Source organism: Lactuca saligna, chromosome 9 (assembly GCF_052625555.1).
Source record: "Lactuca saligna cultivar CGN05327 chromosome 9, ASM5262555v1, whole genome shotgun sequence".
Taxonomy (NCBI): domain Eukaryota; kingdom Viridiplantae; phylum Streptophyta; class Magnoliopsida; order Asterales; family Asteraceae; genus Lactuca; species Lactuca saligna.
Genome location: NC_136425.1, coordinates 51770431 through 51842519, shown reverse-complemented (window position 1 = coordinate 51842519; position 72089 = coordinate 51770431). Strand labels below are relative to the sequence as shown.

At 37.8% G+C, this 72089-nt stretch overlaps 2 protein-coding genes across 2 annotated transcripts; both read right to left on the bottom strand.

Annotated features, from left to right (window-relative positions):
- Nucleotides 1-47992: 47992 nt before the first annotated feature.
- On the bottom strand, nt 47993-51337 carry LOC145018407 (Tetratricopeptide repeat (TPR)-like superfamily protein). Its single transcript, XM_078976296.1, has 9 exons — nt 51124-51337; nt 50458-50682; nt 50033-50273; nt 49802-49952; nt 49229-49451; nt 49048-49139; nt 48832-48967; nt 48432-48763; nt 47993-48349 (listed from the first exon to the last, which is right to left on the bottom strand). Exons 2-9 carry the CDS (start codon nt 50679-50681, stop codon nt 48099-48101), a joined length of 1650 nt encoding a protein of 549 aa, XP_078832422.1. The 5' UTR covers nt 50682; nt 51124-51337; the 3' UTR covers nt 47993-48098.
- Nucleotides 51338-58443: 7106 nt separating this feature from the next.
- On the bottom strand, nt 58444-61533 carry RCF3 (RNA-binding KH domain-containing protein). The gene is made up of 8 exons (XM_078973543.1): nt 60588-61533; nt 60022-60498; nt 59683-59931; nt 59350-59598; nt 59166-59245; nt 58976-59084; nt 58756-58882; nt 58444-58647 (listed from the first exon to the last, which is right to left on the bottom strand). The coding sequence occupies exons 1-8, from the start codon at nt 61311-61313 to the stop codon at nt 58631-58633; spliced, it is 2034 nt and encodes a 677-aa protein (XP_078829669.1). The 5' UTR covers nt 61314-61533; the 3' UTR covers nt 58444-58630.
- Between the last annotated feature and the right edge of the window lie 10556 nt (nt 61534-72089).

The following is a 72089-nucleotide window of genomic DNA, read 5'->3' as shown; positions in this document are numbered from 1 at the left end:
GGCGACCATGGATGATGTACCAGTAGTGAGAGAGTACCCGGAAGTATTCCCTGAGGATTTACCTAGGATACCTCTGGAGAGGCAGGTTGAGTTCCGGATTGACCTGGTCCCTGGTGCGGCTCCGATAGCCAAGGCACCATATCGTTTGGCTTCTCCCGAGATGCAGGAGTTGTCTACGCAGTTGAAAGTGAAGGGTTTTTTCGCATAACATAAATAGTTTTTCACAAAAACCCGCAACAGAAGCTTTAAATTTTTTCTTATAAATTTCAAGTCTAGCAACAAAACAAACCACTCAAGGATCCTTTTAAAGAGATTAGAATGATATTATAACAACCATAGGGTGTTTATAAAATATAACCTTTGTAGCCTTTGAACCCTCTTGGATTTGGGGTGTTGAAGTAGATGGCAAGAACAAGGAGCTTGACCTTCTCTACAAGTAATCCATCAACAAGAGTAAAGTACCAAAATTGCTAGATTTCTTCTTGTACAAATTTGTTCTTAAATCCTTAAGTGCTTAAACAATTAAGCACCAAAAGAAAGACACAAAGTAAACACCAAAAGCTTGCAATATCTTCAAAAGATGAAAGAGCTCCAAGCTCTTGAAGCTCACAATTTTAAGAGAGAAGAGGAAGAAGATTTTATAACCAAAAAACTTGTTTTTTCTCCATGTGAAGACCCTTCTATTTATAACCCATGTAAAGTAAGCCCTTTTGATTATAATATTCTAAAGTATTATAAAGTAACAAGAGACATAATTTAAGTATGGGAGACAATAATGTTGGAGGTTGACTTTCTTCAACCTCCTTGCCTTGATTTTCGGCCATGTCCTCTAAAGAGGACAAAAATTGTCTACTAGTCTTTTAACCATGGTAGAGTAAGCCTTTGATTTAATCATGGTTAGCCAAAGTGTTCAAAACTTTGTACATGACTTATTTTATGATACATTATCATATAAAGACTATTTTTTTTTTTCTTCTTGCAATATTGTTTTCATAGAACAATAATTTTTCTCTAACTAAATACAAGAGCTGAATTTATTTATTAATATCAAATATATATAATAAATATTCAATAAGAACCAACATGATTAAGGTGTGACTCTATAGGATCATATGTCATTAGCAATGTCACTCAATAATGATTCTTGGGCATATAGATCCAACAATCTCCCAATTGCACAAGATTCAATTAAAGACCGACATAGACAGTAGCTGACGTCTAGCAACGGTAACACACGAAGGGGTGCCATCAATCAACATCCAATTCCAGGAGCTCACTAGTTACAATGGAAGTATAAGGTAAGTGTATCAATATTCTCTTTCTTACAGACATCATGTTGGATATGAGACATAGAACGTGATAATTCTTATTTGACATCCAACTTTTAAGAAAGGCGCCTTAGATGTCTAACTCTCAAACACATAAGAGGAACAAATCCCATCTTAACTACATACATCCTCTCATATAGTTCATGTTGTACCCAACGAAGACTTTTATAACTGCATGGTTACGAACAACGTTTAACCATGTCAAAGTATAACAATCCCCATACTTGAGTTCTCCGATATGCATCTCAGGTCAAAAGACATAAAGATATTTACCTGTAATCAAGATTCACTTATGATATCGATCCATGAAGTGATTCTTGATGCGGGTCATATCCAATAGTCTTTCTCTAACAAGTACATATGAATTTGGATGCAACACTTTGCTATTTCACCTCTTGAAATCAACCAAGCCGATTCATATTAGTCTTAATTCACAGTTTCTCCCGCAACAGTGACTGACGATGAACAAATTTTGAATAATTACATTATTCAAGGATTGAATAACATGCTAATATAGAACACAATAATATTCAACACAAAAGTGATGTCTCATATTTAGAGGAGATTACATATTATTGATACATAGTTCTCAGAACTAGAATATCAAATTGATTTTGATTACTTGAAAAATATTGAATATTATATAAAGAATACAATAATAAGAAAAGAGCTTGGCATGATTTTTTTTTCATATTACTTAAGATTTATTCACTTAAGTATTTGGAAAGATAAGGTTTTATCAAATAAAATTCATTCTTTATTTTTTTCAACGGTTCAAATTAATTTATGCCCCTAAGCATTAAATAAATTATCCATTTAAAAATGATTTTATCACCCTTGTTTTAAAGAGAAAAAAAAAAATACAAAGATACTACTTCTAATAAAAAAAAATTATTGTTGATTTTCCACCAAAAACAGAAATTATTTCCGTTGTCGGCCATTTCAGCATATGACAAATAGTACTCAATTCAATAATCCTCAAAGAAGATCCAATCAACTTTTAGTTTCTAGTTTCAAGATTTCAAGACTCTAAAGACCTCAAGACTCCTATAAATAGATGTAATGTTTCTAGTTATAAGCATTGGCAAATATTCAATCTCTTAAATGTTTAGCCTATGTCTAGGAAAACCCCAAAAGTCTCTTGATTTACTAGTTGACATTCAAAGTCTCTAGATTTTCAAATAATCTTTTCTCCAGATGTATATACTGATTGTAAACAAATAAGGTACTATTTGAATATACTTTATTTCAAATTATTTTAACCATTAATTCTACAAGATATGAAATTTTTGTAAAAATAGTATTCGTTTTTAATAATGTAGCACCTGTTCCTGGTACGTACTCCTTGTAATTAACATTTTATTAATATGCATTTTGCCTTGGACTCGGCGAGTTGATGGACCAACTCACCGATTCAGAGCGGGATAAGATGCGGGGTCTGAACTTTGGACTCGGCGAGTAGACCCTGTTTGAGCAAAAACCCTAATCCGGGTGTTTGTACCCTATTTAAACGCTCTAGCTTGGCCTCCTTTGTCCCTAAAATTTCCAGAGAGCTGAAGAGCGAAACCTTAGCCCCATTTTGTTCTTGAGAGTGATTTTGGCTTTGTGGAGAAGGTTTGGAGCTTAGAAGAAGAAGAAAAAGGTTGTAGTGTGAAAAGAGGGGAGGTAGATTCGGAATCTACACTGCAAAATGCTTCCATTCAAGTAGAAAATCCCCTACCTTGATCACTAGTTCTTTAGATCCCTTTTTGTCCCTAAAATGGTGGTTTTCAAGCCCTAAAACACCATACTCCTTGTGTTTGTGCTTAATGATCCGAAAGGACTTCAGATCTAGACCTTATGGACGTATTAGAAGTATAAAGTCTCTATGGTTGGAGTTATTGAGGTCCCTATTGAGTGTATGACCTCTTAAAGAGCTTGGATTTGCCTTTTGAGCTTATAGGGCCATGCATGCACGTAAAGTTTGCAACTTTACGTGATAAGCATGCCCTGGGAACATAGATCTATGGTTTTGAATCGTTGCATGTCTCAGATTTGGTCTATATGGGAAATGGGTCAAGGGACTCGGCGAGTCCCAAAGTGGAACTCGGCGAGTTCTATGAAGATGGCCTTAGACTCGGCGAGTTGGATGAACAACTCGGCGAGTCCTATGAAGATTGCCTGGTACTCAACGAGTTGTTCTTCAAACTCGGCGAGTCAGATGAACTGTTACTGAGTAAGAGGGGTTTAAGTGTTGGAGGTCCAACCCTTTGTATCTGCATGCGGAATTAGCAATTTAGCGTGTAGCAATAGTCCCAGAAACCCAAATCCTCAAAAAGGATGCTCTGGTGAGGATTTGGAAGCGAGTAGGAGATCTGCTCGTGGGGACTCGGTGAGTCGTTCTCGGACTCGGCGAGTCGGTCCAATCATCCCAAGTAGTGAGTTAAGGGTGACTCAGTGAGTGGGAAGAGGGTCTTGACGAGCAGGAGCGGGTTAGTAGGATAGGGACTCGGCGAGTCTGTGCCATGAATCGGCGAGTCCAGTCAACTGGAAGTTGACTTTGACCAAGGAGTTGACCTTGGACCAGGGGTGAGTCAGTCATTTGACCCAAGGGTATTTATGAGTGTCTAATCTATGTTTATGATTTATAGCTGACGGATTACCGATTCAGCAGTCAAGGGCTTAGCAAACAGACTTTCAGCAGCTACTTTCGAGGTGAGTTACCTTCCAGTAGCAGTGGGTCTACGGCCACAATGTCGGCCCACCAGTAGGAGTTGTGTGATTAGATGATTGTCTCTGTGATATTCATCTAAGGTTGATACTACTTGTGTTATGTTTATGTGCTAGTATGATATGATGCTATGTGCTAGTGACAGTAGGGGAGATAGTCCCCAGATTACCGGTCGATAGGACCGAAGGGGCAGTCATGCCCAACCATGCTAAATAGATTATGCGATATGAGCTATGTGGTAGTAGTAGGGGTGAAATAGTCCCCAACATCCGGTCGAGAGGACCGAAGGGGAGACCAGCACCCAGATATGCTAATCAGTATCCGGTCGAGAGGACTGAAGGGGAGGCCAACACCCAGATATGCTAGTCAGTATCCGGTCGAGAGGACCGAAGGGGTAGGTCGGGCACCCAGATATGCCTGACAATATATGTATGTTATGTGATTATATGGTATGCAGTACAGTGGGGGAACTCACTAAGCTTCATGCTTATGGTTTTCAGTTGTTGTTTCAGGTACCTCTTCAGTCAAGGGGAAAGAGCTGGCGCGGTAGTGGCTTAACACACACACGCTCTTTGTTTTCCGCATTATGAGATATTCTGGGATTTGTACTCTGACATTATTATGTTTTACGTTTTGGATTACAGTTACGAGACATGTTTTTATTAAATGATATGATCGTATGATACTTCGTTACAAACGTTTTGCAAATCACGTAATTAAAATGAAATTTTTAGCCCGTATTTTTGGGATGTTACAAGATGGTATCAGAGCCCTGGTTTGAGGGATTCGGACACACCTTCGGGGGTGTCTGGACTCAAATCAAGGGACTGAAGGATTTCAAAAAGGAAAAAGTTTTCTAAAAGGTTAAGTAAAGAGTTTTAAGAAAGAACGAAGTGTGTGATGTGCGCGACCAGCCACGCTCAAGTAAGTATTCCACAAAGTACCCATACAAGTTTATGTTATGTTTAACGGTTTTAGTAGAACAGTATGCTAGAATAGGACTAAGGATCTAGGAGTGATGCCTTATGTGTCTGCTTTATGTGCTTCAGCTTATGAGTATTGCATGCTAGTACTGAGTAGACAGCAGTAGGATAGCATGTTTAGGTTATGCCTGACAATATAAGTTTAGCACTGTATGCTAGTTCAGTTTCTCTCAATGAGAAAGGATTTGCTTGAGATTGTTCCTTTTTGTTTGAATGCTGCTTGCTTTGTGCTTTGTGGGACTCTGAGTGATGGGAGTTAACCATTAGGTGAATACGTCACGTCACATGTGATCAGGGTTGAATAATCTTAGAGTGCTGGATTTGGTCCTATTGCGCAACTATTGTTTGAGTCTAACCGTTTTAGGGACGAATATGTTACTCGAAGGATTATCTGAGCCTCATCATATGTGATGGTATTCAGGTAATGGCTAATTGGCATTACAAGGAAGCCTTCAACAGTTGAGGACTGTTTGGATGGAGTCAGAGATTTTCCCTAGGGCAAGCCTAGAATGGGAATAGCAGTGATTAGTAGTAGTGAAAGGGATCTGGTGGAGTTGAGGCAGTCCTTAAAGAAGGTACAGATAGATGTGGAAGGTAGTATGGGCCCGAACTACTGAAAGTAGAGTATCCGTACCTGAAATAAGGAAGGCCGAGACAAGACCGCGGAACTTGAATCAGATGTGATCCCTTTAGAGGTATCAGTATCACTAATGGTTGCCTGTATGTATTGCAGAATGGTGGTGCTACGTCAGAGGCCAGCGGGTGGTAGTTCTGGAGAGGGATCGAGTTCGGGATCAAGGTCCAAGCCAGTAGATGAGAGGCTACGCGAGTTCATCGCATCAGATATCACCAGGGGCATCCTTGAGTCGGCTCCCATCATTTTCGGGTCGATCAAGGAAGGGATAGTCGAGCTGATGGAGGACCGCCTCAGGGCATTCAGGAGTGAGATGACATCTTGCCAGTCAGGATCTCACACACTGTCCTTTAAGGACTTCAGGGGCAGTGGTACGCCGACTTTCCACAAGGCAAAGGACCCCATAGCTGCCAGGCGATGGATTGCAGACATTGAGTCTGCACAGTTGACTAGCTTCTACCCCGAGGGGTCGAATGTGAGATTTGCAGCAGGATGTTTAAGAGACCGAGCTAGTCATTGGTGGGAGTCCGTTGATGACTCGTTGGGAGCCTCGGCTAGGACCTGGTCGGACTTTGTGACCAGGTTCATGGCAGAGTTTGCGTCGACTGTCGATCTTCAGCAGCTGGCCAGGGAGTTTTTAGATATGAGGCAGACGACAGAGACTATGGCAGAGATCACCGCCAAGTTCCGGGAGAGGGCGTTGTTGGTGCCCCAGTACGCGGGTTATGAGGATATGAGGAGGACCCACTATCGTGACATGCTACAAGCTGATATTCGGGAGCATGTCAGTTTTTCAGCTTGCCCTACCCTGGACTCTATTATTGTCAGGGCAAGGGAGAGGGAGATAGATCTGGAGCACATCCGGAAGAGGAAGGCGGAAGAGGGGCATGTTATGGGGCTTCGGGGAAGAAGCCCAAGGGACCAGATGCGGGGCCGAAAGGATAACAGGGGCGAGGCCACTGTAGGAAATGTGGCAAGACGCACGAGGGAGCGTGCAAGTTGGGATCGTCAGGCTACTATAAGTGCGGCAATTCAGGGCACTTCAGCAGGGATTGTACCGCCCCTGCACCTATGATACAAATGTCTGAGTTGCTATGTTTCCATTGCAACCAGAGGGGCCACAAGAAGGCCAGTTGCCCCCAGCTGACAGCAGCATCGGCGCCAGTGAAGGCGCCAGCTCCAGCGACCCTTCGGATCACTGATGGCCGGCAAGGCAAGGCAGAGGCTCCAGTGGTGAGGAGTCGGGCGTTTCAGCTGATTACCGAGGAGGCACACGCCGCACCTGATGTGGTGACGGGTATGATTCTTTTCCTCTATTTTATTTATATGATGTTATGATATTGATATGTGCTCTGTGTTTATGCATTAGGATCGTTCCATGTGAACAATATCCCAGTTCAGGTGTTGTTTGACTCGGGTGCCACCCGATTGTTTGTTTCTCTTTCACTTAGCAAGAAGTTTACTGAGTCTTCGAGCATGTTGGATTGCCCTTTAGAGGTAGAGATTGTCGATGATCGATCGGTGCGAGCATCAACAGTGTTCAGGGATTGTGTTCTAAGGTTGTTTGAGGAGTGCTATTTGGTGGATTTGGTTCCTATTCCGTTGCGTGGGAACAAGGTGATCATAGGTGTGGATTGGTTGAGCCCTAATGGGGCGGTGATAGATTGTGCACAACAGCTGGTGCGGATTAGGACCCCAAGTAGGGGAGAGTTGGTGATCCACGACGAGAGGCCACAGCGTGGACCCACAGTATGTTCAGCACCAAGAGCTAGGCGCTACCTTTAGCAGGGTTGCGCGGGATATGTCGCGTATGTTATGGATACCCGGGAGGCGGGTAAGGCGACGGTGAGCAAGGTTCCAGTGGTGCGAGACTATGCTAATGTGTTCCCGGAGGAGCTTCTCGGAATACCTACGAAACGACAGGTAGAGTTCAGGAGCGACCTAGTCCCTGGTGTGGCTCCGATAGCCAAGGCACCGTACCGGTTGGCTCCTCCCGAGATGTAGGAGTTGTCTACGCAGCTGCAGGAGCTGTTAGACAAGGGATTCATTAGACCAAGCAGTTCACCCTGGGGAGCCCCGATTGTGTTTGTAAAGAAGAAGGACGGGTCGCATCAGATGTGTATAGATTATCGGGAGCTGAACAAGGTGACGGTGAAGAACCGTTACCCACTCCCGAGGATTGATGACCTCTTTGACTAGTTACAAGGAGCATCTTGGTTCTCCAAGATCGATTTGCGTTCTGGTTACCACCAGATGAGGGTCAGAGAGGAGGATGTGCAGAAGACCGCGTTTCGGACGCGTTATGGCCATTATGAGTTTGTGGTGATGCCATTTGGGCTCACCAATGCTCATGCCACATTCATGGACCTCATGAAACCGCGTGTGCAGACCGATGCTGGATCGTTCTGTGATAGTTTTCATTGATGACATCTTGGTTTATTCCAAGACACAGGAGGAGCACGAGGAGCATCTGAGAGACGTTTTGGAGACCCTAAGGAGGGAGAGCTTGTATGCCAAGTTCTCCAAGTGCGAGTTTTGGTTGCGCGAGGTGCAATTCCTTGGGCACCTTGTCAACCAGAATGGTATACTGGTTGACCCGGCCAAGATAGAGGTTGTGATGAGATGGGAGGTTCCAAAGTCTCCATCTGAGATTCGGAGTTTCCTAGGTTTAGCGGGCTACTATCGTAGATTCATTCATGACTTCTCCAAGATAGCCGTACCCCTGACACGGTTGACTAAGAAAGTCGTGGTATTTCGATGGGGGCCTGAGCAGCAGGCAGCGTTTGAGGTTCTGAGAAAGAGATTGTGCGAGGAGCCAATCTTATCCCTGCCAGAAGGCGTAGAGGATTTTGTGGTATATTGTGACGCATCCATTTCGGGGTTGGGCGAGGTACTGATGCAGAGAGGGCACGCCATTGCCTACGCTTCGAGGCAGCTGAAGCCACACGAGGCGAACTACCCGACGCATGATTTAGAGTTGGGGGCGGTGGTCTTCGCTCTCAAGATTTGGCAACATTACCTGTAACACCCCAAAGTTTGGAAAGCCAAGAAAAGAAAGAAAACCTCAAGTTTAGGGGAGACTCGGCGAGTCCGAGCGGGATCCGGGTTGTGGTGAAAGCGACCGACTCGGCGAGTCGGCCAGGGAGACTCGGCGAGTTGGGTCTGAACGGGGAAAACCCTAAACCCGGGAACTTGGAGCCTATTTAAGTGTCTCATTCTCCTTCCTAGGGTTCATTTATTGCCTCTCTACCCCAGAACATCAAACCCTAGCCGCCATTTCCGTTTTTGGAGCTAGATCTTGCCTTGTAGAATGCATTACGCTTGGAGGAGGAAGAAAGACCTTGGAGGTGCAAGAAGAGATTGTAGATCTGGATTGTGGAGTCATTTCAGACCAAGTGGCGGTAATAAGTTGTTGCTTGGACTCTCTTTTTCATCTAGATCTACTCTTATGTGTGGGTTTTGGCCATTGTTGGTATGATATGTAACCAATTCGAGTTGGAGGTTCAGACCCGAGGTTGCTACCTCAGATCCATGTTGGTTTTGGTCTAGAATCCCCTAAAGTATCAGCCTTTGATATGTTGAAGAAGCATGTTTGCCATAAACCCAAATTTAGTGTGTTTTGAGCTTAGATCTCTCAATCTACACGTAAAGTTTGCCACTTTACGTGGGGAATAGGCCCTAGAAGTATGGATCTAGGAGTTGGAAGTTCAGTTTGGCTCGAAAAGCCACTGCATGGATTGAGGAATGGATAGACTCGGCGAGTCCTTCGAGTGGACTCGGCGAGTAGCTTGAAGGTGAGGAGGAACTCGACGAGTAGGATGAACAACTCGTCGAGTCGGATGAAGATAGGCATGGCCTCGGCGAGTTGGATGAACAACTCGACGAGTTGGTTGAAGATTGTCTAGGACTCGGCGAGTCAGATCGCGAAACCCTAAACCCTTCGAGTCGAGACCCGAATCAGTGAGTCGGGTGGTGACTCAGCGAGTTGGACAAGACAGGACTTGGACCTAGTTGGACTCGGCGAGTCATGGACTGACTCGGCGAGTCGGGTCGCGAATAAGAAAGACCCTGAGCTTATGAACTCGGCGAGTCTTTAGGAAGACTCGTCGAGTAAGGTTGACCTAGAAGGTTGACTTTGACCAGAGTTGACTTAGTTGACTATCAGACTAAGTGTTATATGTATATTGATAGCTCGGAGAGCTGGAGGAGCAGCGGATCAGGGGATTGTCGAGTAGCAGCCAGAGGTTTATTATTAGGGCTCAGCAGTTCAGGTGAGTTTCCTTCCAGTAGGGACGGGTCTAAGGCCACAATGCCAGCCCGTTTAGTTAGCAGTAGTTTCCAGACTTTGGTCTGATGCAGTAGCTAGTATGTTTGATGCCTTCGTGGCTCAGATAGGATTTGTATGCTATGTTTTATGTGTTAAGTGTTATGTGTTCCGGGCTACGGCCCGATGTAGTATGCAGTATATGTGTTCATGCTAGATGATGTGTTATGCTATGCCATGTTCAGTCAGTCAGTTCCGGACTTCGGTCCGATGCAGGGGACAAGGTCCCAGTCGGTTCCGGACTTCGGTCCGATGCAGATAGTTCCGGACTTCGGTCCGATGCAGTTAGTTCCGGACTTTGGTCTGATGCAGTTAGTTCCGGACTTCGGTCCGATGCAGGGGACAAGGTCCCAGTCAGTTCCGGACTTCGGTCCGATGCAGTTTCCGGGTTTCGGCCCGATGCAGTGGGCCAGGCCCAATATGTGTTTATATGATACTGTATGGTATGTGGTAGTTTGGGGGAGCTCACTAAGCTTCGTGCTTACAGTTTCAGTTTTGGTTTCAGGTACTTCCGCAAGCAAAGGGAAGAGCTCGGGGTGATAGCATCGCACACACCACAGCATAGCTTTTATCCTGGGGATGGTTTTAGTTGTCTTGATTTGATATAGTATGATACAGTTTTTCCGCACAGTATTTTATTATGATTTGGGATACATCGCGTATGTTTTTATGTTATGATACTCAGATTATGGTTTTGATTACATTGAAAAACAAAATTTTTGGGTCGTATTTTTGGGTCGTTTCATCGTGATTTTTGGGTCGTTTCAAGTTGGTATCAGAGCCTTGGTTTGAGGGATTCGGGCGCACTCCCGAGTGTGTCTGAACTCAAATTAAGGAAGTGGTATATAGTTTTCAAAAGAAAAATCGTAGTTACAAAAGAATTTTGAGAAGAAAAAACAATTTTTAGAAAAAGCAAAAAGAGTTTTGAAAAGAGAAAAGGGTGTGGTGCATGCAATCAGCCGAGCTCAAGTAAGTACTCCCAATTTACCCATACAAGTTATGTTATTATTTTCAATATCAGTTTCAGTATCAGTTTCAGTTCAGTTTCAGTTCCAGCTTCAGTAGAACAACATGCTAGAATAGGACTAAGGATCTAGGATGATGCCTTATGTGCCTGCTTTATGTGTTCCAGCTTGATGAGAATTGCATGCTAGTAATGAGTAGACAGTAGTAGGATAGCCTGTGTAGGTTATGCCTGAAAGTATGAGCTTAGCATTATATGCTAGTGCAGTTTCTTGTTATGAGAATTGTTTTGCCCGAGTATGTTTCCCTTATCCGAATGCTGCTTGCTTTGTGCTTTATGGGACTCTGAGTGATGAGAGTTAGCCATTAGGTGAATACGTTTCATCACATGTGATCAGGGTTGAATAATCTCAGAGTGCTGGATTTGGCCCTACTGCGCAGCTCTCGTTTGAGTCCAACCGTTGTAAGGACGAGTCTTTTACTTGAAGGATTATCTGAGCCTCATCACATGTGATGGTATTCAGGTGGTGACTAATTGGCATTACTAGGAGGCCTTCAGCAGCTGAGGACTGTGTGGGTAGAGTCAGAGGTTCCTTAGGGCAAGCCTAGGATGAGAGTAGCAGAGATCAGTAGAAGAGTAAAAGGGACTGGGTGGAGTTGAGGTAACTCTCGAGGAAAGTATGGATAGATGTGGAAGGTAGTAGGGGCCCATACTACTGAAAGCAGAGGATCCGTACTCGATTCAAGAGGGGCCAAGACGAAACCAGGAATGGTGTAGTGAGTGAGAAATCCCTCAGCAATAGTGTGTTAATTGATCAGGATTTTGTTATGTTTTCAGCATGGTGACATTGCGCGAGCTACCAGTTAGCAATTCAGGCGTCGAGGAGGGATCTAGCTCGGGTTTTGGAGCCGGGTAGCTTGATGATCAGATGAGGGATTTCATTTCCGCAGAGATTATGCGCAACATCATCGATCAGACTCTAGTGATTTCCGGTTCAGTTAGAGAGGCTATTGTGGAGTTTATGGACAGTCATCTTGAGGCCTGTAGGGGCCGGGTTAGTTTCAGGATAGACTGGGGCTCATCTAGGCCCCGAGTCTTATGGAGTTCTGGGATCCATCAGGGAGGGAGATCCCAATGCTAGTTCTGCTATTAGGAGGCAGGGGTGAGTGGGGCATTCTATCTCCAAGAGAAACCATTGTAGGATTGGATAGTTGAGGAAGTTTCGCGAGCCATTCGCAAGGGTCTGCCAGTCATGGTCGTGAGGATCACTGATAGATTGATAGCGAGGCTTCAGGATTAGACATCTGTTGTTCAGACCGCAGACATTGCCGTTGGGGTAACGCAGGAGCGAGAGTCGGGCAAGGAGTCGGAAGGAAAGAGGAAAATGGATGAGACACAGGTTGCCACAGGTTCGAGTAAGAGGCCAAGAGTTCAGATTTGAGGACGAGGAACTATCAGAGCCGCAGTCGATGCGGGAAGTGCGGAAGGACGCACATGGGTGCGTGTAGGCGTAGAAGTGGTGGCGATGTTGGGTGTTTCAAGCGCGGCCAGATTGGTCATTTTAGCAGAGACTGTGTTGTTACCATCGCCCAGAGACTTGATCTGTTGTGTTTCCATTGTAGTCAAAGGGGCCACAAGAAGGTCCACTGTCCGAGTTGTATTCAGCAGGGCGGGGGCCAGCTCCTGCCCTTGGAACTTCGAGTACTGTCAGTGGTTGTCAAGGCCAGGCAAGGGTGCCTACGGCTTGGAGCCGAGTTTCTCCGGTAGATTTCGGCAGGGATTCAAGCAGCACTGAGTAATGGAGGTATGAAACTTTGTTTTGTCAGCTTACGTTATGATATATTGCTATGGTTTCTGCATCAATCGTGGTACAAGTGTTGTGTTATGGAGTGGCTTGCCTGTGCTTATGTCATATGCCATTTGCATACCTCGGATGATTGGTTGGTAGTTAGGGGAGTACGGTAACTGTAGCATGGTAGGGAGAGATCTGGTTCGTTTCGCTAGCGGATAGTGGTTTGGATGGAATGGTCAAGTTCCTACCTGGCGGGCTTGGGCTCCCCAGTAGAAATTTTGGGATGGTAGTAAAGGTCGGGGTCTCTGTTGTATATGAAGCAGCAAGGGGTAAGCAGGATTGAAGTGGGGGAGGACCCTCCGGGTATACATGGATAAGAGTCACTCAGAATGATTGCGCGGCCTCTGAGAAGAAGTGGTAGTAGCACAGTGATGGATGGATTGAGAAGTTCAGAATTGGGAGTTCGAGAACTTTTCCCAGCAGTGGGTTCATGTAATGGAGATGGTTAGAAACTGGTTAGGAATCCAGGATTTGAGGACCACCTGTAAAGACTCAAGTGAGTGGAATGAGGAACCCGAGAGTGGGCAACAAGAGATGTTTTGTATTAGTAGCCAGTGTATGAGGCAGCATGCAGGTTGCGTAGATTCAGGAGTTGGGAGGTTGGAAACTTCCCAACAATAGCTTCTTGTATCCGGATTAGTAGACAGTTGGGTTGGGAACCAAGCCGGAGAATTCCTTGACGAAGCACTAAGTATATCAAGGATATAAGATGTCGAGGATGATGCAGAATTCAAAGACTGAGGGCTGGTTTGAGAAATCGGGATGAGGAATCACTAGCGGGACTAGGGATAGTCAGGATGTCCTCGGGATAGTAGTAGTGTTGTAAGCCTGCGGGGGTAGCCGTAGCATTCACTAGCAGTCAGATAGTAGTAGTAGTGTTGTAAGCCTGCGGGGGTAGCCGTAGCATTCACTAGCAGTCAGATAGTAGTAGTAGTGTTGTAAGCCTGCGGGGGTAGCTGTAGCATTCACTAGCAGTCAGATAGTAGTAGAGTGTTGTAAGCCTGCAGGGGTAGCCGTAGCGTTCATTAGCAGCCAGATAGTATTTGAGACTTGTGAATCCGAGGGTGTAGCTGTGGCTTTTATCAGATTGGTAGCAGCATGAGCGCGTGGTTGAACGCGAGAATGTAGTAATTCCCACCCGTTCGGGTGCAGCGGTGGGAATATGGGAATCCACGGATTAGATTCGGATTTCCCAAATGGTTCAGTTATGGCTAAGTCAGCGAATCCTGGCTATAGATCGTCACATCAGTTATGAGATCAGAGTAGCAGTGGACCGTTGAGGTTCGGGTATGTTAAGGGCTACCGTCAGTCTGTCATAGAATGGATGATGTCAGGATGTGATGTAAAGACCCGATCGGTTGGATCGGAAGGTTGTTAGAGCCACAGTGACAGGATAACTAATGGAAACTAGTCCTTGAGGAAGATTTCATTCAGAAGTCGTGGAAGCGACTAAGTGAGGAGTCCCTTGACTCCACAGTTGGATTTGAGTTTAGTGTTTCAGGCAGCTCAGTGATTCAGCCCGATCAGCGTTTCAGGCAGTTTAGTGTTTTAGGCAGGTTCAGTATTGTAGACAATTCAGTGTTTGAAAGGTTTCAGAGTTTTGGGTCAGTATTGTATTTGAGTTGGAATACAAGTGTTGACGGTATAGTTGGTTGATTTGGAAATGACAAGTCTCTCTCAGCAGGATCAGTTGAGCCTTCGGCCGAGTATAAGTGACATGTAAAGATAGCTAGGCAGGTAGCTTTTCTTCGGGATGAAAGACTCGAGTTAGTGGGAGTTGAGTAATCAGATGGGATGTAAGCAAGCTGATTCATTATGGATGACAGAATAGATGGGACAGTTATGGACAGTCGGGGTATCTTACGGAGTCGCTAGGAGCGGCTAGCAGATTGCGATGGAGTGTAGTGACCGGTGGGAGATGGTAACTCAGATATTGGCAGAATAGTTGAGCAAGGGTAGTCTCAGTGCATCCAGTAGGCAGTTGAGAGGCAACAGGATTGTCAGTCGGAGGAAGTATCGTTGAGGAAATTATGGAAAGGAGAAAGATTCAGTATGTACCAACAGTAGTGATCAACATGGTGAGTGGCTGGAGTGATGGGCATAAGGGTGTTAGATTTTCCAGACCGGGAGTTGGAGGCAGCTCAAAGGCAGTTGATCGTAGCAAACTTCGAGGATGAAGTTTAGTTTAAGTGGGGGAGAGTTGTAACACCCCAAAGTTTGGAAAGCCAAGAAAAGAAAGAAAACCTCAAGTTTAGGGGAGACTCGGCGAGTCCATGGAGGGACTCGGCGAGTCCGAGCGGGATCCGGGTTGTGGTGAAAGCGACCGACTCGGCGAGTCGGCCAGGGAGACTCGGCGAGTTGGGTCTGAACGGGGAAAACCCTAAACCCGGGAACTTGGAGCCTATTTAAGTGTCTCATTCTCCTTCCTAGGGTTCATTTATTGCCTCTCTACCCCAGAACATCAAACCCTAGCCGCCATTTCCGTTTTTGGAGCTAGATCTTGCCTTGTAGAATGCATTACGCTTGGAGGAGGAAGAAAGACCTTGGAGGTGCAAGAAGGGATTCTAGATCTGGATTGTGGAGTCATTTCAGACCAAGTGGCGGTAATAAGTTGTTGCTTGGACTCTCTTTTTCATCTAGATCTACTCTTATGTGTGGGTTTTGGCCATTGTTGGTATGATATGTAACCAATTCGAGTTGGAGGTTCAGAACTGAGGTTGCTACCTCAGATCCATGTTGGTTTTGGTCTAGAATCCCCTAAAGTATCAGCCTTTGATATGTTGAAGAAGCATGTTTGCCATAAACCCGAATTTAGTGTGTTTTGAGCTTAGATCTCTCAATCTACACGTAAAGTTTGCCACTTTACGTGGGGAATAGGCCCTAGAAGTATGGATCTAGGAGTTGGAAGTTCAGTTTGGCTCGAAAAGCCACTGCATGGATTGAGGAATGGATAGACTCAGCGAGTCCTTCGAGTGGACTCGGCGAGTAGCTTGAAGGTGAGGAGGAACTCGACGAGTAGGATGAACAACTCGTCGAGTCGGATGAAGATAGGCATGGCCTCGGCGAGTTGGATGAACAACTCGACGAGTTGGTTGAAGATTGTCTAGGACTCGGCGAGTCTGTTCTTGGACTCGGCGAGTCAGATCGCGAAACCCTAAACCCTTCGAGTCGAGACCCGAATCAGTGAGTCGGGTGGTGACTCAGCGAGTTGGACAGGACAGGACTTGGACCTAGTTGGACTCGGCGAGTCATGGACTGACTCGGCGAGTCTTTAGGAAGACTCGGCGAGTAGGGTTGACCTGGAAGGTTGACTTTGACCAGAGTTGACTTAGTTGACTGTCAGACTAAGTGTTATATGTATATTGATAGCTCGGAGAGCTGGAGGAGCAGCGGATCAGGGGATTGTCGAGTAGCAGCCAGAGGTTTATCAGTAGGGCTCAGCAGTTCAGGTGAGTTTCCTTCCAGTAGGGACGGGTCTAAGTCCACAATGCCGGCCCGTTCAGTTAGCAGTAGTTTCCGGACTTTGGTCCGATGCAGTAGCTAGTATGTTTGATGCCTTCGTGGCTCAGACAGGATTTGTATGCTATGTTTTATGTGTTAAGTGTTATGTGTTCCGGGCTACGGACCGATGTAGTATGCAGTATATGTGTTCATGCTAGATGATGTGTTATGCTATGCCATGTTCAGTCAGTCAGTTCCGGACTTCGGTCCGATGCAGGGGACAAGGTCCCAGTCGGTTCCGGACTTCGGTCCGATGCAGATAGTTCCGGACTTCGGTCCGATGCAGTTAGTTCCGGACTTTGGTCCGATGCAGTTAGTTCCGGACTTCGGTCCGATGCAGGGGACAACGTCCCAGTCAGTTCCGGACTTCGGTCCGATGCAGTTTTCGGGTTTCGGCCCGATGCAGTGGGCCAGGCCCAATATGTGTTTATATGATACTGTATGGTATGTGGTAGTTTGGGGGAGCTCACTAAGCTTCGTGCTTACAGTTTCAGTTTTGGTTTCAGGTACTTCCGCAAGCAAATGGAAGAGCTCGGGGTGATAGCATCGCACACACCACAGCTTAGCTTTTATCCTGGGGATGGTTTTAGTTGTCTTGATTTGATATAGTATGATACAGTTTTTCCGCACAGTATTTTATTATGATTTGGGATACATCGCGTATGTTTTTATGTTATGATACTCAGATTATGGTTTTGATTACATTGAAAAACAAAATTTTTGGGTCGTATTTTTGGGTCGTTTCATCGTGATTTTTGGGTCGTTTCATTACCTCTACGAGGTTCGGTGTACCATTTACACGGACCACAATAGTTTGAGGTACCTCATGGATCAACCGAATTTGAACATGAGGCAGCGTCGGTGGCTTGATGTGGTGAAGGATTATGATTGTGAGATCCTTTACCACCTGGGGAAGGCCAATGTGGTGGCCGATGCGCTTAGCCGCAAGGCGACGCCGATCAGGGATATTTGCTTGCGGATGACAGTGGTGACTCCTCTTTTGGAGTGGATTCGGGAGGCCCAGTAGGAGTCCCTGAAGGAGGAACATCGAAAGAGTGAGCGCATAGTGGGTCAGGTTTCCTCCTTCGACTATGAAAGCAGGGGATTATTGACATTACACCGCAGGGTGTGGGTGCCATACCTCGAAGGCATGTGCCAGATCTTGATGGAGGAGGCGCACAAATCCCGATTCTCCATTCTTCCCGGGGCAACGAAGATGTATAGGGATCTTCGTCTGGACTATTGGTGGCCCTGCATGAAGCGGGATGTGGCTTGGTACGTCGAGCGGTGCTTGACCGGCAGGAAGGTCAAGGCCGAGCATCAGAGACCGCACGGCAAGATGCAGCCGTTGGATATCCCGTTATGGAAATGGGAAGATATTACAATGGATTTTTTCACGAAGCTTCCCAGGACCGCGCGAGGAGTGGATTCTATATGAGTCATCGTGGATCGATTGACCAAGAGCGCCCATTTTATCCCGATTCAGGAGAGCTTCTCGGCCGAGATGTTGGCCGACATCTATATCAGGGAGATAGTGGCGCGACATGGGGTGCCAGTATCAGTGATTTCGGATAGAGATGTGCGTTTTACTTCCAGGTTTTGGAAGAAGTTTCATGATGAGTTGGGCACTCGTCTGCATTTTAGCACCGCCTTCCACCCGCAGACGGATGGTCAGAGCGAGCGGACCATCCAGACTCTTGGGGATATGTTGCGGGTATGCGTGCTAGATTTCGGTGGTAGTTGGGATACCTATCTACCTCTAGCTGAGTTCTCGTACAACAACAACCACCACTCAAGTATTGACCGTCCTCCCTTCGAGATATTGTACGGGCGGAGGTGTAGGACCCCGATATGTTGGGGTGAAGTTGGCCAGAGGGTCATGGGGAGCACCGAAGTGGTGCTCAAAACTACCAAGATGATTCACCAGGTTCGGAGCAGGCTTCAGACTGCACAGAGTCGGCAAAAAAGTAATGCTGACAAGCGCCGTTCAGACTTGGAATTCCAAGTCGGGGATATGGTTCTTTTGAAGGTGTCGCCATGGAAAGGCATCATCCGATTCAGAAAGTGAGGCAAGTTGGGCCCAAGGTACATCGGGCCATTCAGGGTTGTAGCCCGGGTGTGCAAGGTGGCGTATAGGTTGGACCTGCCAGCCGAACTCAGCCAGATACACAACACTTTCCACATCTCTCAGTTGCGGAAGTGTTTGGTGGACGACTCGGCAGTGGTACCTTTGGAGGATATTCAGGTTGATGACAGCCTGAATTACATCGAGCGGCCTATGGCAATCCTCGACAGGAAGTCGAAGGATCTAAGGAACAAAAGGGTGGAACTCGTGAAGGTGCAATGGCAACACCGGAAGGGATCAGAGTGGACTTGGGAGCCGGTGGAAGACATGATGGAGCACTACCCCGAGCTGTTTCAGGATCGAGCAGCGGAATTTGAGGACGAAGTCTAAGATAAGTGGGGGAAATTTGTAGCACCTGGTTCCTGGTACGTACTCCTTGTAATTAAAATTTTATTATAATGCATTTTTCCTTGGACTCGGCGAGTTGATGGACCAACTCACCGAGTAGGAGCGGGATAAGACGCAGGGACTGGACTTTGGACTCGGCGAGTAGACCCTGTTTGACCAAAACCCTAATCCGGGTGTTTTCACCCTATTTAAACGCTCTGGCTTGGCCTCCTTTGTCCCTAACATTTCCAGAGAGCTGAAGAGCGAAACCCTAGCCCCCATTTTGTTCTTCAGAGTGATTTTGGCTTTGTGGAGAAGGTTTGGAGCTTAGAAGAAGAAGAAAGAGGTTGTAGTGTGCAAAGAGGGGAGGTAGATCCGGAATCTACACTGCAAAAGGCTTACATTCAGGTAGAAAAGCCCCTAACTTGATCACTAGTTCTTTACATCCCTTTGTCCCTAAAATGGTGGTTTTCAAGCCCTAAAACACCATACTCCTTATGTTTATGCTTAATGATCCGAAAGGACTTCAGATCAAGACCTTATGGATGTATTAGAAGTATAAAGTCTCTGTGGTTGGAGTTATTGAGGTCCCTATTGAGTGTATGACCTCTTAAAGAGCTTGGATTTGCCTTTTCAGATTATAGGGCCATGCATGCACGTAAAGTTTGCAACTTTATTTGATAAGCATGCCCTAGGAACATAGATCTATGGTTTTGAAGCGTTGCTGAAAGACCCCAACTTTCGTATTTATGAAAGACCCAAACTTTCATACTATTTCAAAAGATTTCTTAAGTTACTTCCTCAAAACATGCTACATGCATATTTATAAAACAATATTTTATATTGATAAAGTGATTACAAAGGATTGGATACAAACCGACTAAGTTTTTATTACATTTCATGTCTACCCAGGAATCTACTATTCATATACATACATGAACATTAAAAATACAGAGAAATACTATTAACTATTCTAAATCTTTCAGTAGTATAAAGCTATATTGGAATACTCATCACCTGCAATTGTTAAATATTGGGAGGAATAAGCGATAACGCTTAGTGAATTCAATAGATAGATACAATATAATCTTATGCCTTGCATATACCAATATGACAAAAGCAGAAGGGAACAAGAAGACATATATGAAATCATGTGACAAGCATTCATATCAATCAAATACTTTATTCAAAGATATATTTTTCAATAAGACATAACGATTTTAATATTTGATATGCATCAATAAAGTTTTGGCCCAATTGGCACAGAAGACTTACAATTTCTGATTAACATTTAGGTAGATTTCAGGCTTATAGCCCTATCTAACCATTTGCCAATGCCATAGAATAGAAGTCATTCTCTTACGGAGACATGCTGTACATGGCCAGAGGCTACGTACCAGTACCAATGTGAATCTAAGTCCTTTAACTGATCACATGGTCAAAGGTATTACAATTGCTATAAACATAGCGAATAACACGAGAAAATAACTCAGAATGATAATACTGAAAAGCACATAGCACATATAACACATAACATACAGTTGTTCCTATATATTGAACTCGCCTTAAGTTAACCGAGGGTTAAAATAGTAATTTGGACAGCATTTCGGCTTTAAATATGACTTTCTATGTTGAAAACCGAGAGCTTAATTGAAAACCGGGCTCTGCGAAGGTAGGGCTTCAAAACCGAAAAAATAAAGTTTTCGGGCTTCTCGGGGGTCTCGGGACGTGTTTCGGGTGCTAAAATTGATACCGGGGCTTCGGGAAAAGTCAAAATAGTGAAAATATGGAAAAAGGGGCCAAAAATGGCAATTTCTCAAAATTACCCGAGAAGGCTCGCAGGCCTCTTATTTATAGGCGAGAGGCTCGGATCTGGAGCAAATCAAAAGCACGCACGTGGCTCGCATGCGAGCCTCCAGGTGGCTCGCTTCGCAGGTTGACACAGGAGGGGCAGGTGGCGGACTCGGATTGGGCCAGCGCTTCGGTCCACTCGGAAGGCGACAGGAGTGCGATGCGCGTCAGAAGCTCAGATGGGACACAATTCGGTGATGCAGCAGCTTTATGCGAAGGACTTGGCCGAATCCGGACCTCTCATGCGAGATTTCTCAGATTTTGAGCCCCGAACTTCTAAAATCCATAACTTTCGCATACAAGCTCCGTTTTTGACGTTCTTTATATGCACGCGTAGCTTAATTATGCTCTACAACTTTCGTTTAGACTTCGTCGGCTAATTTTGACTTTAATTTTAATATTATTATTTTTAACAGTCCAGGACAGGAAAATCCGTTAAAAATTCATAACTTCTTCATCCGGCATCCGTTTTCGTCAGACTTTTTACTGTTGTACTACATATGATGAGACATTCGATTCTCGTTTAGAATGTATCGGTAAAATATCGCTCGATCTAAAATTCGAGTTTTTAGCTGTCTACTACTAAGTTAAAACTTCGAAAAATCATAACTTCCTCATACGAAGTCAGATTTTGGCGTTCTTTTTATCAAATTTCTCGGTTTAACGAATACTACGACTTTCATTTAGATTACTAAGGCTAAAAAGTAGTTTATCAAAAACTCACTTTTTACGTCATTCGGCGTCGTGTCGGTTTTGTCGCGGATCTTCGGTTGGTTATAACTTCTTCGTTATAACTCGGATTTTGACGAGGTTTTCGCCTACAAATTTCTAACGAGATTCTCTACAACATCAAATAATAAAATTTTACTTATTTAAAATTTTATATTTTCACTAAATTTCACTATTTGGCTATTAATTGGAATCTCATAAGACTTCCAATATTTTATGAGTGATTCCAAACATAGTTTTACTTCATTTCTAGTAAAAACTAGCTGTTAGAACTCAACACTCGATTTTATTCACTTTTAATAATAACAATACACAATTTCAGAACGTGTATGTTACAAATACCTCCTTCTTTTGAGGATTTCGTCCCCGAAATCATAACGATTAAAACAATTAGGGATACTTCACTCTTATTTCATTCTTATTTTTTCCAATTATAATTTGGGACTTGATGGTGTTTTCACTTGACAAGCACCAACTTCACTTCTTTATTACATAGATTAGTCGTTCTTTCATTTACGATCTCTTATATTCATCTTGGATAATAAAACCATTTCATCATATATGCTTAACCTTTACACAGATAGCTCACATGAAACACTTCATGAATATCTATCAAATCTTCAGGCAATTCAAGCAGTATACTTGCTTACCAACCGTTCTTTCTTTCAAAGTAGTATAACGCCTTTTCATGAAATACCTTCAGTATTACTAAATCATCCACCCGGAATTCTACGGGTCATCTCCTCTTTTCTGCATAGGGAATTTATCGATCCTGGGCCGCTTTCATTCTTTCTCGGAAAATTTGTATCTTGTTAGTGATGTCTTGATTCATTTTAGATCCTCTAAATATTTTCCGTCTTACGTCACGTCAACATATTTGAGTATGACATTTACGCTCATACAGTACTTTATATACCTTCAGTATATTTTCTACTGTTTGGATTACTCTCTTCTTTTGACCATTTGTCTGAGGATGATAAGTTGTACTAAGAGCAACTCGAGATCCTAATCCATGCTTCACTCTCACCCAAAAGTGAGGAGTGAAATGAGTATCACAGTCGGAAATAATCTATAGTGGCGCACCATGACTTGCCACAATTTTGTCTAAGTAACTTATGTGTATTTCTCCAATGGAGTCGTTTCATGTGTGGCGAGAATATATGTACTCTTTATCAGTCGGTCGATGATTATCCAAAGGTTATCATTCACAGTTTTCTTCTCCTCTTTCAAGGTATTAACTGTATAAGCCGGATAAGTAGAATATCCGTTCGACATAATTTACGAGTTTTTAAGAAAGAAATTTAAAATCTTCCCTTTCAATAGGGATGCATATCTTCTCTTTGTAGCACAAGAGCTCTACGTGGTTCTTTAACAACCAATCCATGTCGAGAATAATATCAAAGATAGGAATTAAGTTAGCAGGAAGATTATAACTTTCAATTTCTATAACACTAACTCTATAGGCTTTATCAGCAAGTAATGATATATTTCCTATGTTATCTATATGAAATGATTGGACAACTACGTAACAAGTAATTTGAAAAGAATATGAGAATTTATAAGGCATGAAAGAATCTGAGGCATTGAAATCAAATAAGATGTGAGCAGACCTAGAGTTTACGAGAAAATTACTAGTCACAACATTCGAGTTTTAACTTACTTCCTTTGTGGTAATCTAAATGTACGATATTTAACTTTTAGTTTGCCAAACGATTGTCAAATTCTTCAAACTTCCTAATTATTGGCGGTGTTCAAATTTGCACCCGTTCTTGATTCTCTATTGAACATTTGATCTTAATCTTTGAGTTAAAACTCAATTCTCATTGCAGATTCATGTTCCTTCTTGGTTTATAGGTTGAGCCCAAGATAAGGTCTTTACTTTTGCTATAACAACAACTCGAATGGTCATATTCTAATGACCTTTGATTTTATCTCGCACAAGACACATAACGATTCAAACTCTTATATATTAGAATTAGATCAAATAAATCGAGCTGATAGAATAACGAAAACAAAAAGAGTTTAATCAATACGTAGATGCTTTGGAACAGAAAGAATAGCACCACGTATCTCTAATTCGTGCTTTCGGACCGACATATCTTTTATCTTTTGGCACCTCCTCCTTTTTAGTTGGAGTACTCTTTGATTGTTGAACAACAACTTGACTCCCCGCCATTTTATTAATAAGTGTAGGGCAGATACATTTCTTGTGGCTAGTAACCCCACATAGCAAGTCACATCTCTGGCTAGTGATTGCTCAATTCTTTAATGAAGATTGTTATATTTCTATCGACTATCTCGACCATTTACTTTTTTAGTATTCTTACTGATGTTTGTCACTATATAAGACATGGTTCTCTGAACCAATTAACTCCTTTTGCGGATTTGTACTAATCAGACTCGATTCTTTATTAAGATTTGAACGATAATTATCTTCTTAGTCATTACCGAAACGAAGGTAACGACACACATGAATAAAACGAAATCATTTACTAGCTTCTTGGTAACCTTGTGACTTTTCCTGATCCAAGTGTGAGTCTTGTGCTTCCAGTAGTATATGCCTCTACTACTATTCACACCTACTCATAATCATCCCAAGTATTGTCTCGCAGTTCTCAAGTCACCATTCAAAAGTTTTCACAAAGCAACTTATCACACATGAACGTGTTTAAACAAATACATACAACAGTTTCTCCTAGACTCAACTAGGGTTTTCACGTTTCTATCAAACATATATTGGACTACTTATACTCGCCTTCTAGGATTCTTCTCATGCATATGCTCGCTTTAATATATCCTAATACTTTTCCATAGGTCGATAGAAATTTTACTTCCATTTCTTCATATAAATTCTTTCTTGAGTAGTGTCTACTCTACAAGACATACTATTCAAAAATTTACTTTAGCAGCATGGAGATAAACGGTCTTCTACTACCTGCATCATCTTCTAACTCATGCAATCCATCATGCACTTTTGTTCATTTCATTATTCTTCCTTGACATCGTTAATCTTGTATCTGAGTAAATCTAAGTCTATTTCATAGGAGTCTATCCTAAGACGTCTGCATCTTAGTTGCATCTCGGCAAGCTTTACTAGCTTCAACTTGGTTCTCTGTCATTCCTGACTACAACATCTCTTCATACAATACTATGGGTGTATTTCTTCTTCAATTAAGCATTCTACCTTACTTAAACAAGTAAGTTGCTTAACCATTTACCACTAAATGACTCAATTCACCATCCCAATCTTGTATGTTAAAGTCGTCTTAACACACAATGGAACTTTATATCACAAAGTATCGACCTATTGAGTCTGAAAATTTCATTATCCTTTCTTTTGATCTTCATTTAATTCTTCTAAATCTTGCACAATATTCATTGTGATACTGCCGAAGTACTGATAACCGTCTTTGGTTCTTTTGACTCTATTAAACAATCACTTCTTCAATCTGAACAGTGGTAGAACAACTTCGTGGATTTGTACCAACACATTTATCTTGTCCAAACGCGTTTCAAACGCGCATCTTTCTTCCAAAGATGTTATTACATATTAAACATACTTTAAATGTATATTACCGCTCTATTGGTAAATATACACTTATTACGATAACAATTCATATTTACGATATCTCGCGATCGTTTATTTATAAGTTTATCGATGTCACCTATCATAAGTCTCTTTATCACTTCAAAAATTTCTATTATGAAAATTCTTAAAATTTTCTAAACCATGGTCGGCAACAGACCTTAAGCTTTCTCACATAATAGAATATAAGACATATCTCTTCTCTATATTCATTTATCATTTAGCACATAATAGAATATAAGGCATATCTCCTCTTAATATTCTAGTGCTTGCCTCCATTAGGTATTCAACCTAATATATATCGTATTATCTTTACTTAATAATTCTTGTTTAAGTTTAGAAATTCTTAAAATTTCTAGTTCACTTAAACTAATTTTCTTAAAATTCTGAAGTAACTTAATATCTTAGAATACTAGGGTTTATCACTATCCAATCCCCCACTTAAATATTTCCTATGGTTTGTATCCATATACTTATTACAAATCAGCTCATATATTGAGCTTCCAACAGTTTAAGTCTAAATACCAATCTGTATTATTTAGTTCACTTAAACCATTGCGCTGATACCATGATTGAAAGACCCCAACTTTCGTATTTATGAAAGACCCAAACTTTCATACTATTTCAAAAGATTTCTTAAGTTACTTCCTCAAAACATGCTACATGCATATTTATAAAACAATATTTTATATTGATAAAGTGATTACAAAGGATTGGATACAAACCGACTAAGTTTTTATTACATTTCATGTCTACCCAGGAATCTACTATTCATATACATACATGAACATTAAAAATACAGAGAAATACTATTAACTATTCTAAATCTTTCAGTAGTATAAAGCTATATTGGAATACTCATCACCTGCAATTGTTAAATATTGGGAGGAATAAGCGATAACGCTTAGTGAATTCAATAGATAGATACAATATAATCTTATGCCTTGCATATACCAATATGACAAAAGCAGAAGGGAACAAGAAGACATATATGAAATCATGTGACAAGCATTCATATCAATCAAATACTTTATTCAAAGATATATTTTTCAATAAGACATAACGATTTTAATACTTGATATGCATCAATAAAGTTTTGGCCCAATTGGCACAGAAGACTTACAATTTCTGATTAACATTTAGGTAGATTTCAGGCTTATAGCCCTATCTAACCATTTGCCAATGCCATAGAATAGAAGTCATTCTCTTACGGAGACATGCTGTACATGGCCAGAGGCTACGTACCAGTACCAATGTGAATCTAAGTCCTTTAACTGATCACATGGTCAAAGGTATTACAATTGCTATAAACATAGCGAATAACACGAGAAAATAACTCAGAATGATAATACTGAAAAGCACATAGCACATATAACACATAACATACAGTTGTTCCTATATATTGAACTCGCCTTAAGTTAACCGATGGTTAAAATAGTAATTTGGACAACAGTTCGGCTTTAAATATGACTTTCTATGTTGAAAACCGGGAGCTTAATTGAAAACTGGGCTCTGCAAAGGTAGGGCTTCAAAACCTAAAAAATAAAATTTCCAGGCTTCTCGGGGGTCGCGGGACGTGTTTCGGGTGCTAAAATTGATACCGGGGCTCCGGGAAAAGTCAAAATAGTGAAAATATGGAAAAGGGGGCCAAAAATGGCACTTTCTCAAAATTACCCGAGAAGGCTCATAGGCCTCTTATTTATAGGCGATAGGCTCGGATCTGGAGCAAATCAGAAGCACGCACGTGGCTCGCTTCGCAGGTTGACACGGGAAGGGCAGGTGGCGGACTCAGATTGGGCCAACGCTTCGGTCCACTCGGAAGGCGACAGGAGCGCGAGGCGCGTCAACAGCTCGGATGGGACACGATTCGGTGACGCAGCAGCTTTGTGCGAAGGACGTGACCGAATCCGGACCTCTCATGCGAGATTTCTCGGATTTTGAGCCCCAAACTTCTAAAATCCATAACTTTCGCATACGAGCTCTGTTTTTGACGTTCTTTATATGCACGCGTAGCTAAAATTATGCTCTACAACTTTCGTTTAGATTTAGTCGGCTAATTTTGACTTTAATTTTAATATTATTATTTTTAACAGACCGGGACAGGAAAATACATTAAAAATTCATAACTTCTTCATCCGGCATCCGTTTTCGTCAGACTTTTTACCGTTATACTACATATGGTGAGACCTTCGATTCTCGTTTAGAATGTATCGGTAAAATATCGCTCGATCTAAAATTCGAGTTTTTAGTTGTCTACTGCTAAGTTGAAACTTCGAAAAATCATAACTTCCTCATACGAAGTCAGATTTTGGCGTTCTTTTTATCAAATTTCTCGGTTTAACGAATACTACGACTTTCATTTAGATTACTAAGGCTAAAAAGTAGTTTATCAAAAACTCACTTTTTACATCATTCGGCGCCGTGCCGGTTTTGTCGCGGATCTTCGGTTGGTCATAACTTCTTCGTTATAACTCGGATTTTGACGAGGTTTTCGCCTACAAATTTCTAACGAGATTCTCTACAACATCAAATAATAAAATTGTACTTATTTAAAATTTTATATTTTCACTAAATTCACTATTTGGCTGTTAATTGGAATCTCATAAGACTTCCAATATTTTATGAGTGATTCTAAACATAGTTTTACTTCATTTCTAGTAAAAACTAGTTGTTAGAACTCAACACTCAATTTTATTCACTTTTAATAATAAAAATACACAATTTCAGAACGTGTATGTTACAGTTGCATGTCTCAGATTTTGTCTATATGGGAAATGGGTCAAGGGACTCGGCGAGTCCCAAAGTGGAACTCGACGAGTTCTATGAAGATGGCCTTAGACTCGGCGAGTTGGATGAACAACTCGGCGAGTCCTATGAAGATTGCCTGATACTCGACGAGTTGTTCTTCAAACTCGGCGAGTCAGATGAACTGTTACTGAGTAAGAGGGGTTTAAGTGTTGGAGGTCCAACCCTTTGTATCTGCATGCGGAATTAGCAATTTAGCGTGTAGCAATAGTCCCAGAAACCCAAATCCTCAAAAAGGATGCTATGGTGAGGATTTGGAAGCGAGTAGGAGATCTGCTCGTGGGGACTCGGCGAGTCGGTCCAATCGTCCCAAGTAGTGAGTTAAGGGTGACTCAGTGAGTGGGAAGAGGGTCTTGACGAGCAGGATTGGGTTAGTAGGATAGGGACTCGGCGAGTCTGTGCCATGAATCAGCGAGTCCAGTCAATTGGAAGTTGACTTTGACCAAGGAGTTGACCTTGGACCAGGGGGGAGTCAGTCATTTGACCCAAGGGTGTTTATGAGTGTCTAATCTATGTTTATGATTTATAGCCGACGGATTACCGGTTTAGCATTTAGGGGCTTAGCAATCAGACTTTCAGCAGCTACGTTCGAGGTGAGTTACCTTCCAGTAGCAGTGGGTCTACGGCCACAATGTCGACCCACCAGTAGGAGTTATGTGATTAGATGATTATCTCTGTGATATTTATCTAGGGTTGCTACTACATGTGTTATTTTTATGTGCTAGTATGATATGATGCTATTGATGGGTTTTGGTCATAAGACATCCTATGTGCTCATACAAACCCTAATGCTTGGATCTAGGTTTCTCTATTGTACATGCTTTGAATCCAAGACTATAAACCCTAATTCTAGCATACATATAATCATATTAACATAAGAATGAGTTTATAATGTTACCTTGATTGTTATGTAGCAATAACAATCCCAAATCTCCTTGATTTGACTTTGGAATGATTAAAGTCACAAGTGTCACTCCTCTAATGGCTTACAAACACCAAGAGCAAATGGAGAAGGTATAAAGAGAGAGGAGAGAGGTTAGAATTCGTCCTTAGGACTCCTTGGGAAAAAGTACACGAATTCTAAGACCTTAGGGTCTTTATATAGGTGTAGAGATAGGGTTTCAGTCATTATCCTTATCTAGTTGCTTATCCACAAACCAACCATAAGATAAGCCTTGAAAACCCTTATCCTTTATCCTTTGGATGATTTCAAGGATCCTTATCTCCTTGAATTCATTCAACCCATATTTAGGATAACCATTACCATATTTTGTAACTATCACATAATTACAATTCAGCCCCTCTAGTTTAATTAATTACACTTGATCACAAAATTAATTCCTAATTAATTATTGACCAATATTAATTAAGCAAATATGATTTCTCCTTTAATATATTATTCTTGTAACATATTAATAAATCATAATAACCTCTCTCTCTTTATTTATTTCTCCAATCAAGTTGCTTTGGTGAAGGCAACCCAAAAGGACCATGCACCATCGGGTCAAGTACATACCAAAATAGTTATGGACTTAGACACTAATCCAACAGTCTCCCACTTGGATAAGTCTAATAACTATTATGCGTATGACTTCAGATCATGATCTGCAATCGTAGCTTTCCAAAGCCGCTGTCAACTCTGATCCTATCAGATACACGTGTCCTTAGATAAGGGATCATATATTCCTCCATTCTAGATATCATATGAGATATGCTCTCTAATCATTCTCTTTGTACTACTTCTCGATTTCTGATTTATGACGACAGACTAATTGAACAAATCAAATTAGCCCTAGCCCGGCCGAGCATTTACGTATGTCATCACTAAACCATCGAGGGGCCCAAAGATATCGCTTTTATCCTACCTTGGATAAAAGGAACGGATAAACTTTGATACAATGCTTGCTTGCACTCACTAACCAAATCGCACACAACAATATGTTTTATAACACCACGTTACTAGTGCGTTTACATATTATCAATGTGCAACCGATTAGCAAGATACAACTCACACATCTCGGTTTCAAGAATATAAGATGTTATCGTCTCACCAATCACTCGTGATACAATTCATGGAGTGATCCAAGCGAGCGTGGGTTTAATCCAATGCTTAAATTCATATTCATAAGCACTTATGAACGTTGCAGCAAACGTTTGCTTATGTCTAATACTCTTCTAGATAATCCACACACCAATTCACGACAATCTTCATTCATATCTACTTCCAACATATGAACGACTGTGGCCCGTTTGAATAATTCGATTATTCTCAATTATTCTGGAAGTCAAAACATGCAAAGTGAAACACAAGAATAATACTAATCCCATTTGGCCTCAACCCTTTGAGCATAAATAAAACACGTTTTATTTATCACCATATCGATTACTCATTATTTGTCGTTTCGGGTAATCAACTTCTTACTTGAATTATTACACTTGTCCCATGCTCCTAGCATGCACACAATGTTTACCTAAGGTTCTTACTTTGTGAAATAGATCACATTGAACACGTTTCCAATCATTCTCATTTCACAACTCCAAATCCTTTTTCATAAGTGAAAGAATATCAAATTCTTGCTACTTATAGAATATGCTAGATTCTAACATTTTATGCAATGATTCTTTCGCAATGTCACTGCACCAAAGTCACAAAGACTATTGTCAATGATATTACAAAACCTTCTATTGGAAATTGTTACAAGACAATTCCTTAGATATGATGTCTCTCACTCAAAGTACATTCCTTTGAACATCCTTTTGCATAAAAGTTTCTAATCTAGTCATAGATTTTCAATATTTACTTCCCAATATGGACACGCTTCCATATTTTCCATATGACAACTAATTTCTTAATAGAATCTTTTCTATTCATCATAATGTCAATATGGTCCATTAATACCATGCTTCCAACCACTCACAAGCAACCAATCCTCGTCGAACTTTGGATTGTCCTTTGATAGTTGTTTAATTATTTTAGTCAAAACCAATTCTAGTCCCTTTTCCCTCTAAATGCGCTAGACATTTGGAAAATTTTAGAATGGTCAAACATTAAAGCATTTCAATCGATCGTATACCCGAAGCGTATGGGACACGACACATAATGTTTTATTAGCTATGTTCTCAAAATTCGAATTGTGAAAAGGAATGCCGTAATCATAATTGAAATTTTAAGAATACACTATGTACCTTTGACTAAATTTATTAACATTTCTCAACCTAAGCCTTTAGATTTGAAATGAAGCATAATATTCTCTCCCTTAATTATAGCAAAACAACTTTACTACCCTTACGACTTTGCAAGGTATAACTCTTGTTTTCTATAATTAATATTGCCAACTTGCAAAAATTTCCATAATAATCATACAATCATAACATTTATGCTCCCACTATCATGATGATTATTATAAAACATAACACTTATGCTCCCACTAGCTTTGACATGTATTCATAAACATCTTAACTTTCAGAAAGACAATACCTATTGAATTTCTTAAGTCCATGTTTCTAATACTTAATGCTTTGATAATCTTTTATCAAGGCTTCTTGAACTTATACACCTTTGCCTTAGGTAGTTCATATGTGTGTCTAAACTATTAAGACTAATTGCCAAACCTCACAATTCAAATTATGGAAAGGGATACCGTAACCATGATTGAATTCGAGAATGCAATTTTACAATCACTATCCTTTTAAAATCTTTCTTAGTGAAAGCATTTCCTCACAATCATTTTCATGAAGGAGGAAATCTTATGACACTTAGATTTAAACGGTGTATTTGTTCCTATCCATGTGAATTTGTTAAAACCAAAGTTTACGACAAATTCAAACTCATATGGATCGAACTTTCTTAATATTGATTTCTTGCCTCATGGTAGCACTACTGCCCACCACATCTTCAAAGTAGTTAAGCATCTCACCCTTTTCCTATCAATGCACCTTTCATTGATCAAGGTGCTTTACCTTTTATGCGTTCAAAATGAGAACTCATAGAACTCACATGCATAATTAACTCAATTTGAATGGTGTAGAAACAAAATAACGTCAATACGATAGGTTGTAAACCTCAACTCGTGTGCTAGTGATGATCGATAAGGTTTATTTGATTTGTTCTTGAAACCTTTCAAGACCATTAAGACTCCCACTGACTCCTTGACATATAAGATTCTCTTGTCAATAAACATTTGTTGACAACCAAATATTCAAGAGTTAGTGTAGCTTTTATCAAAACACTTCATAAATTGGTCCTAGTTGGCCTTTGTCTTATCCAAGACATTATAACTTTCCACATTTGATGAATGTTATAAACCTTTAATACTTTTCACTCATTGTCATAATCTTAACTTTAAGACTTGTTATTGGAACGAAGTATGATAGACTTCTTGATTTAACCATTTCTTCAATCCTTGATTCCTTTCTTAAACATACAATTGTACTAAGACTCACTTAGAGGATCAATTGAGATATGGTTCTTAATCATTAAGACCTATCATAAAGCATAAAAACTACTCTCCCTTCTTCTTAGAATGGAGAAACTTTTATCTTTCCACCTACTTGATTCTTCTTATTCGTTTTGCTATTGATTTAAACCTTTTAATCAATTCCGAATTACATTTAATCTCATAAGGATAATCATATTTACTAAACCTTTAGTAAATCATGACGAATATCTTTGTTACTCTTATGGTGAACTTGATCAACACACAACTTTGTGTACTCGATCTCCTAGTCCTTCACTTGACACTTTGTCAACGAATTTGTCTAATTTCCGAATATGACATTTCTCATTCATCATGCAACCAAGTTGCGTGATTCCAAATTTCAGTCCAATTGAAACTTTGGGCGATGAGAAACTCTCCCTATTTGGTAAATTCTCGACATTTCCATAAATAACATAACTAAGAATCATATCCATTCGTTGTAGAAATATGCAAACATCAATTTTCATAACGATTTCATTGCAAGGAAGTAAACAAACAAATAAATAAGTCAAACACAATTTATCTTATTTATAAAAGCAGCGGAAAAACATTTGTCCTTACAATGCAAAATCTATTGAAAACTATGTAAAAGGAAAATTTCTAACAACTCTATCATAACTATCTAAGCTCAAAATCCAATCTTCAAGTCCATGCGATCAAGATCCATCTCTTGTGATTAGATTCATCTTGCTCTCTTATCAAGCTTCCTTTCTTTTCACCGATCCTTCAAAACATTCAAATGCAATCTTATCACATCATGTATTAAGAACCAATGAATAGGAACTTAACGGAGTTAGATAGTGGATTTTACCTTAAGCGTAGTCATACTTTTGACTCTCCCATCTCTTAGATCTCTTAGGTAAATAGGGCAACTTCGTCTCCAATGCCCCTTCTCTTGGTAATAAAAGCAAATTGACTCTTTTGGAACAACACATGGAACTACTTCAGACATCGCCTTTCTCTTATGATCAAACTTTTCGATCATTGCATGTCTTTCATTGCCATTGTCTATATCCATAGAGGTCTTGAAGGCATATTCACCAATCAACTTTGCTTTTCTATTATGCCAAATCATTGCAGATTCAGCAGCAATAAGCATATAGGTGAGATCTATAAGGGTCACGTCGTAGCTCATCATATAGTACTCTCTTACGAACTTACTATATGAGTTGGGAAGTGATTGAAGAACCCAATCAACAGCCATTTCCTCACAGACAATGGATCCCAACATTCTTAACCTATCAATGTGTGACTTCATCCCTAGGACGTGTGCACACACGGACTTTCCTTCTTTATGTTTACTTGCCAAAAGGGCTTGAGTGATATTGAACCTTTCAATTTTACAATCTTGTGGGTTAGGGAGAATAATTAGGAGGAGGAGGAGGAAGAGAAGCATGATTTCTTGTTCCTCGATCAAATCGTGGAATATCATCTTCATGTGGAATGCTTGTTCCACGGGATTTGGGAAGACCATAGTTGTCGAACTTTGACATCTACAAAACGGGAGAAAAACGAATTCAAGTTAGTTGATAGATTGAGTCCTTAGTAAATCACCCAAATGAAATACTAAGGCTAGGACCCAACACAATATTCTACAACTCGGGAGAGGGATGCCGTAACCCTAATTTCAGAATATTTGAAGGTAAGTGAATGACGATTCACTAATTTCCACCATGAAAAACGAAAAATAAATTTAAGTTTTAAATCTATGAAAACTCCTAGATCCTTTGAGATTCATTGAACTTTCAATGGCATGTTTAAATCTCGATATGCCCCTCTTGTTTGTGACTGGGATGCCGAGGATCACAAAGCGGGTGTGAATAACCATGCAAACTTACATAGTGCCCTCACATGTTACAATCACCCATTCGATGTGCCAGTAAACCACACACGCTCCACCGAACTATGACAAACATTGAGTTACCCTTTGCAACCTTTGCTTAGAACCATTTAGTGTGCCGGTAAACCACACACGCTCCACTAACGTCTTCGCAAGGGCACAAAGTGTAATTTCATGGAATTTCATCAATTCACTTTTCCTAAGTAACTAAGATTGGGAATTTTGAAAAACATTTAGTTACTTTAGTAATTCATTATACTTATAATGGAAGGTTTCGTCCTATCCTACCTGTTCGGCTAACGACCCTCCACTAGTCAAGAGTGCGGTGGGTAAGAGTGGATACCCATTGAATCGCCATATTATAGGCAATTTCCTTAAACACCCCTTATAGACCAGCTTCGTGAATGAGGCCTACTAACGGTAAGACTGACTTTTACTCATACATATATATAATGTTAGACTTTTAATGTTATATATAGTATATGGTGTATTTTACACTTTTAAAATACTAGGTGGTTAACTTTAACAATTACACTTTTAATTCAATTAAATGGTTAACCTAAACTTTTATGGATTTATTAAATCTCTTTTAATTATACTCCTTAATTAATTAATAAAACCATAAGGGTGTATTTGAACTTTTCAAAACATTACTAGGGTTTTAGAATTTAACATTATATCACAATTAAACAATTAATCAAAATTTAAATTCCAAAACTTGAGGGCAAGTTTTGAAACATTTCAAAACAATTTAGTTTTAATCTATCTTAAAATTTCGAATTTATGACATTTAAATTTAAAATTTTAAATATTAAAACTCTTGATTTAATAATTATCTTGAATTAGACTATTAATTTAATTATTAAATCATAAGGGATTATCTAAATAATGAGGATAATTACCATTTATACATTTAAGTTATCCTAATCCCTTAAATTATCTATATAGATTTCGAAAATATTGGATGGATAATGCAAGATTTTGAATTACCATATATAACAATTAGAGGATAATTACAAGATATGGGATAATCCAAATCCCTAAAAATTAGGATCTTATCTTGGGGAGGAGGCAAATTTCGAAAATCAAGGGATTATAACAAACCCTAGATTTCGAAATTTAAGGGTTTAAGGAAAGGATTTGAAGATCTTATTCAAACTCTTGCAAATTAGGGTTTGCAAACCCTAATCTCAAAAAACCCTAACCTCCTAGGGTTTATTGGCAATAAACCCTAATATATCAAGTTCATACAATTGAAACCAAACCAATGGCTCTGATACCACTGATGGGTTTTGGTCATAAGACATCCTATGTGCTCATACAAACCCTAATGCTTGGATCTAGGTTTCTCTATTGTACATGCTTTGAATCCAAGACTATAAACCCTAATTCTAGCATACATATAATCATATTAACATAAGAATGAGTTTATAATGTTACCTTGATTGTTATGTAGCAATAACAATCCCAAATCTCCTTGATTTGACTTTGGAATGATTAGAGTCACAAGTGTCACTCCTCTAATGGCTTACAAACACCAAGAGCAAATGGAGAAGGTATAAAGAGAGAGGAGAGAGGTTAGAATTCGTCCTTAGGACTCCTTGGGAAAAAGTACACGAATTCTAAGACCTTAGGGTCTTTATATAGGTGTAGAGATAGGGTTTCAGTCATTATCCTTATCTAGTTGCTTATCCACAAAGCAACCATAAGATAAGCCTTGAAAACCCTTATCCTTTATCCTTTGGACGATTTCAAGGATCCTTATCTCCTTGAATTCATTCAACCCATATTTAGGATAACCATTACCATATTTTGTAACTATCACATAATTACAATTCAGCCCCTCTAGTTTAATTAATTACACTTGATCACAAAATTAATTCCTAATTAATTATTGACCAATATTAATTAAGCAAATATGATTTCTCCTTTAATATATTATTCTTATAACATATTAATAAATCATAATAACCTCTCTCTCTTTATTTATTTCTCCAATCAAGTTGCTTTGGTGAAGACAACCCAAAAGGACCATGCACCATCGGGTCAAGTACATACCAAAATAGTTATGGACTTAGACACTAATCCAACAGCTATGTGCTAGTGACAGTAGGGGAGATAGTCCCCAGATTACTGGTCGATAGGACCGAAGGGGCAGTCATGCCCAGCCATGCTAGATAGATTATGCGATATGAGCTTTGTGGTAGTAGTAGGGGTGAAATAATCCCCAACATCCGGTCGAGAGGACCGAAGGGGAGAGCAGCACCCAGATATGCTAGTCAGTATCCGGTCAAGAGGACCGAAGGGGAGGCCAACACCCAGATATGCTAGTAAGTATCCAATCGAGAGGACCGAAAGGGTAGGTCGGGCACCCAGATATGCCTGACAAAATATGTATGTTATGTGATTATATGGTATGCAGTATAGTGGGGGAACTCACTAAGCTTCGTGCTTACGGTTTTCAGTTGTTTTTTCAGGTACCTCTTCAGTCAAGGGGAAAGAGCTGGCGCGGTAGCAGCTCAACACACACACGCTATTTGTTTTCGGCACTATGAGATATTCTGGGATTTGTACTCTGACATTATTATGTTTTACGTTTTGGATTACAGTCACGAGACATGTTTTTATTAAATGATATGATCGTATGATACTTTGTTACAAACGTTTTGCAAATCACGTAATTAAAATGAATTTTTTAGCCCGTATTTTTGGGATGTTACAAATAACCAAGCTAATGATATTTATGTTTAAATTAAATAATTATATCTAGCAATATCTTGATGAATTGTATCCCTAATCGAGATATTCTATTAAGAATACAACAAATACAAGAATCTACAACAATTATGAGCAAGATTTTAAAAGTTCTTACAAACCTACCCATCTAGGTACAGTTTTAAACAATAATCATTTTAATGATGTTAGATGACTAATAATGGCTAGTGTTCAAAATTGTTATAAACAAATATGTTATCTAAAAACAAAACTTTTTATTTTTTAAACATAATATAAACATTTTCTAATTATTATATTTATTAATATTAAAGTGGGTATGTGTAATTAATATTTTTACTTTACAATGGTATCAAATATATATATATATATATATATATATATATATATATATATATATATATATATTCTTTTTGTTTGGTAGTGAACAATCGTGCAACAAAAATCTATCATACGGATCATCTTAGTTAAAACAAACAGTTAGGAACCAAACACACAGAATACCCCAATCCATAGTGTTCATTCGTGTAATTTACTCTTAAAAATATTAATTAAATTAAAAAATGATAAATAAAAAAATCAAAGTAGATGTAAAATAGTAATTTTATATCAGATATGAGACAAAATGAGACCTTAGGGATTAATCACACAAAAAATAAAATCATATAGGTCAAATTCGTAATGGTTATCATAAGTGTCTTCAACTAGCTAGTTTTGGCAAACCACATGGACCCATCGTTAATTTTGTCTTGTTTTAATATACGATAAGCCAAAAATACATCACGGTTTTAACCCTATGGAATACATAATAAAAGTGATAAAATAATGTAATGCATTCAATCTTGAATAAATGTTTTCGGTCGCAACCTTGATGATTTCCTTCTATTGTCGATGTTGTCGAGTTGGAATCGTTTGGAATTCAGATGTTTCTTGATGCAACTTTCTGTTGGTGTATGCTATATTCAAACAATACATGTATAGCTTTCTGCCTTTCACTTATGGAGTCAATACTCAATATCGTAGAGGTGGGTTTCTATTGTAATTTAGTCTTCTTATTGTTATTTGAAAAAACAGTAAAAACCTAAATTTAATTCAATCTTGAATAAATGTTTTCGGTAGCAACCATGATGATTTCCTTCTATTGTTGATGTTGTCGAGTTGGAATCGTTTGGAATTCAAATGTTTCTTGATCCAACTTTTTGTTTGTGTATGTTATATTCAAACAATACATGTATATCTTTCTTCCTTTCTCATATGGAGTCAATACCCAATATCGTAGAGGTGGGTTATTGGTGTAATTTACTCTTCTTATTATTATTTAAAAAACCGGTTAAAACATAAACTTAATTTAACCTTGAAACTATCACTTGAACAAATCATCGTTTCTCTTTTCTTCAATTTATGTTCATTTTTTACTCCACCTTTTGAATTGCCATTATTGACTCGATGTGAGAAAGTTATCCATATATTGTTAAGGAGGTTGCTAGTGACAAGGACAACGTGCCATATCACAAGAGGAAGTGGCAGAAAAGTGTAATAAGCATTTTCATTACCCATCCAGGCTCCTTGGTCATTCAATACGAGAAGTGATTGTGATATGAGCACATGCATCTAGCAAGTGCTCTAATGAAGTTACTTGAGACATGGTAGTAACTAAAACACCCCTCACCTACACCTAGTTCTCAAGTTTTTTAAGGAAGAAAAAAAAGGAAAAAGTAGGGAAATTGTGTTCATAAGTTTTTTTACAGAGGAGAAAGAAAGGAAAGAGAATGAAATGTGTTCTCGAGTGGATCACTTTTTCCCTTCAAATATTTCCTCCGTGTGTGAGATGATTGGGAAGCAAAGAAAATTGAGGGGTTCCCTTCCCTTTATTTCTCTGTCATTTTACTAAGGTCATTGGGAGTAGCTACCAACTTTATTAAAGTAGTTTTCAAATCAAATCTTGTTATAGAAATTTAGCTCTTACGTTTTAGTTTAAACATGATAAATGAAATCTAGCTCTTATATCTTAGTTTAAACATGATAAATGAATAACTTGTAAAGGTGTTCTCGTCATACCACTAGAACTAAACATTATGTGTAAATATAGTCCAAAGTTATTCCCAAAAGTTAGAACTAAACATCATGTGTAAATCTAGTTCAATACTATTCCCAAATGTAATATAAACATAATAAAATCTGCCATCATATATATATATATATATATATATATATATATATATATATATATATATATATATATATATATATATATATATATATATATATATATATATATATATATATATATATATATATACTCGGTGTTCTAATAGGCGGTCCATGGCGCGCGCCAATGCATGTCATGGCGTGAAGTGTGGCTTTGCCATTACGAAAAGTTTCAACGTTGTTGTTAGGCGTGGCGTGTGGCAAGGCGTGATATGGTGTGTCATGGCGCATTATAGCGTGTTATGGCGCGTGTTTTTTTCATTTGAAACATATTTTTTTGCTATTTGTTTTGTCTTTCCTAGTCGGAGATACAAGTATTGTGTTTTTTTGTTAACTCTTTGTTATTAGTTGGATATAACACTTCTAAAAAATAGTTATATTTAATATAAATTTATATTTATTTGGTAATATAGTTATAAATTAATACAAAATCGCCGCTTTAAATCACGCCTTGAAAAACGTCGTGGCTCGCCATGGCTCGTTAAGCTTGAGGTTTGGCCTTGCCGCCACGCCATTTAGAACCTTGTATTTACTTCTTTATAAACTTGATAACTCTTTTCGGGTATGTTTGGGATTGTGGAATGAAATGAACAAAGCAACATAATGGATTATTACATTCTATTCTCATGTTGGGTATGTTTGGTATTGTGGAATGAAATGAAAAAAGCAACATAATGGATTATTACATCCTATTTAGGAACCTTAACCTTCATGAAACCCTTCCATTCTCAACATCCATTTCCCTAAATGTCTCTTTGAAACCCTAACCCTATTTTGGTGCATTGTGAGCTTAAAGAGTGTTTTTGGGGTGCTTGTGAAGAAAGAAGAAGGTGGTGAAGTTGCTTGGAAGCTTGAATCAACCTTGGATCTGAAAGTTCTTCTCCCCCATTCATCTACAGAAGGTATAAAGTTTGTACCTTTATACGTCTATTGTTAGATCTAACTTAGATGTTGAAGTTGTGCCATTTTGTTGAGTATGAAAGACTCTAGAACTTGAATAGTGCATTTCTAGGAGTATTGAAGGGTATTAAGTCATAAAAATGGTGTGCTGGCCATATACAACCATCCATGCATGAGTTTAAGATCCTTATAAGTTGTTATAAGATTAGGGTTTGTTCTTGAGCCTTATAAGACATGAAAGTGCATAGAGTTTGGAACTTTATCACTTAGGACATTTATTTAGACCAGATCTGAGAGTTGGACGTGATGTTTTTTTGTATTAAGCACTTAATGGAATGTTTGGATTTAGCGTGAGTATGCAAGGCGTACTTATGGTTATGCAATGCGTAGCCCTGTGTTGTCCCGTAAAAGCCAAGTGATGCTCTACGCAGGACGTAGAGCTGGTATGCAAGGCATACTCGGTCTGAGTGTTGACCTTTGACTTTTTGACCGTTCACCATTGACCATTGACTTTGACCAAGTTTGACTTTAGGTCATTTGGGGTAATTTGAATAGTAGATTAAGATTGGGTCCCTATTTATTGTATAGGTGACCCTGTAGAGATAGTGTTTGGAGCAGTGATCAGTTCAACTATCTTTCAGACTGTGAGGTGAGTTTTCCTCACTGTACTTGTGGGTCGAAGGAACCAATTCCAACCCACTAGGTTATGTATCTTGATATATATGATGATGTTAGGTTGGGTATATGTTAGACTATTATATCTGTATGATTACCTGTATTCGTTGGTTATATATTAGAGTGGTAAATCTGTATGATTACATGTACTTGCTGGGTATGGATTATTCTTGCATATGTCAACATGTTATTGTTTTGTTGGGTTGAGGCAATCATGCTTTGTGCTGAAGGTCAAGATACCTTGGCGATCAAGTTGACACTGTAGGCCTAAGGGAGTTGTCCAACTTATGGTGTAGGCTCAGGAGCAGTCCAACTTATAGCTAAAGGCTTGGTGGTGGTCCACCTTATGTTGTAGGCCTGATTGCGTGCATTGTTTTTATGTTACTATGTGGTGTACTTTGGGGGAACTTACTAGGCTTTAGCTTACAATTTGATTTTATGGTTTCAGGTATATCAGAGGATAGGGGCAAGGCGAAGGCATGATTGTGCACATCATCTTGGATATTTATTTGACCTATGATTTTGAGATACTCTGGTTTACAATTATGACTTTTGGAAACTATGTTTTGTATGATTTATGGATTTCGATATGGTTTTAAAAATGAATTTTGCTTCATGATTTTTAGGATGTTACAAGTTGGTATTAGAGCCCTGGTTTGAGAGAATTTAATGAACACTTGTGTGATTCCAGGCACAAACTAAGGATCTGCAAATTTTTTTCAAAAATTAACTATAAAAGAACCGACAGATAGGATGTTATGTGTACAATTAGTCAGAGCCAAGGAAAACGATTCACCAAGATACCCACACTTGTTCTGTGTATTGGTGATATGATAAATTTGCATTCTAGTATATAGGATAGGGATCTTTAAGAATTACATGATAGAATTGCCTGATGTATGATGCCTGATGCCTAGGAGAATCTCTTGTTATACTATATGGATCTGATATTATTACTATGGTTTCTTATTGTATGCATCATAGTTGTACATAACTAAGATTTTATAGTATGATAATGTTTGATTTAGCCTTATATATTGTTCCTTGTTTGGTTGTGGGATCAGGGTAGAATCTAGTATTCGGTTGTCTATCGAATCTAGTATTATATATGATTAGCATACACGAGTAGCTGCAGGTTTAGTGGAAGTTTCATGAGTGAGTATGGATTGTAGTAGGATGGCATGAGGATGAATTATCCAATCTTGAGAGAGTATATATAGGATGTATGTGTATCCTACTTTTGGGCTTTATAGTCGGATGGTCCATGATGATCTTTCGAGACAAATACTGGTAAGTGTGGAAGGTAGTATGGGCCTGTACTACTGAAAGCATAGGACCCACACACGTATTAAGAAAGTCACAAACCCCATGGATTTAGTGATTTTGTAATGATTTCGTAGTTTGAATTGTGGCTTATATGATGTATTTCGGTTTGTTTTAAGTATGTTGATCACTAGAGGCTCGGATCTGGAGCGGGCGGCCTGACGAGGCTAGGATTGATGGATGATGAGATTCGGGATATGATCACCTCTCAGGTGACCATGCCTATTAGGGAGAAAGCCCGAAGGTTTTTCGGTCTATTAAGACCACCATGGTTGAGATGTTTTACGAGCATTATGTTGTTGTCTCAGAGGTTGTTGCTGCCACAGCCACCGCCGTTGTTGCTGCTAAGGGACTCTATGGGAGAGGGTCATTTCAGTACCAGGACTTCAACAATACAAATCCCCTAGATTTTTTCGGTGTCAAATGATTCGAACACTCCATCCTTTTGGAGTTGGGTGATGTGTTTCTTGTTAACGTGTCTAAGACGACAATGCCACAAGCATGCTTTGTCTATACCATTAGACGAATCAATTTGAAATATACTATTGCCTAAATTGTCTACACACATCACAGTTTCATGCACATCATCACAAGGTAAAGCTTCAAAATAAAAAAAAAATACCATTTTTATAAGAAGAAAATGAACCATTCAAATAATTAAAAGAATATCTGAAACCTTGTCTGAACAATGAATGAAAAGAAATAATATTCGTGTCATTTCTAATGAGTAGCAATAATTTATTAAAATCCCGGAGCGCCAGAAGGCTCCGAGAAGAAGAGCTTTTCGGCTCAGGAACGCTGCTCCAGCGATGTCCGGTTTTGAGAAAAATCCGTTGTAAGTGAGCTACGCCTATCCTATCTTTAGTATAACTTACGTTTCAATATAGTAATATTATTAGGACCTTATAGTAAGTATTTGGGCTATTATTATGAGTTATATAAGTGTTGTTATAATATATTTCTAACCACTCGTGGTACAGGGAATCTGGTTTAAAAGGTCGTATAGGGTTGTTGGATTTCAGAAGTGCTATATGCCAAAATGGTCCTGCCCTCCGGTATTTTATGTTTGGCCCCTGTCTGTATATAGTGGTTGAGAAATATATTTTCATGCTTATATAATAGTAATAATAGCAAGACTATTAATTAGTCTCGGTGAATATTAGACTAGACTCTAGTGGTAATGATACTAGGTTTTGTCAAAGGAAAATTGTGTTAAGAGTAATGAAGTGTTGTCCGAGTGCCGAGTCACCACCTTTTCAAGTGAGTGCATGGTCCCTTTCATCTTACACATAGATATGAAGTATTTTATATAAACTACATGCTATGTGTGCATATTATCTATATACTTACTATCTATGCTGGATGAACGATTTTATACAAGTTTTATATGATTTAAACTGTATATGTATCTATATTTACATAATATGTTGGATAAAACATGGGTAGATGAAATATGAGTTTGATGATAAGTTGAGAGTTAATATAAACCATGAGGTAATGGTGAGAGGTGGACGATGTGAGAAGCCTTGTTCCCAAATGTTGACCCCGTCATCTAGCAAAGTATGGATGACAACCACGAACTATCCTAGACAGTCCAGTGGAACACTAGCAGGCTCGCAACCTGTAGGTATTATGAATGATGTGTTCACTGGTGTACTCTAAAAAAACTCATTAACATGTATTGCGAGTGGACTCTCGAAAACGATATTGTTAATAAACGAGATAACCCTAGCAGTTGTGCCCGAAGGACAATACCGACAACTGCGCCTCATAGAGAATGTCACAATTATGGCAGATGCACCTAAGTGATAGAACTAGCCGTTGTGCTTGACAGCTGTGTCATTGACAACGATGGACTTCGTACCGATTCCTTAGGATGATCCTTAGGAATGAATTAACGAGGAATAGTTGATTCTTATGGTAGATCCTTAAAAGTAAAAAAGGTAATGGGGATGGGTAATTGGGTTAATTGTTTGATTGTTTAAATGTAATAATTATATTATTGTGGGTTGAAAACCCTATGTACTCACCAGGTTTCCCAACCTGACCCACTCAGTTTATTTGTATCACAGGTGTTGGTATGAAGTCACATTACACTGAGAGATTAAGGAGATATAAATCACTAGTGATAATGAATATAAGTTCTGTTTATGCTTATGTTTTTGTATTGACGATGTCATCCCAATGTTTTAAAAATGAATAAAATACATTTCTTCGGAAATGCTTGATAACATATTTATCATGTTTTTTTGGGAACAAATTCCGCAACACTTTTCTCTAAAAGGTTACTCTGATTTTCAAAATAAAGCATAAACAAATCGGTCTTTTGTTGTCGTGAAAATGGGGATGTCACACTCCATCTACAGAGAATCCTTCTCAACCAAACCTTAGCCTCCAAATTTATTTTGCGCCTTATTTCCTTGATTTTATGAAAATAGGAGAAAATGGTGGTCATTCTTAGTGTGTTGAAGCTTATCAACAACTTAGATCCAATAATCTCACCCATTTTTTAGACCATTGTAAGCATGAAGTTCCAAGCTTGTTACTTTATCTTTTAGATCAATATTTGTGAGACTTTTAGTGTAAATTGGTCCCTTTATAGTGTTCTTGGAGTTTGGAGAACTACCGACCTTAGGGATGTTGTGTTTTGCTCCTAGACTTGTTAAGGGGCTAGAAAATAGGAATGCATGTACTTTTTTTTGTCTCATGCATGAGTTATGGTCCTTATGGAGTTAGGTTTAGAATTTGAAGTGTTTGAGCCTTGGGAATAGATAAATTTGGAAACTTTATCCATTAAGACCTTTGTGAGAATCAAATATGAAGTTTTGAGCTTCTGGAATCAAGGGATCAAGTCCTTATTATGAAGGTTGTTAAGTCAGATTAGCGACGTGACTAGGTTTAAGGCTTGCGGTGCGAGCTTAAGGCAAATCGCGACTATTTTGTCGCCTAATTGTCACAATGCGCCTAGGGGTTAGTCATGACGCAATAACCGTTGACTTTTGACCGGTTTGACTTCTGGTCAAACTTGTTGGGAGTTGAGCTTTAGTCTAAGGTTGGACCTCTGTTTGGTTATAGGCGTTTCGTGATAGCTGTATATTATCATGAGGCTGTGAAACTGCTACTTTTAGCTTCAAGTGAGTCTTCTCACTGTATCACTTTTATGATATGTCACTATATATATATATATATATATATATATGTGTGTGTGTGTGTGTGTAATATAATATAATATAATATAATATAATCATATATTACAAAATACATGATTTTTCATCTAAAAAATCTTTTTTGTTGGGGATTATTCAAAAAGCCATTTCACAACATAAAGTGATTTCGTACTGGCCGGTCAATTGAAAATTTATATTTATATGGTCATTTGTGATTTTCTCAAAAATATTTTTCCATTTTCAATTAAGAAAAGAAAAGAAAAGGCAACTACCAACTGGTAAAGAGGAATTTTCAAATGCTTTTTCGCGTATCTGTAAGACTTGAAGTGCTAATTATTCAACTTCTTCATCTTGTTTAAGGTTGTAAAGAGTTGATGTCAGCTATAATATAGAAAAGATGATGGAGGGGTCATCGGAGCCCATGACTTTTTCATGATTCTTAATGTTACATCCGATTTTTATAAATGTTTCTAAGTATTAAATTGGAATTGTTAAGCTTTTAGGGGTTTTCCCTGGGTAGCGACACGAAGGATGGAGGGGCGTGGATATACCTATTTCGTGACGCGGCCCGATGACCTTTAATGAAGCTCGCAACACAACGAGCCTAATGTGCCAAACCCTAGAAGCCTCGGGTTTTGGGTTTATTTAAGGGCATAACTCTCTACGGGTTTCATCATTTTGCAACCTCCAACTCTAGAGAATCCCTCTCAGCCAAACCCTAGCCTCCAAAGTTAGTTTAAGCCTTATTTCCTTGATTTTATGAAAATAGGAGACGAAGGTGGTCATTCTTGGTGTATGGAAGCTTATCAACAACTTAAATTCAATAATCTCACATTGTTTTTGGATCATTGTAAGTATAAAGCTCAAAGCTTGTTACGTTATCTTCCAGATCTAGATTTGTGATACTTTTAGTGTAAATTGGTCCCTTTAGAGTGTTCTCTAAGTTTGGAGAACTCCACAAGCTTATGGATGTCTTGTTTTGCTCCTGGACTTATTAAGAGTTAGAAAATGGAAATGAATGCACTTTCTTTTTGTCTAATCCATGAGTTATGGTCCTTATGGATTTAGGTTTAGAGTTTTGAAGTGGTTGAGCCTTTGGAATAGATAAAGTTGGAAACTTTATCCATTAAGACCTTTATGAGAATCAAATTTGGATTTTCGAGCTTTTGGAACTAAGGGATTAGTCCTTAATAGGAAGGTTGTTAAACCAGATTCACAATGTGGCTAGGTTAAGGCTCGCAACGTGAGCTTAAGGAAAATCGCGACTATTTTATCGCCTGATGGGCACGACACGCCCATGGGTTGGTTATGATGCAATAACCGTTAATCGTTGACTTTTGATCAGTTTGACTTTTGGTTAAACTTGTTGGAAGTTGAGCTTTAGTTTGAGGTTGGACCTCTATTTGGTTATAGGTGGTTCGTGATAGCTGTATATTATCGTGAAACTATGAGATTGATACTTTTAGCTTCAGGTGAGTCTTCTTACTATATTATTTATGTCATGATTGGATCCTCTGTGGATGCATGTGTAATTCTATTCATGTTAGTATGCTTAAGTAAACCAGTAGGGTGTTGATTATGGATTGTTGTTTGATGTTTGTTGATTGGTATGTTATGTGCTTGTTGAGTTTATGAGAATATTAAGATAGGTTGTGAGTCAAACAGTGTTGGGTGGGTTGATGATAAGATCAGGAAAGGTCATGGGTCAAAGAGTACCTGATTGGGATGATAGTGAGATCAGAACTAGTCATGAGCTACAAAGGCTCAATACTTGCATGTATAATTATTACCGTGATGTTTGCGATATTTTGGGGAATTCACTAAGCTTTGTGCTTACAATTATGGATTAAATGTTTTTCAAGTTGTGCTTATGGCAGTGGGAAAGCTCTAACTTGACCGTGACACATGTGCATCTCTATGTATTATGTTATTTGGGTTCTGTCTTTCTGGTACATTTTATTGGTTTTTGATAATTTGAACCTTTTGGTACTTGTGATTTCTATGAAACATGCTTTTAGAATGTCAAATTTATATTTGAAAATTTAAAATTTTGGTTTGAAATTTGGGACATTACACTTAAGGTGGATCTTACGAGGCATTCGAATTCTATGTAGTTTTTAGAACATGTATATGATATTGCTAGATTTGTAAGGTGACTTTTGTAACTTGGTTCTTCTCATTTGTACTTTTTAGTGATGGATAATCATTTTTCTAGAAGTTTTAGGTCTTCCCTTGCTATGATAATAAAGATAATACTTTTAGTCATTTATTATAAATTGTAGATTTTTCATTAAAAAATATTGTTTTATTAGAAATACATATATAAAAATTGATTATGTTGCAATTATTTACACTGCCTGGGGTTATTTTTTATGATGATGATAAAAATGATATTTATGTCTTTTGCATATACAAGAAACCCGCATGGGTTGTCTTTGTAGAACAAAATATTACAACTTTTATCCCATTGACATCTTGTTCCATCATTTATGAAACGGGACAGATAATTACAACTTTTATTTGATTTCAGTTTCAATCCAATACAGATCAAAAGCAATATAAATCATAGTACCTTCCTACATCATGAACCAACTTTTGTGTGTTTTCGTTTTTATATAACAAATTATTTACATACAAAATAAGTACAAGAGTTTAGATACATGCAAGTAGCTCCGTCTAACACGGAGTATGTTACAAAAATCATATAATGATCAAATAGTAACACAACATAGAAATAAAACAATTTATTTTTCTGTCGACCATACTTTATAAACCCCAAAACTGAGCAAAATACAACGTGACTTTTTATAATCCACCTTGTAAAAATTGTCTGAATTTAATTTTGTATATAAAAAATCAGTATATTAACATTGTACAAGTCGTTTATAAAATAAAACGAGTTAAATCACAAACAAGAAAACTAAAATAACAATGATGGAAACAAGATCATAATACTAATATATCCATAGAATTATGTTATAACTATATTTCCTAACTTGGCAATTGTACAAAATTTTCGAATATATAACACGTATAAAAAAAACAACAAAATCCATTAATATTGAAGTTGTTGCTTAAATTTATTTCTAAGTAGAGATAATCTCCTTTGAAAAGGATACTTTTGATCCTTAATCTCCATTTTCTCCATATAAAACACAATCTTCTTCAAGGTTTCAACCACTTGTTCACTTTCATCACCAAATTCTCTCTCTTGTATCCTTAAATTCCTCTTCAACATCTCTAATATCTCCCCATCATCTCTTCCAACTCTCTTTTGAATGCTTATCAAACACTCCAACGCTTCCCCTGAATTTTTAAAAATTAATAATATTCAATTCCATTATAAACTCAATAAACTATCGAGAAAATCACAGAAATAATAAATTACCAACTGGTAAAGAGGAATTTCCAAATGCTTTTTCACGAATGTGCAAGACTTTAACTGCCAGTTGTTCAGCTTCTTTGTCTTGTTTAAGGTTGTAAAGAGTTACTGCCAGCTGTAACATAGGAAAGGTGGTGGATGGGTCATCGGGGTCCACAGTTTTTTTCATGATGTTTAAGGTTGATCTTAGGAGGCGCTCTGATTCCACATAGTTTTTGGAACGTGAATATGATGTTGCTAGATTTGTAAGGTGAGTTATGTAACTTGGATCTTCTTCTCCTTTGTATTTTTTAGTGATGGATAAGCATTCTTCTAGAAGTTTCCTCCCTTCCTTTGCTCTAATAATAAAAATGTTAATAAATAATTACAACTTTTGTTTTATTCACATCAGTTATAAATATTATACCTTCCTACAACATGAAGCAACTCTGCCAATTCTACCCTTGTCTTCTCCAATACAATATCATCTAAATTCATGTTTTCTGAATGCTCCATCATCCGAAGAGCATTTGTGTATAAGTCAATGGCTCCTTCTGCATCTCCTGTTATCAACACAATTTTTGAGGAAATTACATTTTTGGTCCCTGAGTTTTAATGAATCTACAAAACCAAAATAACTTGCCTTTTGCACACTTTGCATTGGCTAAAGAGCACATAGCCATTGCAACTCTATCATCGTCTTTTCCATATAAATTGGTATGTATGGCTATAATTCTAAGCTTTTAAGAGTAGAAATGAGTGATTTGAAAAGTTAAAATAAGGTAAAAATTGAGTTTTGTTATATAAGAAATAAAATTTTTTACCTCATAAAAGTATTTTCGGCATCTTTGACTTTTCCTTCTTCGATTAAAAGATTGCCAAGGGCATTCAAGGGTACAACTAATTCCTTGCTTTCTGCTCCCATGTTAGATTCCAATATGGAAATAGTGCGATGATAAATGTCAATTGCCTTTATTGCCCTTCCAGCAGAAACAAGAGCCTTGCCCATTCCCAATAATGGCATAACAAGAGATTTACTATTACTTCCTAAAAAAAGTTAATACAAAACCCAAATTACCATATTAACCCTGGAAAAGGAAAACAGAAGTAAAACTTTGAAAAATAAAAAGTTGTTGTAAGAGCAGAAGAATGAAGTCAATAAGCAGCAAGCCATCATGGGGTTTGATTAAAAGATGAATATTATCAAGTACTTTATGCCTAAGGACAAAACGGTCATTGTCTACATGGACAATATTTGTGCCATTTGTCTTTCTCATCGATTAGCAGGTTTCAATTGTTAGTTACCTTAAATGTCAAAAAAATGGAAGTATAATGATGCATACATAAAAAAAATTACATGACTATCAAAAGAACAAATTTGACTTTTTGAGACTTACCATGATTTTTCTCCAAAATTGTAAGGGCTCTCTTGTATAAAAGCATGGAATTCTCAAACCTTCCTAAAGCTGAGTTCATACTCCCCATGTGTGTCAGTATCGAATCAAGAAGAGGCTCATCATCACTCAAATCATGTACAATCTCATTTAACTAAAGTTTTAGAAGAAAAATATATAGTTAGATAGATAATAGAAATGTTTTTTTGTTATAAAAAATAGTGTAGTACCTACCATATTCATGATAATGTCAACCATCTTGAAATCTTCAATAGCCATGTAACCCAAGGCTATGACATCCAGAATAGCAGCTTCTTCTATACTTTTCCTTCCTGCAACCATTTGTTCCTTCACAGCTTCATAATTTGCTTCAAGTAGATCAAGAGCATCGCTTTTGTTCCCCAAACTTATCATGCTTTTGATTTCAGAAAACAGTTCTTCTAACATCATTTCAAAATCATCTCCCAAACGTTTGCTTCAGCCATTAAAGAGCATATTAGCTGTGCTAGCATCTATGAATAGTAACCTGAAGGCTAAAACTAGAATCCTAATTGTGCAAAAGTATAAATGTCGAGTCTTTCAGCAAACTCATATATAAAATGAGCAAAAGCAATGAAATGTAACATGGTTTGTCAAAACAAAAAGATGTGAGCTTGTACCTTTGAGATTTATCTGGATCAGTAACAATGGGAGAAACTTGAGTTTCATTTGAGGTGATGCCTACATGCAATGATTCAGTAGTAGCATAACATCTAAACATCTTACTAGGAACCACATACAGCCTCATTCTCGTGTTACATTTTGCTTTTGGGGGATGAAGATAGAAACTAGGAATGTGTATCTGTAACAAGTCTGAGAAAATGCTTGGACAAAATCCACTCATCCTGAAAATTTCAAGAGTGCAATGCTCATATGTATCAAACACAACAGGACAACATATGATTCAGTAGTAGCATAACATCTAAATAACTCTCAACATGTTAAGTACTATAACCTATAACTTCCAACTTAAAAATTGACATGAAATTCAGAACCGAAACAGCTCATTATCATTTTTGACGTTGAAAATCAGCACGTCTGAACTCAATATTCCAGAGTATCTCTAGATTTCAATAGATATTTATTGCACTAAAATTTACACAAAATTTTCAAGTTCTATTTCTAAAATGAACACAAGTGTTGGTAATTGAGCTGCGAGTTGATGAAGATAGTCGAAATCACAAAATCATCAAAATCAACAACATATTAACAAAATAGAATATCCTCAATTAGATAACTCCAATTCGAATCAAAAGTACATACACTGATATGCCTAAATTACTTACCTTCGAAAAATTCAGGACAAAATTGGCAATAACTCCGACCACCGAGAAGACTAATGCAGATAAGTAGCAGAAGAAACAGAGTGTGAGCGCGCATATGAGCGTGGGAGACACGCCTACACTTATCTGTAACAGGTTCGACGAGAATACGAGAAGGAAAAGTGGTTTCGTCCTTTTAGACGGTGGACTATGGCGGTTCTGTGGCGAACTGTTATCTCGTCCGGTGTCTCATGTCGCATAATGCTCCATTGGGCTTCATGGGCTTTTTGATATTTGAGAAACTTGTGGGCCAAACTATACCCAATGGGCTCGTCAGATACATATCCATTTTTTCCTCAATTTCTTTCCTTATTCCTCTTATACACTCCCCATTTATTCCTCTATTTTGAAAAGATAAATAGCATCACCAAATATCATTTTATAGTGTTCATTACTTCCAAATATGGATGAATTTTACGTTGTCGGTTTAGTCCCTCTATTTATATATTTGTACATTTCTAGTTTATTTTTACCTACTAATTATAATTTAAATATGATATTTAATACTTATACTATTTTGTTATATATTAAAGAAAAACATCATAAATAGTCCCTGTGGTTACCTAAAATCTAAAGTTTAGTCCCCGTAGTTTAAAAACCTCATAGATGGTCTCTGTGCTTTCAAAACTTTTAACGATTGGTCCTTATTGCTAACTTCGTTAACTATTGTTCGTTAATTGAAGGGTATTTTCGTCATTTCACTACCACAGGGACCAATTATGATGTTTTCACTTAATTTTTTTTTAAAAAAAAATGGAATAAATGCAGATGGGTCCCACCCTCTTTATCTCTCTCTCTCTCTCTCTCTCTCTCTCTCTCTCTCTCTCTCTTTCTCTCTCTCTCTCTCTCTCTCTCTCTCTCTCTCTCTCTCTCTCTCTCTCTCTTCCAAACAACACTAATTCTATAAGTTGATTCAGAATGTCTGCACCTCAACCCACATCCAAAAACCATACCTCCCTTAAGATCCATCTCGCTTTTTGATTCCTTCGTGCTTTAAACACCCTCAACATGAAAAGATCAGCTTTCGATCATACCCTGAACCATAAATGCTCTCACCGTGTAAAGGTTGTAGCATACGCATCAATGAAGTCTGTTGTTGGACCAAGAAGAGCTTGGAGCCGTGCGATTTTATGGAAGATCGGAAACTGAGGTGCGTTAACAAGAAACAAGAAGTTCAACATATAACTACTAGTCTTCGCCTTCATCTAACAGGTGAAATCTCAGATTCATTTCAAGCATTGAAACATTGAGATCATTGATCTCTCTACAAACAAGCTCACCAGAAAATCTCTGGAGGTTTCGGTAATCTAATGTGGTTAAGAAACTTGAGTCTCAGGTGAAATCCCATCAAGATCGAAATTTGAATTTCAAAACTTTTAAGTTTGACTCAGTAAAATTAATAAACATACATCGATTTTTTTAAGGGAACCTGCTAGTCGGACTCAAGAAAAAAGAAAGGAAATCAATTTGTTTCTATTTCTGGCCAACAAAAATGTTCACAACAGAGGGCTTTCACTCTGTTTTTTTTGGTAATTTATGGGCAAATGGAGCCCTATGGTCAGCATCAATCTCACCATCACCTCTAGCAAACTAAAGAGGGTAAGGATTTCAGTCAAGATGGCTCTTGTAGGTCGATTTTAATGTCCGATTTCACATGGGTTGTCATTGATTTTCACTTGGGTTTCATCGACAATAGTCAAATAGGTCTTCTATGCCTTCACCATGAAGGCTTGGTTGACTAAAATACACATGATTGTGTCGATATTTGTCTTCGACGGGGATGGTGACAGTGGAGTATCCGATGGAATAATGTTGGGTAAGGGAAGAAGAGTAGGTGAGAAATGGATGGGTCTTGTGTTTTTTTAGAGAGAGAGAGAGAGAGAAGGGGGACCATCTTCATATTATTCCATTTAAAAAAATAAGTGAAAACATCATAAATGGTCCCTATAGTAGTGAAATGACGAAAATGCCCTTCAATTAATAGACAAATTTAACGGAGTTAGCAATAAGGATCAATCGTCAAAAGTTTTGAAAGCACAGGGACCATCTATGATGTTTTAAATCACGGGGATTAAACTTCAGATTTTGGGAAACCATAGGGACCATTTATGATGTTTTTTCTATATTAAATTATATTAATTAATTATAAATATAAAATTTGTTTTTTGTTCATCAAATTCATATAACAAATTAAAAACATATTAAAATTTTAAAAAACGATAACCTATTTTACAAAAATTTATAATTAAAAGTGTATATGTCTAATATTTATATAAATGTATGTATAATATTTATTTAAAAGTGTGTATGTATAATATTTTTCATAAATGCATGTATAATATTTATTTATAAGTTTATTATAAATATAATCTTTTGTATTTAATATTAATGTAGTGAAAATATTGATTATATATTTGTTAAAACTAAATTAGTAGAAGGGTGTGTTTGATAATCTATATAAGTTGGAATAATAGAATATACTAGGAATATATTTTTTGGGGATGAAAATGGGATAAAAAAATGGAGTAGGATTGGAGATGAAACAATATTTACCCTATTTTTTACTCCATCTTTTGTGGAGAAAATGGAGATGGATCGGAGATGATCTGACGAGTTGTATTCATAATGACGAATTTACATGAGTTTTTAACATTACGCCCGATAAATTATCAAATTACAAAACTTTCTAATGGATATTTTATTTTATTTATATTGTAATATATTATTGTTGGAATTTTGTTTTGCAGATAAAAACCAAGATGTTGAGTTATAATAATAATAATAAACCACTAAAAGTGACTATAAAATTAACAAAAAAAATCAAAAAATGTTAAAGCTTTAAATTGAATGTAGATAGAACTCCGAAAAATGGGACCGGAACAAGTTTAAACAAACTTGTTATTATAGAGTAGTTGCAAATTAATAATTTTTGTTATGTATTCGTTCCAACAAGTTAGTCTTAATTTTGGATATGTTTATGCAAGTTGGTTTTTAATGCGTATTTTAATATATTTTATTTTCAGTCTCCAACATTTAGTAACTTGATTGATAATGATGAGTTGCTAATAGAATATGAAATGCTACATCTTAAAGTCAAGCAACGATGTCTTGTTGATACGAATGCGTTAAAAATGATTTTTGATTATCAACATGTGAAACAACGAATGATAATACTGAAAATCTCATTACCGTATTCTACAACCAAGGTGCGGAGAAAACTAACATTGTGTAATATGCAAATGTTCCTCATTACGAAATCTGAATATATACTGATATACGATAGTTTGTGAACACAACGGACATCATCGAAAAAGCATGTACGACAACTGTAACAACAGAAGATCTAATCCAAATGACTAATAATGGGTTCAGCCCAATTGAGACCTACATGAAATTATTTAGGGATGAGCAATGGGCCAGACTCGGACTGAAAACTCGAAGATCGAAAATCATTTACCTTACTCGAAAACGGGACCGGTTTAGGTGTATTGGGTCCGGTTTCGGTTCGGTCCGATTCTGGGTACCAAATGGGGTTTCGGGTTTTGAGCCGAATTAGACTTCGGCAGTGTTGTTTACACAGGAGGATTCAATGTAGAGTCTGGGATACCCATCGAAAAATTTTAAATAGTGTAAAACATGTGTGATGTTTAGATTGAGTGTTACAACTTCTTCTCAAGCCCTAGCTATGGCCACCAAGAGAGGGAATCTTGACCGATCTCGGGATTTACAACCAAAAAGAAGGAAGTAATCGATATAATAGTCGAAGATGAGGAATTTGAGAGATTAGGATAGATTACTTTCAGATATCTGAGTCTAGCAGGTGCTAAAACGGGAAAGAAACCAAGGACTACGTTGCTGCTTGCTGTTTGGAGAAGAAATAGACAAAACAGTTTCTAAAAACGTCAACTTTGGTCCTTGAAGATGCCATTATGATAGAATCTACCCCTAACCTAAATTCTTTAGCAAAATGATTTTAAAATTAGCACAATACCCCCTTAGGATATATAAATCCCATTTATATTAAATAAATTGATATACTTTATTATTATTATTATTATTATTACTATTATTATTATTATTTATTATTATTATTATTATTATTATTATTATTATAAAAAGGACATACCGAAAATCGAAACGGGCATTACACATCTTCTTTTACTCCTAAAGCAACCATTAATACCGTATTTACCAACAACAACTTGAGTATGATTCATGTGAGATTTTATGAACGGTACATTTATTTGTAGTGTAAAAAATGAAGCAATTAAAAATATTAAGACTGAAAATATAATTAATGGCTTTCGTAAAATGAATGAACGAAGATGTGAACTTTAAAACGTAACTTTGTTATGGAAGTTGAACTTTAAGTCTAATAAAATTGTAGTTTTTATCTTTTTCTTATTGTATATTATACAATTTAATTTTTGGGGTACCCCTTAATTTTGACTCTGACTCCACCACTGGTTGTTAGCGGTTTCTATCAAAGTTCGGGTACCAAACCATAAGGACCAATCGCAAGAATTTAAAACCACACATACACCATCTTTACCAACAAAAAAATATTAGAAACTAAATATATGACTTTTTAGAAAATGTGAATACTATTTATTTAATATAGTTTTATAAAAAAAAAATTACGATAAATTACAAGTTTGGTCGGAGTGGTTCTCTGTGTTTAGTTTTAAAAATTATTTTCTCACAAAAATGTCATGGTGATTTTAATATTTTGTCACAAAGATGTCAACATTCAATGTACGTCACTAAAAAAACTAATAAACTTTGGTTTCCGGTCTGGTCTGGTTTAAAAACTTTATTCTGGGTCCGGTCCGATCCAAACCCGAAACCTATTAATTCTAAGAAACAAAACCCAAAACTCGGCCCACTTATAAGAATATTTGGTTCGGTTTGGTTTCGGTCTCGTTTTTTCCGGTCCAATGGGTCGTATGCTCATCCCTAGAATTGTTTGAAAATCATGTAAACACAGCTAGTTTGCACCGTAAGCAACTTTCGGGCTATCTTGGAAATGTACTCTAATTTTAAATATTGTAATGTCTTTTAAAACTTAATTATATAAAATGAACGGTAGGGTTATCTAAATTGACAATGCTTTTCATTAACATTTATACAATAATCATTACAAATCCTAATACATATTTATATTGGTTTCCACAACTTAGAAAATTGTAACAAAATTTACTATGTCTGGAAATAGGTATCCAAAATGTTAGTGTCCGTAATATGTGTCCATGAGTCTGTGAGTCAGCAATCTATGGCATACATGAATGATGTCAGTCCAAATGGAATTCCGGAATGACATGTAATCTAGAATGCATCAATATAAATAAGAGAATGAAATTTCAGAATGACATGTAATCAGTCACTACATCAACCTTCCTTAGTCATCACAGCCCTCGTGAATCATCGACATGCCCTTTTCTTTTTACATAGCCTGAAATTAATTTTTGTTATACTGATTTCTGAAATTGATTTTTGATTTATGATTTATAGAAATGGTTTTCATGATTTGCTGAAATATATAGACTTTCTCAAAGTCAATTTTCTGATTTGATGAATGTTAAGGAAAAGTTTGATTTTTGTTATGTTGATTTAATTCCAACCTTATATATGTTTCTTTTCTTTATTGAATTGGATGTCTAAAGAGTGGGGTAGATTTGTATACATCTAGTAGTGGTAATTTAATATCAAAACAAGTTGTGCACTACAGGTGCTCGATGAAATGCTTAAGAGAATATTGAAGTTTAATTTAACTGCATTTCGTTTGGTCTTACCTGGCACATATCTAGTAACAAATGCAAATAGTCAAATGGTCTTTGCTTGTGCCTGTTACAATGCTATTACAAAGCTATTGGCACATCTTCGATAATTTCTTTATAAAAATGTGAAAATATGATGTATTTATTTTTGTAATAAGAAGTATGCTAGTAAATATGATGTATTTATGCTCCTTGAAATCATACTTGTATCTGTGGAGCAGGCGAAGCAAAGACAAACAGGAGCCAAGAGAATGTTACTTCAATTGTTTGATCAAAGCTTTTGTGAAGCCGAGAGAATGTTACCCCAATTGTTGGATCAAAGCTTTTGTAAAGGAACTCCAAATCAAGAGCAATTTGAAGCAATTCATAAGGACCAAGAGATTCTTTCTCCAAGTGTTGAATCAACTTTTTGTGAAGGAACTCCAAATCAAGAGCAACTTGAAGCAATTCACAAGGATATTATTTAGCTAAAACGATATAATTTTAATGTTAATTCATTTAATTTGTAAAAGTATTTAATAGTATTTGAATGTTCTTATAAAAAAAATGTAATGAATTTTATTTCAATAATGTAAGACTACAAACTTTATTTGTGTTGAAAAACTATATTAATTTTATAAAATCAGTTTATTACAAATATGCAAACGTTAAAAACAAACATTTTTTTAAAATGTTACAGTCGTTTAGTCCACCCCTTCTGTTACAGAGAGTTGCAAATATGATCCGCAGACTTCAGAACTTTTTTTAAATGTTACAGCCGTTTAGTTCACCCCTTCTGTTACAGAGGGTTGTAAATATAATCCGCATAAATTTTCGCTTCGAAAAAACAAATAGCTTTCATTAAAGGAAAATTAACAAGCAAATAGCATAACTCCACCAAGAACCCAAACCCCCAACCAAAGGTATCAACTTTCATTGAAGGAAAACCGATACATCTCGACATATACAAGACCACATTGCCACCACACCTACCGATAGTTATTGTATAGGGATCCATATATTAAACTAACACCTTACAATTTAGTGATTGTGTGGTTTTTAATCATTCCATCCAAAAATGCATTAGACTTCCTACGTCTACTTTTTAACCTTTAGGAATTTCAAGAAAAAGACTTTGCTACTATTGAGTCAAATATAGTCACGCTTCGGTTTTCCATCACTACACACACAAATGATAATAATAGTAATAAAAACAATAACCCTCAACATTGTAAGAATGACCACCCAACAAAAGTCAAAACTCAACACCTTTGAACCCTTAAAGAAAATCAACACAAACCACCAAACTCGGTTGTCTACACGTGCCAACTAATTAGTCACAACTTCTAATCTAACCTTTTCTTTTACTACTTTCCATTGTTGTCAATTGCATTCATTTACATGTCATATACAAACAATTAACAACTTTACACTTATAAAAATGAATCTTTTGACACTTCCAAAAACTTTTACAATCTTTTAAAACTGACCAAAATTCGGCCCAAAAAACTCAGTATGAACCCAATCACACATCAATCACAATCTTTTTTAACCATAAATACAAACATACACCACAATCATTCAGAAACATTAATAAAAAAAAAAAACATGAAAATTACTACTATGGTGCTCATTTTGTATCTTAATCCTATAATATAACTAACTCATCTACAAGGGACACAAGTACCTTCACATACCTACTATCCCTCCTTGTTTTATAGGTCTTCTTGGGCTGCATTTTTCAAACAACAAACAATAATCAAAAATCAAAACCACACAATACATACATACAAATATATAATATATTTTGAAGATATTATATTAAATAAAAAATACATACTGCTCAAAATAAATCCTTGAAGCAAACTTTGGGCTCTTTCAGCTTGCTCAGGGGTACCAGATATTTGAATGATATGTTCTGTTGCTTCTGGACTTGTATCAATCAGTTTCACATTGGCTCCCGAAAGCTTGTTTCACATGCAAATAGTCAACATAAAAAGTCAAAATCACTTTTAACCATTTTTAACAATATAAATAATTAATATAAAAAGTTCACTTACTTCACTAATCTGAGCAAGCTTATTTCTTGACTTTGTTATGAGCTTGGGAACTGCATATTCTGGTATCACAACTTCCAGAATACTCCTTGTAACTAGTGGTACAGCAATTCTAAAAAAAGAAAGAAACCAAACTCATATGTAAAAAAGGGTAATTTGGGAAGAGATTAGAAAAATGAAACATCAACACTACCTGTTTACTGTAGATGGTGTATCTTCACGGTTTCCACTTTCGGTTTGATTTACAGTTTCATTGTTTGATCCACCAGTACTCTGCATAACAAAAGTTTTTTATTTCCTTTTTTACCCATCAAGTCATGTATGCATAAAATGTCTGAATGGGTAATGAAAGAGAAACAGGGCCCAATTTTGGTTACCTTTAGTGTTAGAGTTTGCAGATTTTGGTTGGATGCAGTGGTAGGGTCATTTCCGGAATAATTTTCACGAGGAGTTGTGTTATTGCTAGAAGCTGCTTCCAGGTTTGAAGCACTACCCCCAGGGCTAGGTGCAAGAAAGGGAGGAACTTGTGAAGCATCCTTTTGAAAAAACCCTTGAAATATATAACTCCTCAGTCTTAATGTCACCTCCACAAGAGCTTCTCTAGCAGCCTTGATCTCTCCAACAATCTGAAAAAAAACAAGGGTATTGTCGTCATTTCCCCTCTCTGAAATTCAAATAGTATATAATTATACTAAAGGTAGCCAACAGACCTGTACAAGTTCATCATTAACTGATACAAATTGTGGGAGATTTTCCCTGGGTAGAATCTGAATGTCTGCACCAGTCATTTTCTTTGTCTCAGATAAAAATCCATCTCTTCCATCTAAACATCCAATTTCACCAGATGAAAGTAGAAGACGAGTTGTGATAATGTTGTCTTTTTCAGGAACAAGATCAAGAATTCGTGTCTGAATGTGCAAAAGAGCTTCTTGAGCAGGAAATAGCTCATCATCAGGGCCCTAAAGTACAAATATACAATTAAAGTAAGCATCTTTATTGATCTTGTTACTTCCTGTTCATATAAAGATGGAGAAAACATAAACAAGTACCTCTTCTGAAGAGATGATAATGATTTGTTCATCTGATCCGACCACAAGATCAGCAACTTTGACATCAACACCAATTTCATTCTGCAGCAATTCCATAAATCCATCTGATTGGCCTACAACACTATCGACTTTATTGTTTGGACAAAGTATACGAAATACAAGATCTTCTGCATAAAGGGATTGAGCATTGTCAGATAGAGGACTAGCTCCAGTATCATTAACATAGCTAGATGGACGTGAAGCATGATTAAAGTTTCTGCCATTGTTGGGCAAACGTGATCCATAGTTATTAGGTCCTTCCATTGGTGGCCTACGTGGCATGTTATTTGGATGATGCATAAAATCATCTTCAGGAAAGAATCTGTCAGGTGATTGTAGCCGACCATGAAAATGGCTTCTATCACGATGCTGACTCTCCCTCAATCGTGAAGAAATAATTTCTACTGCATTCTTCACTGAGCTCATCTCACCAACAACCTGTGGACAGAAGAGAAGAGAACATACTTGTTATTATTGAGTCGTTAAAAGATGATTTTTCATGTTGCAAAAGCTGAAGGGTTTATAACCTGAACAATTTCTTCAGACATTTCAACACATCGCGGTATTGTGTGGTCTCTAGGTAGAACCCTAATGTGCGTTTTGGTTTCCATCCTCATTTGCTCGATAATCTTCCCTCCTTTCCCAAGCAAACAACCTACATGCATCCTGGAGACAACCAGTCTTGTTACCAGCCTGTTGACACCAAGCCGAGAGCTATACATATCCTCATCGTCATCACCTCCGCCGTACCCTAAACTGTACCCACCCCCATCACTCTCCAAAATCCTCTCATGTATCAAAAGCAGAGCTTCCTGAGCAGGGGAAAACGAAGGCATTCTCCCATCAGGATCCCTCCTCCGTGTATCAGAGATCTCGATGATTCTCTCCTCATCTCCCGGCATCAGCTCGTGGACGTTAATCCAAGCCCCGGTATGTTGCCTTATGGCCTTGATTATGCTCCCGGACTTCCCGATCACACTTCCAGCTTTAGCATCATGACACAAGATCCGGTAGCTCGTAGTAACCATAAGAGATGAAGGATCTTGGGGTTTCCGGCCTCCACCACTACCACCACCACCACCTCCACCCCCACCGCCACCACCGATGTTCCGTCGCTGGTGATGGTTGTTAGGACCGTAATGATGGCCGCCGCTGTAGTTGTTATTGTACCGCTGCTTTGTTCTGGGTAGAGTCTCCATGTGGTCATAGTCCTGATCGTAATAGTACCTCTTAGATCTTGATCTATCCATCATTCTTCACAATCGAAAATCAAAATTTTAGGGCATTGTTAAGAAAAGTCCGTAATCTTCGTAAATCTGAGCTAAAAAGTTGTGGCGTCAAATGCAGGTAGTCTATCTAAACTGAGAGGAGTCGATTGAAAATTGAAACCCTAAAGAAAGGGAGAAAGAGAGTTCACTTGAGCTTGATGTGATCTGAAAATCCAATTGGGGCTTTAAGATGTTTGGTAACTGTGAGATTTTCTCTCTCTATATATATACACATCTCTATTATTTATTTATTTTTATTTTTTTTGTGTGATCAATCAACGACTATTAATTGTATTATATTTTGACCTATCGTTTCTAATCTGTTTCGTAAAATTTCGTAGGAAATGGAAATCAAATATGGTTAAACTAATCACTAAAATAATCATAAATGGAAACTATTTATAGATTTTATAGATAATCCAATTTTTATTTTCTATAAAAATACCATTATTTTACATGTTTTTTTAGAAAAATTAAGTGATCTAACAATTAATTTAATAAAACAATTAATTTAATAAGAATAATCAATTTTACTCACATTTGAAAATATATGATCATTTTCTTTGGAATTAGATCATTTTGAAGTAGTTCATTCCATTATTAGCAGGGTTGGTAAAGTTCGGATTTCGGAATGCATAGCTATATATTGTAACTATACATGTACATGTTTGACTGACATTTCAGACTATACATCAGGAATATATAGACTGTTATTGTATTTTTCAAACACGTATTTCGGGCATCGAAAAGGAAGAATTTCCTCCCCTACATAGCATGTGTATTTCATCTTTCTTTTTTTTCACTTACAACCAAATATTTGTAAATGTGTTTTATAACTATTTCAAAATGAGTTTCTCAGATGGTGAAAACGAAGAAATTTTTTGCTAACTTGTTTGCTTACCTTCACAACCTTGAATAAATGAACTCCATAGTTACACAAATATATATGTTATGAATCATGTTCAACTTTGTTTTGTGGCTTTTAGATGTGTGGTAAGATAATTTTGTTTCAAATTTTAATCATTTATTTGAAAATTTTGATGTTTGTACAATTAATTGTTTTATTATGCAAAAAAAAATGTAGCTTCATACATTCATCACGTGCATGCTACCTGTCATCTTTATAGGTAGTGTCTTGCTAAGAGGGGATTACCTATAGACAATGCTCATAGCGGTTGCTATGGACGGAAACAACCAAACCCTACATATAGCGTTTTGTCTGGGCGTGACAAATAGTATCGACTCTTCTACCTAGTTCTTGATGAGGTTGAAGGAAGCTCTCAGGGATGTTGGGGTTCATAACCAATATGGACGATGTGATAACTTTTCCCTAAATCAAGTATTCCCTTATTTATATCATGGGTATTATTGTAAGAATGTGGCAATGATGGTTATGTGCTTACGAGTTGGTCAAAACAACACATTTGATCCTTTGTTCTGCCGGACATGCAAATTGTATATAATGTCTGATTTTCAATAAAACTTTCGTCAACTATGTCCTATCACATGTGAGTGGCCTGCCAATATCGTTCAGTCTAAATGGGCAATATCCCTTTTTCCCTAACATCCATTAGATTGTACTTAATATTGATGTTCCGGAATCCATCCACATGTTATCGATTCATGAATGCAATTTACCGATGACAACGCTCGTTGAATCGGTCCATGACTCAATGAATTTTTATTCAACGCAATGACTGGAGAGGTAAAATACTATAAAAATAACAAAATATTATTTAGTTGTAAAATGAACAAAATCATAATGTTTCCTTTTCATGGGATACACTAGTGCACTCACCTCGTATGCAGAGATGGTGTTTCACAGGAGGATGTACAAGTTTGTTCGGTGACAGACAAGAAAGATGTCGTCCAAGATTTTGCAAGTAATAGATTTTAGGAAAACTTGTGTTCTACATCTGCAACTTTGGACACATACATGTAGGAAATGGTGCAATCGTGGTATAGCGTACGGTGATGCTTTGGCAGTCATAAATTATTTAACATACATAGAAATTTACGATACGGTTCAACTTTATTGGAGACGGATATCAAGTTGCATACCAAACGACATATGTGCATCCTTTTCTGCATCCTTCTTAATGGGAAATATCATACATGAGGTTTTTTTTTAATCTCTATATAATGGAATAATTGAGTTTTAATGCAATTAATTATGTTTGGATTTGGGCTTTAAATGATGAAAGACAACTATTATTTCCCTTTTTTTTTATTACATTCCACATATAACAAAACAAAACATAACTTAGAAATATGGTACACATTTAAAATATTTCAAATGTCTTCGTGTGCAAAGTCGACCCGATAACTTTTGATTATGTATTGTTCCCTTGCCGCCTCTAAAATTATATCTCCATCCTCATCTGATAATTTATTGTCAATATTGTGAAAATTGTTTTTTGAAGATCTTCACCTTTCTTGTTAAATCATTAAACTTAGTCGCCACTTCTTCTTTTATTCAATACAATGTAGGACTTAATTCATAGTGAAACATATTTGCCAAGTGGATTGGAAGTGATCTATACATAAAATGGGGGAGATAGTGATAATTATATCATCCTTAATGATAATCCAAGATATAATGAGTGTGATCTCCTCTTCTAAATCCATGGAAGCAGTTAAGAGGAATATTCACGATCATATGATCGCCTTGGAGAATATGCTTAGAACCAGATTGCCACGACGTGGAGCCTATTCGCCACGACGTGGGAAGCAAATTTAAGGAAAGTATAAATATTCAGTTTTAGGTCGACTTGGGAGACTTCTGGCCGATTTTTTGGAGAGAGTTGCGATACATAACCTTGGAAAACCCTTAGAGGATCAAAAATCGATTGGAGCTTAATAGTTGAAGAGATCTAGAAGAAAACAACATTAATTCTTTCTGTTTGCTAGATTAAATTATGTCTAGTCTTATTTGCATTGAGTTCATGTGTTTTTCTGATATGGTAATGAGTTAAAACCCCTTTACTTTCGTTGGTGATGATGAAACCTTTGAACTGTGTGTTGATTTCGGTTTTATGATTAATTATTGTTGGTTTTTATAATGTTGGTGAATCGAAACCGCACATGTTTGAGTTCTAGTCTTTGATTGCTTTGATATAATTTTTGTGCATTAGATGATCATTCTATTTGCATGAAACTGATTACCTAGTGGTTTACGATCATTAAATTGTTGAAGTTATGGTTTAACAAATCTTAGATTAGGTAATTAAAGCTAGTAACTTTAACTGTGTTAGAAATCATGATTGATCTATAATTTGTTTTTGGTTGCTTGACTTGATCATAGAAAAGTAACTATTAGATTTATCGTACTTAGCCAAATTCATCTTAATATCGATTTCGTGTTTACTTGTGCTTGATCATAACATAGTAAATCATAAATTTGTAATAACTAAGAATTTGATCATAATAACTAGTTGCATAATAATTTGGTAACCAACCACACTAATTTAATAAGAAATCAACCATAGGGAAAAGGGGGATTCAGATCTAACGAAAATACTCTTTAATATTGAATCCAATTCTTTACCTAAGTTATTCAGTAATCCAACTAGGTACACTGCCTATAGGTGCATAAATTTGTTAAGTTAGTTAAGTTTATAAATTTAAAAGTTGGTAAGTATAGTTTTTCACAACAAGTTTTTGGCATCGTTGTCGGGGAATGACTTATTTGATTTTTAATTTAATTACTTTTAGTTATTCGATACTTTTGTGGGGTAAAACCCACAAAAAAAATTATTTTTCTGCATTATTTGATTTTTTTTGTTTATTCAGTAGCCACGTCATGGGACTTATTGGCCACGTCATGGGACTTATTGGCCACGCCGTGGGAACTGCTTGATCAATTTTTAGTTTTTGTTAAGTTCGTTTTTACACATTTATTTTTTGTTTTGTTTCGGTGATTTATGACCCGAGGATCCAGAACTTCATTAGTTCCACCACTTCAAGATCCAGAATCCGCTTTCCACAAAAAGAAAGACACGACGGTCGACGAGTCAAGCAACACTTTTCAATCCGAAAAATATGAGCACTTTGAGAGACTCCTAGCAAGAAGGAAGTAGGATACGAGCCAGAAACTAAAGATGATTCAGGGGACGACATCCAGAGTGAAGTAGAGGAGATGTTTGACGTGTGTTTTAATGTGTGTTTTATTTATTCAAATTTTAAATTTGTAAACCTACTTTCTTTCAGCTAGACTATTAAACACACTAGACAGTATACCTAATCATGTAATAATATAGCTATGTTAAGAACAAGTGTCGAACTCAAGGAACAGTGTTTTAGATGTTGTTTGTTTTTCTGAAACAAAAATTTATAAAGTCTACGGACCACCTCTACAAACCTCTGCAGTAGAAGAGGTGGACCAAACGGCTACAGACTGTAATAAGAAGCGTGTTTGTTTTTGTTAACATCTGCAGACTGCTGCAGACATTAAAAAATTAAAATAAACTAATTTAATAAACCGAAAATGGTTTTTAAACACAGAAAGTTTAATAATTATAGTCTTAAAATATTGAAATAAATTTCATACAACCAAATTAATCTTACAATAACATTTTGCAATAAATTTTATACAACCAAACTTTAATAATTCTCATTCGATATTTTGCATCAATTGCTCGGCAATTTCATCCCGTAACTGGGTCATATATTCACGGTCCGTTGCAGTACTATGTGTTGGAATCTTATCTTCATTATCATCAACGATTGCATTGTTATTTCGAACCGATACATTTGGTTCATCATATCGTTAAAAATACTCATCACGTAGTCCCTCTCTTCTTATACAATTATGAAGCGCGAAACATGCAAGGGTAATGTTTCGTTGTGTAATTGTAGCGTCCGGTTCCTGATACGTACTTTAAAAATGAATTTTTGCATTTTTACTCTGCGACTCGGCGAGCTGGAGGCCCTAACTCGTCGAGTCGAGGTGAAACTTGGACGCTGGTGGAAGAACCTACTCGCCGAGTCGGATGCCCCGACTCGACGAGTACGCCTCTCTGGATGAAACCCTAATTTTAAGGGTTTGCACCCTATTTAAACACCTTAACTTTCCTCCTTTACAGCCTCCAGCACCTAGGGGTGCAAATGAGCCAAGCTACTCGCGAGCTACTCGAGATCGGATTGTTAAAAGCTCGACTCGAAATCGATTTTAAACGAGCCCGATCCGAGATCGAGCTTAATATTAAGCTTGTTTATTAAACGAGCTTGAGCTCAAGCCTATGTCATTAAGCTTGATTAGGCTCGCGAGCCTAAACGAGCCTTTATATAATATAATTTAATATTATTTGAATATATTAAAATAAAAACATATTAGGGGAATTATGGATTTAGGGTATTAGTAAACAAGCTTCTTAACGAGCTCAAGTCGAGCTTAGGCTTATTTAGACACGTCAGATAAAAAATGAGTCAAGCCCGAGCCCGAGCCGAGCTTGTATAATTCTTTACGAGCTCGAGCCGAGCTCAGTACAAGGAAGCTTGAATCGATCCGAGCTCGAGCTCGAGCCTTATATAACTTAAACGAGCCTGAGTTGAGCCTGGCCAGGCTTGGGTTCGGCTCGGCTCATTTGCACCCCTACCAGCACCCTCATACCATCCTCACGAAACCTTAATCAATTTTTGAGTGATTTTGAGCTCCTTGTGCCATTTTGTATGTGTTAGAAGCCTAAGAAGAAAAAGGAGACTTGGGAGATCAAGAGAAGGCTAGTAGATCCAATAGTTTTGGCACATTTCCAGCTTGTTTAAGGTAAAAAGCTTCAACCTTGACCATCTATCTCTTAGATCTGTAGTTAGGGCTAGTTTCTACCTTTTATAAGATTTAGTAGAGCCATTTTCGGGATTTTGTGGTTCTAAGGGGGGGGGGGGGTATAGCTTCAAATCTGGAACTATTGAGGGTTCCCATGGCATAAAGGTGCCAACTTTATGGCCATGGGAGTCCCATGCACCTTGTGACCTCATTTTTGGGTCTTTTGAGCTTGAAGACCCATGCATGGACGATAAGTTTGTGACTTTACGTGTAATATGGACCCTAGGAGGTTAGATTTATGTTTTGGGATCATTAATGCCGACTGAAAAATCGACTGGATAGTTTTAGACATGGAGGGACCCGGTAAGTCGCCCATACGACTCGGCGAGTCGGGTCGCAGTTTCCCCCAAACCTTTTCTGATAATGAGCAATGTGTTGAGTTGGAAGAAGATTCGACCAACTGGGTTCATTACGAACCTGAGGATCATGGAACTTAGCGAGTTCAATACTAAGTCCCAACTGCATAAAGAGGAACTCGACGAGTTCATGGAGAACTCAGCGAGTCCATGACTAGACGTGCCAACTTACAAGGAACAGGACTCGATGAGTTCAAGGATGAACTCGACGAGACAGTTGTAGAAGGTCCCGACTTTGCATGAAGGAGAACTCGGCTAGCTCCTGAAAGACTTGGCGAGTAGGGTCGAAACTTTTAGCATTCTAAGGATTATGGAACTCGGCGAGTTGGTGGGTCAACTCGGCGAGTCGAGTAAACCAGATGTTGACTTTGACCAGGGTGTTGACCTTGACTTTGACTTTGACCTAAACTGAACCTTGAAAGGGGTCAAGTGTATGAAATGATAATGAAGGAAGGTTGTTATGTGTAGTAGTTGAGAGGAGTTGATCCCGACATCAAGGACAGATCAGACACTTCACGACATTGAGGTGAGTTACCTTCTAGTAGAAGTGGGTCTAAGGCACCAAGGTCGATCCACTAGTAAGAGTTATAGTAGATATGATTGTATTTGTGATAATTATCTGATATGTGCTATTTGTTATGATTATGTGCCAGCATGATATGATGATAGGTAGTAGGGGGAATAGTCCCCATGTTACGGTCATAAGGGCCGAAGGGTAGGTCGGGCACCCCAGATATTCTCGACAGTATGTTTATGTTATGTGATTATGTGGTAGTAGTTGGGGTGAAATAGTCCTCGTAGCCGATTGAGTTAAGCCGGAGGGTAGGTCGGTACCCCAGAATGGCCCGACAGGGTAGGTCGGCACCCCAAAATTGTCGAACAGGGTAGGTTGGCACCCCAGAATTGCCCGACAGTATGTAGTTATGTAGTTATGTGGTATGTGGTATGATGGGGGAACTCACTGAGCTTCGTTCTTGCAGTTTTCAATTTTTGTTTCAGGTACCTCTTCAGCAAAGAGGGAGGAGCTAGCACAGTAGCTACACATCACACACACACACACACACCGGATTTCCGCACTATGTCATTCTTAGATATAACTAAGGGGCTTACCATACTGGACTTAGAACACCTTGAACTCATCATTTAGGTAGTAACCATGAGTTTACAGCCCAAGCACATGCTTGGACCGTAAACACCATTTCTTGGGCAGTAAACTCCTTTTTAGGTGTTAAGATGCCCCTTAAACACCTCCTAAGCCTTGGATTAAAGTCTAGAAGCAACCACAAACGAGTTAGAGGCCTTAAACTTGATGAAAACCACTCCCATAGGAGCTTACAGCCGTAAAGCCCCCAAGGATAGGTTCCTGGGCTGTAAACTTCTATATCTTAGTCAAATGATGCCCTAAATTCATCCCAAGGCTTGTATAATTACTTAGAATCACATGTGATTGACCTAGGACCACTAAAACACACTTTGAGTGGGCACATAAGAGTTTATGGTCGTAAACTCCTAGTTTACTACCGTAAACTCCTCAAATGGTCCTTAGGATGTCCAAATTACCTTCCAATGCCTTAAAACCAAGCCTAGTATTAACCCACAAGAGTTGTAAGACCATTTAGCACCCTAGAACACCCCACCATGAGTTTATGGCCATAAACTCATGGGGAGTGGATCATTAGGTCCGTAAACTCCTCTAAGAGTTTACTTAGGGGTGAGCAAAAACCAAACCAACTAAAGAAAAACTGTCAAAACCGCAATAAACCGCAACCGAAAAACCGAAACCGATGAAAAAACCAATGGTGCGGATTTAATTTTTGCAAAAACCGAAGGTCAACGGTGTGGTGCGGTTTCTATCCTAAAAACCGGTCCATCAAAACCGAACCGCACCGCAAGCGTGTATAGTAATAAATCAATCAATGTATATTATATACATTCTATTTAAAATAGTTATAAACGATAATATATTTATTATATGTTTATTTTGTGTTCGTATGAAACTATATGGGGTGCAAAAGAAATGTTCTATTGTTAGCCAAAGGTACTAATCGATTACATGTAATAAGCTTGTAACAAATTAAGTCAAAATCTACCAACCTTCAATCATTAATTAGTTTGTGAGAGTCGTCACAAGTTGTATTTTAAGCGAATTACAATTTTTGATTATGTAATTTTGTTTTGAGCTGAAAATGAATGTATTAAAAAAATAGCACAATACAAGCTTATATGCACATGGTTTTCGGTTCTTACAGTTTTAAAAAACCGCACAAAAAAACATAAAAAAACTGCACCAAATTCTTAACACGGTTTAAAAACCGAAACCGCACCGATACAAACCGAAACCGCATTTAAAAACCGAAAAACCGAACCATTGCAAAACCGCACACAGCGGTTTTAAGAATGAAAAAACCGCACCATGCGGTTTGCGGTTCGGTTTGATCTGAAAACCGCACTAAACCGCACCATGCTTACCCCTAAGTTTACTCTTGAAGAGTAAACTCCAATTCCAAGCTTTACACATCCATAGATGCCACCCGGATCACTCCAAACACTTGAAATGAAGTGTTTTCGAGACTAGAAGTGTATATCCTCAACTAATTAATAGGACAAAGCCTAATTAGATACAAATGTGTATCTTTTCATATTACATAAGAACCTCGCACGCGTTCAACCCCCGAACTGACGTTTAGCATCCAAACCAACACGCTTCTCGACCGGTGAGTTCATACCCCTACTCTTTTTCCGTGTTTTTCAAATGTTTTCAGGGGGGATACAAGCAAAAGTACAAGGAAATATTGTACTCAAACTTCTTATTTCAGTTCAAATGTTTATATTCTGTATGTTTTTAATATCGAAAAATCGTATTAACCAATAATTCGAATTGCGAAGTTAGCTTTCAGATTAATCATAGATTTCTTGACAAAGTGTTATAATCTATGTTATATTTCATAATCTACGAAGAATTCATACTAATCATTAATTAGGATTAATACTAATAAGATACGCCCTCGGATAGTAATAGAATGACGAAAGTACAACTAGGAATAAAACGAATACGAATAAAACGAATACAAATAATACGAATACGAATAAAACGAATACGAATAAAACGAATACGAAAATACGCCTTTGGATATCGACAGAGTTTCGAAAATACTGCTAAGTAAAGTAGATATTCGACATTCGAGTGTAAGATAACTAGGATAACAGAATACCTAATTAATACGACAAGTATGATAGATACTAGGGCATAGCATTCCGAACCAAGAACTAACCACGACTTTAGGAAAATAAGGGTTTTTCCTGGGATAACGAATTGTTCCTAACGAAACTGTAGAATAAACGAATAAAAAATTCACATATAGGAAACTAACGGTTTTTTTCCTGGAATAACGAATTGTTCCTAACGAAACTGTAGAATAAACAAATAACAAATTCACATATAGGAAAATAAGGGTTTTTCCTGAGATAATGAACTGTTCCTAATCAAACTGTAGAATAAACGAATAACTAACTCACATATAGGAAAATATGGGATTTTCTTGGATAACGAATTTTTCAGAAAAACCAAAGGAAACATGTTTGGTACGTACTTGACCCGGTTGTGCATGGTCCTTTTGGGTTGCCTTCACCAAAGCAACTTGACTGGAGGAATAATAGAGAAAATGGTTATTATGTTTTATTAATATATTATAAGATTAATGTATTAAAATAAAAATCATATTTGTTTAATTAACATTGGTCAAGAATTAATTAAGAATTAATTTTGTGATCAAAAGAAGTCAATTGAACTAAGGGGACTGAATTGTAATTATATGATAGTTACAAGGTTAGGCAAGAAAACCCTAAATGATAAGGTGGACGAATTCTAAGGATAAGACCTTAAGAATTCGTCTATAATGGGGATTCTAGAATTATTTTATGGGCTGTTTGGTGGCTAAGTAACCGGATAAGGATAATGACTGAAACCCTAATTCCTACACCTATATAAGAACCCCTTGGGCATGAGAATTCGGTTACACCTAACCCTAGAAGTCTTAGAGCCGAATTTCTCCTCTCTCTCTCTCTCTCTTGTTTCATCCAATTGCTTTTGGTGTTTGTGATTCATTAGAGGCACAACATTTGAGGTGCTAAAGTTCTCAAGGCTTCAAGATCTACAATCAACAATCAAGGTATTCATCTAGATCTGTTTTCTTATGTGAATTTCAAATCATGTATGCTAGATCTAGGGTTTGTAAGTCTTGGATGAATTGCATGTACAATAGAGAAACCTAGATCCAAGATTTAGAGTTTGCATGAATACATAGGATGTTATTTTGTGTAAAACCCATCACTTTGGAAGTAGGTATTGAGGCAAGACTTTCATGAATGGGTCTGTAGAGGTGTTTTAGTCATAGCACAAGTTGCTACGGTGTTCATGAGTGTTCCTGGAATAAGATTCGAGTATTGGATTCAACCCACGCTCATCTGAATCACTTCAAGGATTTTATCACGAGTGATTGTGAGGCGATAATATCTTATATTCATGAAACCAAGACGTGTGAGTTGTAGTTGCAAGTCGGTTACACATTGACATATGTAAAT

Excerpts from the sequence above, each read along its gene's own strand:
- LOC145018407 (XM_078976296.1), bottom strand. The coding sequence starts at position 50,681 with ATGAGTGGATTTTGTCCAAGCATTTTCTCAGACTTGTTACAGATACAC. Across the intron at positions 50,274-50,457 it reads GATCCAGATAAATCTCAAAG|CAAACGTTTGGGAGATGATT; the intron begins GTACAAGCTCAC and ends TAATGGCTGAAG. Across the intron at positions 48,350-48,431 it reads AAATTCCTCTTTACCAGTTG|GGGAAGCGTTGGAGTGTTTG; the intron begins GTAATTTATTAT and ends TTAAAAATTCAG.
- RCF3 (XM_078973543.1), bottom strand. The coding sequence starts at position 61,313 with ATGATGGATAGATCAAGATCTAAGAGGTACTATTACGATCAGGACTAT. Across the intron at positions 59,932-60,021 it reads TTATCATCTCTTCAGAAGAG|GGCCCTGATGATGAGCTATT; the intron begins GTACTTGTTTAT and ends TTTGTACTTTAG. Across the intron at positions 59,085-59,165 it reads ACACCATCTACAGTAAACAG|AATTGCTGTACCACTAGTTA; the intron begins GTAGTGTTGATG and ends TTCTTTTTTTAG.